Here is a 72,089-nt window from a genome sequence, read left to right as displayed (position 1 = left end):
TAATACCATTAAAATGAATGTGCTACCAAGATTTTTATATCTGTTCCAATGTTCACCGATCTTTTTGACAAAATCCTTCTTTCTTCTTATAGACAAATTGATATCCTCATTCATAGGGAATAAGAAAAATCGATGAATACGTAAGAACATTTTACAATGACACTGTGAACATGGAGGGTTACCCTTGCCCAACTTTCAATATTATTATTGGGCAGCCAATATACACGCCGTGTTATATTGGCTTAATCTATCACATGATCGTGACCCAAAATGGTTACAGTTAGAGAACTTGTCAAGACAAGATTGTTTGTATAGCGCTTTTAACAATAGACATTGCCTCAAAGCAGCTTTACAGAATCTGAATGACCCAAGACATGAGCCAATTTTATCCTAATCTATCCCCAATGATGAAGCCCGTGGCGACGGTGGCAAGGAAAAACTCCCTCAGACGCCATGAGGAAGAAACCTCGAGAGGAACCAGACCAAAAAGGGAACCAATCCTCACCTGGACAACAACAAACATGACTATAACATTAACAGTTTTAACATGAAGTCAGTTTTGTTGATGTTATAAACTCTTCATTGATAGAAACTTGAGTGCAAAACTGTTCATGACAACTGCAGTACCAAAGTTAGCAAGTCAACTGTAGTCCTCAGCCACAAAAGCATTAAGAGTCCAAAGCATCTTCCAAGTGTGACTTTCAACAGTCCACATGGGGCCGTCCTCCACAGGAGCGATGTGATGAGACTCCAACCAGACACAGGGCACCAGGATGGATCAGGAAGGTCCAAGGAGCAAAAGAGGTTCAGCACCTCGATCCCAGGATGGACATGCAACTCAGATGGACAGATGGGGGGGAGAGAGAGAGAGAGAGAGAGAGAGAAAACAGGTTGTTAGGTATGCCCAATGTCACCTGAATAACAGGTATAGTATACATTTTGCGCTGAGTACATATTGTCATGTAGACCTGCCTCTCTACATGCTTTACTGTGCTCCAAGCTCCCACCGCCTGAACCCACACTCAGGCAGGGGCGCAGATAGGATTTTTGAACTGGGGGGGACTGAGCTGTCAGCAAATGATTCCATTTTGTGTGTATATATATACACACACACACACACACTACCGTTCAAAAGTTTGGGGTCACTTTGAAATGTCCTTATTTTTGAAAGAAAAGCACTGTTCTTTTCAATGAAGATCACTTTAAACTAATCAGAAATACACTCTATACATTGCTAATGTGGTAAATGACTATTCTAGCTGCAAATGTCTGGTTTTTGGTGCAATATCTCCATAGGTGTATAGAGGCCCATTTCCAGCAACTCTCACTCCAGTGTTCTAATGGTACAATGTGTTTGCTCATTGCCTCAGAAGGCTAATGGATGATTAGAAAACCCTTGTACAATCATGTTAGCACAGCTGAAAACAGTTTAGCTCTTTAGAGAAGCTATAAAACTGACCTTCCTTTGAGCAGATTGAGTTTCTGGAGCATCACATTTGTGGGGTCGATTAAATGCTCAAAATGGCCAGAAAAAATGTCTTGACTATATTTTCTATTCATTTTACAACTTATGGTGGTAAATAAAAGTGTGACTTTTCATGGAAAACACAAAATTGTCTGGGTGACCCCAAACTTTTGAACAGTAGTGTGTATACATGTTATTTCACCTCCCTCACTGCCATCACCAGGAACTACCTGCAGGCCAGGACAATGATAACATTTTAACATAGCCTATGGAAATCCAAAGTTTACACATTATCATCACGCACAGAAATTGCAAAACTGCAAAACTAGTTTTAAAACCGCTAAATTCCAACTGTTAAACATAGCGAGAGGCTGGGCTACGTGTGTGTGTGTAAAGTGTAAACCAGTGCATCCTGACTTTCTAACTATGCCTGTGTGTTGCGTGAGCGGCAGTCAGTCAACAACTCTTCGCAAAGTTTCCTTATGAAACAATATGCTCGCTGAAATTATGGCAGGGAACGCCAGATTAAACATTAAAACTGCCTTCTGAGCACTGTATCTACATGCTACCACCGAAAGAAGGAGGCTACCAGAAAGGCATCTCTACTCCGTACGATTTTACTTTCACTACGACATTACTTTGAACAGACTATCAAAAAATTGCAAGGTGATATGATAAAGTAAGGCACAGTTTACTTACAGTCGTTGTTTTTTTTTTAAAAATGATGCAATCGTTTTCTGCCTTTTGGCACCCTTCATCATGCCGTGTTGGGGTCCTGAACTAGGAGGAGCTGTCCCCGATATGCCTGTCAAACTTGTTGTGGGTAACCATAGCAACCAAGCTCGAGCTCACAACCTGTGCAGTCTGCGCAGTTGCAACTACGTCTGTACTGCTGTGCACCTCAATAAACTGAATGGTAATTAGTCTTTTGATTTTTCCGTGAGGTTTGCGTTATGCAAAGAAAGACAGCATAGACGTTTTTTCCTCCCTATCAGTGGGGGGGACCGAACAAGGTGAATTTAAATCTGGGTGGGACGAATCCCCCCCGTCCCCCCCTCTATCTGCACCCGTGCTTCTGGGAGCACTGCATGCATGAGTGCTGTTTTCTGCTGAATCATGAGCACGGTACGAGCATGCTCCCATGAATCATTGCGCATAGAATCGAGTAGGCTATATTTTAGTCATTTTAGGTAGTTATACCCTACTACTGCGTTACATTATTTCCTGCCTAATATTTCTGATTATTATTTAATCCATTTTCATCAGTTCAATTGGGTGTAGTTTACTCATTTCTCACCATTAGAAGTTTATACTCTATATTAATAGGTAGCGCCTGTATGATCTACCCCTTGCAATCGATTACCTTTGCCTACCTATTTTTTTTGTGGAAAAAATAATCATTTTTTATCAGTAAAATATACAACCCCACAAAATAATTTTTTACAGTGTGAAGTGCTTCGAGAGACTAGTTCTTCAGCACATCAAAGACCACCTCCCCCCAGACTTTGACCCCTACCAGTTCACATATCGCACAAACAGATCCACAGAGGATGCCATCGCCGTAGCTCTCCACTCTGCGCTAAATCACCTGGAGCAGCACCAGAGCTACATACGCATACTCTTTGTGGATTACAGTTCAGCTTTTAATACAATAATCCCGGACATCTTTATTAGAAAACTGGACACTCTCGGCCTCCCCCCTCTCACATGTGCCTGGTTAAAGGACTTTCTTACTAACCGGCGACAAGGGTACGCGCCTTAGAGAGTTTGCACCGGGAGAGAAAGTACTCGTACTGTTGCCCACATCGAGCTCTAAATTAGTCGCCAAGTGGCAAGGGCCCTTTGAGGTCACACGGCGAGTCGGGGACGTCGCCTATGAGGTGAAGCGAATGGACAGGGGTGGGGTGCTACAGATTTACCACCTCAACCTACTCAAACTCTGGAACGAGGATGTCCCTGTGGCATTGGTGTCGGTGGTTCCGGAGAAGGCGGAGCTGGGGCCGGAGGTTCAAAAAGGAACATTAGCATCACGTCCCTCTCCGGTCCCCTGTGGAGACCACCTCTCCCCGACCCAACTCGCGGAGGTTGCCCAGTTGCAGACCGAGTTTTCGGATGTGTTCTCACCCCTATCCGGCCGCACTATCCTCATAGAGCACCATATTGAGACGCCCCCGGGGGTGGTAGTGCGTAGCCGCCCTTACAGATTACCCGAACACAAGAAAAAGGTGGTTCGGGAAGAACTCGAGGCCATGCTCGAAATGGGCATCGTCGAGGAGTCCCACAGTGACTGGAGCAGCCCGGTGGTCTTGGTACCCAAGGCTGACGGGTCGGTCCGGTTCTGTGTGGACTATCGAAAAGTAAACGCGGTGTCTAAATTTGATGTGTACCCAATGCCTCGTATTGATGAGTTGCTCGATCGGCTAGGCACGGCTCGTTTTTACTCGACACTGGATTTAACAAAGGGTTATTGGCAGATCCCCTTGACTCCATTATCTCGTGAAAAAACGGCCTTTTCCACACCGTTCGGCTTACACCAATTCGTCACACTTCCTTTTGGGCTGTTTGGGGCGCCTGCTACGTTTCAGCGGCTGATGGACAGGGTCCTCCGCCCCCACGCCACCTATGCGGCCGCGTACTTAGATGATATCATTATTTATAGTAATGACTGTCTGCGGCACCTACAACACCTGAGGGCCGTCCTTAGGTCGCTGAGGCGGGCGGGTCTCACGGCCAACCCGAAGAAGTGTGCGATTGGGCGGGTGGAAGTACGGTATCTGGGCTTCCACTTGGGCAACGGGCAGGTGCGTCCCCAAATTAACAAGACTGCAGCGATTGCGGCCTGCCCGAGGCCCAAGACCAAAAAGGGGGTGAGACAGTTCCTGGGGCTGGCTGGCTATTATCATAGGTTTATACCTAATTATTCGGACATCACCAGCCCGCTGACTGATCTGACTAAAAAGGGGGCACCAGATCCGGTCAAGTGGACGGAGAAATGCCAGCAGGCTTTTTCTAAGGTTAAGGCTGCACTGTGTGGGGGGCCACTTTTACACTCCCCTGACTTTTCTCTCCCCTTTATGTTGCAGACGGATGCGTCGGACAGAGGGCTGGGGGCCGTTTTGTCCTAGCAGGTGGAGGGGGAGGATCGGCCTGTCTTGTACATTAGCCGCAAGCTGTCGGTGCGTGAGGGGCGCTACAGTACCATCGAGAAGGAGTGCCGGGCGATTAAGTGGGCGGTCCTCGCCCTCCGGTACTACCTGCTGGGACGCCCTTTCACCCTCTGTTCGGACCATGCGCCCCTCCATTGGCTCCACCGCATGAAGGATGCCAATGCGCGGATCACCCGTTGGTATCTGGCACTCCAACCCTTTAACTTCAAGGTGATCCACAGGCCGGGGGCGCAGATGGTCGTGGCGGACTTCCTCTCCTGTCAAGGGGGGGGGGAGTCGGCTGCGGGCCGGACGGCTGCCCGGCCTGAGTCGGGCGGTGGGGGTATGTGGCAGCGGGGGCGTGGTCTAGCATCGGTCTGTGACAGGAGGACGGAGTCGGGGAAGTTAAGTGGCAGAATCACTACACCTGTTGTTAATTGATGTGTTTGTGTGTCTTCCCAGTGACCGCGCCCTTCTTAAGGAGAGAGAGTGAGAGCAGAGGGAGTCTCTCTCCACAACCAGACAGCTGATGTGTGTGCGTGTGTCTGAGTGTGTGTTTGCAGCTGAAAAGCTGAATAAAGAGAGTTTTTGTGAACTCAGTTCTGTCCTGCCGTCCTTCTGTGCTCCACCCATTTACACGAACTGCCACACGCACAAACAGATCCACAGAGGATGCCATCGCCGTAGCTCTCCACTCTGTGCTAAATCACCTGGAGCAGGACCAGAGCTACATACGCATACTCTTTGTGGATTACAGTTCAGCTTTTAATACAATAATCCCAGACATCCTTATTAGAAAACTGGACACTCTCGGCCTCCCCCCTCTCACATGTGCCTGGTTAAAGGACTTTCTTACTAACCGGCCCCAGACTGTGAGACTTGGCCCCCACTTCTCCTTCACCCGCACATTGAGCACCGGCTCTCCACAGGGCTGTGTGCTAAGCCCCCTCCTGTACTGCCTCTACACCCATGACTGTAGTTCGACCCACAACAACAACCTCATCGTCAAGTTTGCTGACGACACCACAGTGGTCAGACTCATCTCAAAGGGAGACGAGGCAGCCTACAGAGGGGAGGTCCAGAAGCTGGCAGCCTGGTGTTCAGAAAATAACCTCGCTCTGAACACCAAGAAAATCATAGAGCTCATTGTTGACTTCAGGAAGCACAGCACCGACCTAGGCCCCCTCTACATCAACAGCGTGTATGTGGAGAGGGTCCACACCTTCCGGTTTCTCGGCGTCCTCATCTCCACCAACATTTCCTGGTCAGTAAACATCACAGCAGTCATTAAGAAGGCTCAGCAGCGGCTACACTTCCTGAGAGTCCTCAGGAAGTACAACCTAAACTCCAACCTGCTGCTGACCTTCTACTGCTCATCCATCGAGAGCCTGCTGACGTACTGTATTACAGTATGGTACGGCAGCTGCACTACTGTAGACAGGGAGAGGCTCCAGAGGGTAGTTAAGGCAGCACAGAAGATCATTGGCTGCCCTCTCCCCTCTCTGATGGACATTTACACCTCCCGCTGCCTTAGCAGAGCTAAGAACATTATCAAAGACAGCTCCCACCCTGGCTTTGATCTGTTCGACCTGTTGCCCTCAGGGAGGCACTACAGGTGCATTAGGACAAAGACAAACCGATTCAAAAACAGCTTCTTTCCAAAAGCCATAACCTCCCTGAACTTGGATATGCTCTGACTTTATAGTCTATTTATTTTACTATGTGACTCTCTTCGTGCAATAATTTATAATGTACAGTACTTTATAAGGTGACTCTCTCTGTGCAATACTTTTATAATTTGCAATACCTCACTCCATAATGTGAAACGCAACACATTCACCTCAGGACTGTGCAACTTACATACAGCACATACACCTCAGGACTGTGCACCTTACACACAGCACATACACCTCAAGTCTGTGCACCTACCTTACCTTGCAATACTTCATAAATGTGTAATATTTTATTTTATAATGTGACTCTCTCGTGCAATAATTTATATGTGCAATGAGCAATACCTCACTCCATAATGTGTAACACAACACATACACCTCAGGACTGTACACTTTATCCCCCTTAAGGCCTCTGCATGCTCTTGCGACAAGGCTTTCGCAGACAGCTTTTCGCAGACAGTTGTAATTTATTGTTGAGCGGGGAGTTATAGGAGTGCGCGATGTTATTCACCGGCACAACGCAAGGGGGCGCGAAGTCACTAGGAGTAGTTGATGGGTGTGGTAAGTGGAGTGTTTATCCTCTGGTTACTTATAATGACTAGAACTTTTTTTTTATAATGACTAGAACTGGAGTCGTATAGATGTACGTACTTCCTCAATCAACCGCTCTTCGTGCTGCTCCATCTTCGCTCGTGTTTTTAAAAATGGCGGTCGTGAAAACAAACCAAACCGGGAAAGTAGGGAAGCAGAAGTGCATGTACAGCGGATGTAGAGTGGACCAATCAGAGCCCTCTTGTCTGCGACGCTGTCTGCAAGGCTTCTGCGGTGGTCACAATTTTTGGGAGGTGCGCGCAGAACATCTGCGAAGGTGGGGGGGCTACGCAGACACTGTCTGCGACACTATCTGCGAGGACTGGGTTGTCAGCATAAATTGGCCTTTACACACTCCTCCCCTTCCCCCCTCTCTCTCTCACTCTACACGCTGTTTGCACTGTTATTGGAGATGCTTTAATCTCATTGTACATGTGTATAGTGACAATAAAGGCATTCTATTCTATTCTATTTCAGAAGCTTTAAGTCTTGCAGCATCGTACCGATGGCTCCTGGGAAGCTTTGCCTTGGAAGGTGCTTTCCTAAAATGTAGTCTTATATTAACACAAACCAGATGGTGGTCGCTGCCCATATCAGCACCTCTCATAACAATAACATCCTGTTATGAGTGCCTCCAACATCCATTGACGGCGATATGATGAATTTGGTTTTTATCCCTTCCATTTGGTGACTCCCATGTTACCTTATGTATCCTATGGTGAGGGAAGATGTTTCCTCTATCATTAAATTGTTTAGACTGCAAAAATCAGCTAAGCGTTCTCCATTTTCATTCATCTCCCTGCTGCCATGTGTTCTTATAGTTTTTACCCTTCCTTCATTACTTTCTCCAACTTTAGCATTAAGATCACCTATGATAATAAGTATATCATGCAATGGGGTATGGTCAATTTCTTTTTGGAACTGTTGGTAAAAAATATCCTTTTCCTCATCCTCTGCTTCATTTGTTGGTGTGTAGCAGACTATCACTGTTATCTTAACGTAGTTTTGAATTAAATCTGGTGATAATGATTCTTTCCTTTATGGGCTTCCATTCCAGCATGCTCTTTTTTGCTGTCCCAATCAGCATTAGTGCCACTCCATCGCGGTGTATGTTATCCTCCCTTACTGAGGATAAGATGGTTGTACCCAGGGATATTGTTACTGTACCATTGCCTGTCCATCTGCATTCGCTGATTCCAAGAATGTCCATGTTCTATCTTGACATTTCTCTTTCCACCCGTGCAGCTTTTCCTGTTTTGTACATTGTTCATACGTTCCATGCTCCAATGTAGCAGGATAGTTTTAGACTCAGGAGTGATCCTGTCATGCTTTTAGCAGTCATATATCCAATACGATATTGGGGACCAGCTTCTTTATCTCAGTTGATATGGTTGGTTTTCTGTTAGTTTCCAGAGCAGTAATGTTCTGTGGTGGGGTCGCTCGCCACACAGACTCCATCTAAACATCCATGACAGTGTCATATTAACATCCTATTTACTGCTTTTATTTAACTACAATTACAAAGAAATAGTGTTCATGAAGGCAAAGCTTAGTCCAATACTCATATTATACAAAAACAATTATACTAAAATAGACATTACATATGGATTGAACACATTTAAATATATTCCAGTCCTCCAACAACAGATTTACAGATTTCATCAAAAGATGTTTATAGGAAATTGTGACTGAATATACAGGACAAGTACAGACTTAATGATTCATGTGGAAGATTAATAATTAGTGAACTTAACAAAACAGAAAATCCTTTCACGATGCTAATCTGTTAGCTGTTATGCTAACATTCCCTGAATTCTTAGCTTGTTAGCCATGAAAATTATCCACCCTGGAGATTTATAGGAAGAAAAAGCAACAACATTCACTGAGAAAAATATTTGAGGAAATGTTAATACTTTAATAATATTATACACTTGATGTATTGCTATAATTGAGACAGTCAGTAGACAGATAATATAATGAGATACAGACAGAAGAATAACACATTAATGCGATTCATTTTCATTTCCTCTGAGATTACAATATGATGAGTTTGTGGAAGTGATGTAATGATCATTATAGCAGTTATTTTCGATAAGGCAGATTTAAAAAAATATTGCTCTGATTTGTATTTTTATATAATAGTCACATTTATAATATTAAATCTCCAAAGGAAATGACCCATATTACATCTTTATTGGAATTAACTGAGATATATAAAAGTAAAGCTGTTCATTTTAATTTTAAAAACATCACATCATTAATATTTTATTTTGGATCGCATAATCTCACAACTGATCCATAAGAAAGCAGCCTGAACCCAGCATATAGAGGCTGAGTGAATGTGGTGTGGACTCTGTGGAGGAGCTTCATCGTGTCAGAGACGCTGTAGAAGGACAGAGTTCCTGCACTGTGATCCACATACACTCCTATTCTGGAGGGGGATGGAACTCTGAGATCAGTCTTAATGTTGTTGTGATGGAAAGAGAGAGAAGAAGAACAACACCGCAGACTCCAGGACTGATTGTTGCCTCCAAACCAACACTCATTACCCTGTCCTTTCCTTCCGATGTCTTTATATGAGACTGATATGTAAACACAATCTTTACTGCTCCACTCCACCTCCCAGTAACAGCGTCCACACACTCTCTCCTTACACAACACCTCACTGTAGTAGTCAAATCTCTCTGGATGATCAGAGTACGGCTGCTTTCTCTCACTGCGCGTCACCACTCTGTTCTTCTCAGACAGAATGAGGTAATAATTTACTGTGTTGGGATCCAGAGTCAGATCACAGAAATCTAAACACATGAGAAATGTGAACATGTTAGATATTAATCACAGCATAGATTTATGTGGAGAGTGAGACACTGTGTGTGTGTGTGTGTGTGTGTGTGTGTGTGTGTGTGTGTGTGTGTTTTACACGTACAGTGCAGAAAATCTTCTCTGCTCTTTGGTTCTGAGGGTAAAATCATCTGAACTGCTGCAGCTGTGGAGACACAGAAACACAATGGAGATGAAAAATCAGGTTCTGTAAAAGACGGAAACAGTTTAAAGTGATACAATTTGTGTCTGATGTTTAATCAGCGTTTTATTTTAGAAAACACATTCTCTAGGTGTGGGATTTAAATGTGATTTTTGAACGATGGAGAAATAAACTTTATGAGGAACTTTAGCAGGCAGCACGGTGGTGTAGTGGTTAGCACTGTTGCCTCACAGCAAGAAGCTCCTGGGTTCGAGCCCAGCGGCTGCCGAGGGCCTTTCTGTGTGGAGTTTGCATGTTCTCCCTGTGTTTGCATGGGTTTTCTCCGGGTGCTTCGGTTTCCCCCAAAGCCATGCACACTGAAAATAATGGCCTGTTAAATTAACACAAAAAAACTTGTACATTGGTTGCACTTATTAAAATATCCACTAAGACCAATTAAGTCATGTTCAGTCAAACAGAGCATGACTTAATTGGTCTTAGTGGATATGATTTTAATAAGTGCAACCGATGTACAAGATTTTTTTGTGTTAATTTAACAGGCCATTTTTTGTCAGTGCAGGTTAGGTTAATTGGTGGCTCACAATTGACCATAGATGTGAGTGTGAATGGTTGTTTGTCTCTGTGTCGGCCCTGCAATGACCTGGCGACTTGTCCAGGGTGTACCCCGCCTCTCACCCATAGTCAGCTGGGATAGGCTCCAGCTTGCCTGCGACCCTGTAGAACAGGATAAGCGGCAACAGATAATGGATGGAAGGAAGAACATGAGCACGAGCAGAGAGCTGCTTTGGTAACTAATGACTACAGAATAAATGTTATGACTGAATAAATGTTATTCATATGACTTATGAACTCTCTCTGTCTCAATCTCTCTCTCTCTCTCTCTCTCTCTCTTTGGAGGAATGTGTGAATGAATGTGTGTGTGTCCTCTATACTTTATTAATAGTACAATCACTGAAAACAAATCAGAAGCTTTGACACTATTAAGACCTGAATAAAAAGTGTAAGTGTATAAAATCATCTTTCCAGTAGAGAGCAGCAATAACAGGAAGTTCACGTCATCATCTGAAATCATTTCTGTGTGTTTTGGGGAAATTTGATGTCTCTCTTTACTGTGCTGCAGAGAAAGTAAGATTTCCCAGCAGGACGATTTCTCTCACCATGTTCAGGGATTTTGATGAATTCCTCCTGGCAGAATTCCTCGAGTCTCTTTTTCAGATCAGAGAGAGATTTCCTCACTCCATCAAATGAGAGATGTTGATTGACAGTGATGCTGGGTGAGTCCTCACGTCCAGAAGAGACACAGAGAGACTGGAAACTCTACAGAGAGAAAGAAAAAACATCATGGAGAAGGAGAAAGGTGGAGAAATATTCATGGGATTATACAGACAGGTGTGTGTGTGTGTGTGTGTGTGTGTGTGTGTGTGTGTGTTACCTGGAGGAAATGGATGTGATCGTGTGTGTGTGAAAGCTGCTCCAGCTCAGTGACTCTCCTCTGAAGATCAGCAATCTCCTGCTCCAGTTGCTCCAGGAGTCGTTCAGCTCGACTCAGTTCAGCCTTCTCCTGATCTCTGATCAGCTCCGTCACCTCCCAGCGCTTTTTCTCCATGGAGCTGATCAGCTCAGTAAAGATCCTCTCACTGTCCTCCACTGCTGTCTGTGCACTGAGCTGTTAGGACACACACACACACACACACACACACAAGATTTAAAGCTCCTCTATCATTCCCTCTCTTACTGGGACTGTAAATGACTCGTTGTCCATGTTGTGTGTGTTTCTAGGAGCAGCTCTGTCTCTGCTCACTGCTCACCTTTATAGTGTTCACAGCCTGTTTCAGCTCCTGCACCTTCTTCTGCTTCTCCTGGATTCTCTGCTGGGATTTCATCTGCTCCTCCTTTAACTCACTCTGTGAACATTTAGCTGTTTAGAGGTTTGTTATTTTTCCTCCACTTCCTCCTGCATCTGCTCCTTCTATATACATGAGCTCACACCCACACGGCTAATGTTGTTCTAATTGACAGAGGAGAGATCTGGCCCAGTTATGCTGGCGTAGAGCATCGATGGGATTTAAACTCATCATCTCCTGACTGGAAGGTGAATGTTTTTTGCTGCATTATTCAGGAGGTTTAACTCTTTACAAGTTTATCACATTTTACACAGCAGTGTCTCGAGCTGTTCTGTAAAGCGAGTGTGTACTGTGTGTGTGTTTAATAGTTGTGACTTGTGTGCACATGCTTAAGCTGTAAAAGTCTGTATGATGGTGCCACACCCAAGATTTGCCCTCTGAGCAACAATACATTTAACATTCTCTTAATGATGTTATATTCCACTTTAATGATCTTTGAGTACATTTACAAATCTTTCTGATGAACACACAAATGGAAAATTTTTCAACCACTGATTAATTTGTAACCAGGTTAAAAACAGCTGATTGTAGACACGAGTAAAATTAGGATTAATTGGTTCTAAAAATGTCTCTAAAACTTTCTCACCTGTTTTTCAGTCCTTTCCGCTACAGCCGCGACTGTGTCATGACCTCTGTGTTCATGCATCGTACACAGATAACAGATGAAGCTTTGGTCAGTACGACAGTAAATCTCCAGCAATTGATCATGCTCAGAGCAGATCATCTCTTGTAGATTTCCAGAAGCTTCGACTAACTTGTGCTTTTTCCAGGAAGGAACTTCATAATAAGGTTTCAGATGAGTTTCACAAAAGGAGGCCAGACACATCAGGCAGGACTTGACGGCTTTGTGTTTTCTCCCAGTGCAGAAATCACACTCCACATCTCCAGGTCCAGCGTAACAGTGAGCAGGAGAAGCAGCTTGGACTTCACTCTTCTTCTTCTTCAGTTTCTCCACCACTTCAGACAGCATGTTGTTTCTGCGTAGAACAGGCCTTGGAGTGAAAGTGTCTCTGCACTGAGGACAGCGATAAACTCCGCTCTTCTCATCCTGATCCCAGCAGTCATTAATACACACCTTACAGAAACTGTGACCACAGGGGATCGCCACTGGATCCTTCAGTAGATCCAGACAAACTGAACAGAGGAACTGGTCCTGATCTACTGAAATACTGGCTTCGGCCATTTTCCTGAACTCACACAATGAGAGAGAGAGAGAGAGAGAGAGAGAGAGAGACACTAGTTTCGTTTCCTCTGAAATGCAAAGTCATTTCCTTGTTTTGTGTGTGAGTGAGAGAGGGAGAGAGAGAGAGAGTGAGAGAGGAGGAGGAGCACAAAGACAGAGTTCATGAACATTCCTCTGTTAACCATTTCTTGAACACGTTTTTTTCTGAGGAAAAATAAAACCTCCAAACTGCACAAAATAACATTCTAAGTTGTGTATATATGTGTACACTTGTACACTACTCTGTGCAAAACTCATAAATATTTTCCAAGCCATCTATTAACAATCAAACTAAATGACCTGGATATAAAAGTACATCCTCAATTACATCCATTTTTTATTTGATCCATTTTCAAAAATTTACAATTGCAGCTTTTGTAATAAAGTACAAAAAGTAAATTCACAAAATGTGTTTAATGTGATGACAGCTCCAGCACTGTGAAGACGTCTCATACATGTACTAACCCATTTCCCGAAAAATTGGGATATTTTCCAAAATGCAATAAAAACAAAAATCTCTCATTTATTAATTTACATAAACCTTCACTTCACTGACAAATTCCAAAGTAAATATTTTTACTTACAAATAGTTTTACTGACAAACTTAATTATATTTTGTAACTATAAACAACGTTAGAATTTGATGGCTGAAACACACTCAATAAAAGTTGGGACAGAGGCATTATTACTGCTGTGTTACCTCACCTTTACTTTCAATGACACTTTTTAATCGTATGGGATCTGAGGACACTAATTGTTGCAATTTTGCAATTGGAATTATTGTCCATTCTTGCTTGATACAAGACTTCAACTGCCTAACAGTCCGTGGTCACTGTTGTCTGATTCTCCTCTTCATGATGCGCCATACATTCTCAATAGGAGTCAGATATGGACTGGCAGCAGGCCAGTTAAGCACACGCACGCTGTGTCGCCGAAGCCATGTTGTTGTAGCCAGGGCTTTGAACCTGTTCAAGGAATGAAAACGAAAACCGGGAACTTTTTCTATTTCACATGGAACAGAAACGAAACCAGAAACTTTATTTTTTATGTTCCGGAACAGAAACGCTTATTAAAAATAATGGTAACCGGTTAATACCGGTTTTTATTTCGTTCCTCAAAGTTTCCGTAGCCTACAAATAAAAAAGTCATTCTTCTCCTGCGCAAGTTTCTATGACCTGCTGGAGTTCACTTCCTGTGTGACGTTCGCTGACTGAATGGAGAGAGCGGGAGGGTGGACTACTATCACGTCTCCACATCTTAAATAAGAGGTAAATATTGCAGTCTATCGTTATTCAAAAACGTCAATTTCAAACACGATATCAATATATTTGTCCACGTTAATGAGAAGCTCGCAAACATTAAATGATGTTAATCTCTGTTAGCCTATCAATGCATAGGGCCTGACTAGCCTTTGGTAACACACTCAACAAATTATCTTTCATTTTTGGCACTTTTTCTGTTTGTGTAGATGGGAAGACATACTGAGAATCCAAATCGCCAACGTTTGAAATAATAATTGTTTTGAATTATTTCTTGTCTTATTTAATGAAGGTTGTAATAGAATTAGCCTACATTTGGCTTAAGCTGGATGAGACAGAGACATAATTTTATAGCCATTTGTTAAACAGCTGACAGGGAACGTAATTAACCGTTCTGGGAACGAAATTTTTTTGTTCTAACCGGTTCGGGAACGTCAATTTAATGGTGGAACCCAAAACCGGAAACGTTAAAATTCCGTTTCTGTTCGGAATGAACCAATAGGAAAAAAATTCTGATTCAAAGCCCTGGTTGTAGCCCATGCAGAATGAGGCCTGGCATATACTGTAAGCATGGACTTCCTGAGAAAAGACATCGCCTTGATGAACATGTGTCTCTAAAATCCCCGTATATGCCCCAATATATCAATGGTACCTTCACACACAAGCAACTAACCCATGCGGTGGGCACTGATGCCACCCCATACCATCACAGATGCTAGCTTTGCACCTTTCTCTGATAACAAACTGAATGGTCGTGTTCACCTTTGGCACTGAGAAGTTGACAGAAAACAAGCTGAAATGTGGACTTATCTTACCACAGGACATGTTTCTGCTGTCTTTCAGTCCATCTGATATGAGTTCAGGCCCAGAGACAATCAGCGGTGTTTCTGTATAGAATTGATGAATAGCTTCCTCCTTGAGTAATACAGCTTCAAGTTGCATTTCTGGATACAATGGCAGACTGTATTAAGTGATAATGGTTTTCCGAAGTGCTCCCAAACCCATGTGGCTATATTTGTCACATCAGCATGACGGTTTCTCAGGCAGTGCCACCTGAGGGCTCGAAGGTCACGCACATTCAACAGTGGTTTTCGACCTCGCCCTTTACACACTGAGATGTCTCTGAATTCCCTGAATCTTTTCACAATATTCTGCCCTGTAGCTTTTGAAAGACCAAAACTCGATCACTGTTAAATGGTCTTTTTGAAGTGACAAAAAATTCTCTCACAAATTTTGGCACAAATGAGTGAGCCACAACCAGTGTTTTAGTCGAGTCACTAAACCTCAAGTCCGAGTCCCATTTCGAGCCCCCAGTGTGCAAGTGTGAGTCAAGTCCAAGTCATGAAAGAAAATTTTGAGTTGAATCTGAGTTGAGTTCAAGAAAATGACACAGCTGTCACACACGAACACTCTCTAAAACATGCTAGCAGTGGGTTCTGTTCTGCTCGCAGTGGGATTTTCTAAGAACAAGACTCCAACCGCACCATTTGACGGTGGCTGTTGCTGTCTTTATGTGAAAGCGTCTCTGCTACTGTGTTGGACTAGCGTTACTGCTTGACTGCCCCATTTTTGTTAATAGGCTGCAGATAAAAAGCTTGTTCATCACTCAGCAAGCCCTGTAGGGTGACCAGATTTCCCTAGTCTGAAACCGGGACACTTTTGCGCACGACCATGCTCATGAACGCACACCTTTTTTTACGTAAATGTGACACTCAGAGAGGTGCGCTTATCATTTTGTTGAAGCTCACATTTATCAACATCTCACATGAAATAAAACAAACAGGCATTTTGTTATCTAGTAGCATAGTGGTATACAGATCAGTTAAATTATGGTCAGACAACAGATTTTGTAATGGCTGAGAATAGGCCAGGCTATGTCCATAGGCCAAATTTAAACTGATTTATTTCACCTGTTTGTGAGAACACCAAGAAGAACTCATATGCACATGTAGGCTATATCTCTAAAATTGTATGCACTATAGCATGAACTTAAAAAGTAGATATGTGACCTCAACATAGCCTGGGTCAGAATCAACCTTACTAACCATTCCCCACAACTGAATGAATAAAGCAAGATGTGTACAAAAGTGAACACTTTAATGGAAGGTGCAACAAGCTGTTCAACACAGCAATATGGCCAAACTGTCAGAATGGTATGTTAAACAGAAACAAAAATGAGAAGTGATTTGAGAATATATACCTACGGAAGCCGAGAGAGGCCCTTCATATAATCCTTTTTTTATTCACCTTGTTATCCTGAGATAACGACATAATTCAGGATCTCGAGAAAACAACACAACTAATTCGAGATCTCAAGAAACCAAAACAATTATTCCGTGATCTCGAGTAAACAGCTGAGAAATGGTTCATTCAGGTGTGCCAAGAGACTTGTGATATGCTGACTTTGGGGCTATTTCTCATTCTGTATAGACGCAACTTTGGTCATGAGAATGTCTGGAATAATCGATCACCTAATAAGGCAATATTTTGATCAGGGGTTGACACAGGGAGAGATTGCATTAAGTCTTTTAATAAGGGATCTCATCTCATCTCATTATCTCTAGCCGCTTTATCCTTCTACAGGGTCGCAGGCAAGCTGGAGCCTATCCCAGCTGACTACGGGCGAAAGGCGGGGTACACCCTGGACAAGTCGCCAGGTCATCACAGGGCTGACACATAGACACAGACAACCATTCACACTCACATTCACACCTACGGTCAATTTAGAGTCACCGGTTAACCTAACCTGCATGTCTTTGGACTGTGGGGGAAACCGGAGCACCCGGAGGAAACCCACACGGACACGGGGAGAACATGCAAACTCCACACAGAAAGGCCCTCGCCGGCCCCGGGGCTCGAACCCAGGACCTTCTTGCTGTGAGGCGACAGCGCTAACCACTACACCACCGTGCCGCCCGTTTTGTTTTCTCGAGATCTCGAATTAGTTGTGTTGTTTTCTCGAGATCCTGAATTAATTATGTCGTTATCTCGGGATAACAAGGTGAATAAAAAAAAAGATTATATGAAGGGCCTCTCGCGGCTTCCGTAAATATACACTCAAACAAAACAGCAATAAAGGAGGAGAGGGGCGACAGCCCGAGGAAAGCCCCCACAGGAGCGTACATCATTTGCAACATAGTCTACCCAACTCAGTACAAGAACAAAACACTTACAGTGTGTGCAGTCGGCTTCGTGCGCATTGTTCTGCACCTCTCGGAGGAAGGGGTAGGTGCCCTGTAAACCTTTGGAAAAGGTACATTTTCTTTTCGGCATAATTGCTGCGGCATTACTGCTGCTAGAAAAAGAACATTCACGCCAGTTAATGTTTATTTTATTGTTGCATGGCAACACGTTCTGTTGTCTGGAATAATGTGGCTAAATAAACACCCATGCCACAGGGCCAGGGGGCAGTAACCAGGAAAGTTTGCGATTCCTGTCAATTCATCAAAATAGTAAATGCAGACATTTCTCCGCTAATGATTCCCACGCTGCTCAGTCGCAAACGTCACGAGTGGCGAAAACCGGGACATATCCGTGTCCCGACAGACTTTTGTCAGGACTCGGGACACACAACCCCAAATCGGGACTGTCCCGGTAAAACCGGGACGCCTGGTCACCCTAAAGCCCTGCCAACTATCACCAGGGCAAACAACATGAGAGAGGGTTAGCACTAGATGGTTCATCTGTCAGCAAGCAAGCCCTGCTATCAACAGAGCAATGAACATAGCATGTCACTTCCTTCTCTGGGTGTGGTCTTGCAAAATGACGATTGAAGTTCGAGGTTGTCCCCGTCGTCTCCTTGATAGTTCTTCTACATATGGAACACAAAGCAGTGCATTTTTTCCCCACTGCACGAGAAGTCTATAAGCAAAGCTAACAATCCTAGGGGCGTTCTCTCCCGGCATTTGGGTGCCATTAATGTTAGTTTGTTCCTGAACATGACATATGAACAGGTGAATATGCATTCTCTTGCATGAAATCAGTATAAAAATTAATGTACATATAAATATCTTATGCGAAATTATTATGGAATGTTACAAAAAATAAAGAAAAATTCCGAGTCCTCGTCTCCAATTTATGAGTCCGAATGCAGTTAATGCACGAGACTGAATCCAATTCCGAGTCATCAGTGCTCAAGTCCACGTCAAGTCACGAGTCCTTACAATTAGGGCATGAGTCAGACTCGAGTACTACAAGCCTGGCCACAACTCACCTTTGCTTGTAAAGACTGAGCCTTTGGTGTTGCTCGTTTTATACCCAATCATGATAGCAGTTACCCTGCTTATTGTGGAATCTTCCAAAATGGTGTTATTTGAATATCCTATAAACTTTTCAGTCTTATTTTGCCTCTGTTCCAACTTTTTTTGAGTGCGTTACAGGTATCAAATTCTAACTTCGTTAAATTAAGCTTCACATGATTTAAACAAATCACAGACGTTTGTTTTTATTGTATTTTGGAAAATATGCTAACTCAGGGGTTTTCAAAGTGTGGGAGAGTCAGCCCCCCCTCAGAGAGCAAATAAACAACAGCGCCCCCCCCACAATTTTTGTTGTTGCTATACTTAATGTTCCATTCGTATTTAAAAAAAATGGTTGTTGTACACATTTTTATTTTTTTCTTTTACACATTTTAAAAATCTGTGCTTTTTAAAACATCTTGTTTTACACATTTTAAACATCTCATAGCATCGTTAGTGAGCACCTCTTGGCCGACAACACACTGTGGCAGTGGATCATCTTCAGATCCAGTCCATGAAAATCCAAACTTTAAATAATCGTGGTCATACTTCCTTCTTTTATCAGTCCCCCCGGGATTCCGCGGGCCTTTTTTGTGATTGTTGCGGGCTAAAATGTCTGATGTTGCGGGGTTTTTTTCCAAAAAATTGCGATGAAAGTTGCGGTGTTTTTTAGGTTTTTGTTGCCATTACATTGCGGGAGGAAGTGAAAGTTGCAAGAAATTGTTGCGATTTTCTCTTTTTGTGATTAAAATTGAGTGATTATGTTAAATATTAAGTTATTACTGAAAAACCATTGATTAAAAAAACAAAGACACTGAGAAATAAACAACTTTACCAATATAAAAGATTACCAGGACTACAAAAATGCAGAAAAATAGGCTTTACTTATCCAAATGCACCTGTTGGTTTAAAAGTTAAAGTGCATAGAACCTCACAGCACAACATGAAGTTACCTTAAAATATAATATAAATGCTCAGCTTTCATGCAAGAAAAAAAACTATTAATACTTAGCCTGGGCCCGCCCATCCTAAGCGTGACGCAAGATGAGGGCCTGTTGCGAGCTTAGTCTGGCCAAGCAAGCTATCTCCAGCTCTTCCAAGCTCCCGAAAAATCGGGAACCAATCAACTTTGAGCATCTCCAATGGCCCTGGGTAGAGGCGTGTTCAAGGCAGTGACGTAGTAGAACTGCGACCGGAAGCCATAGATTGTTTACAGAATCTATGCCGGAAGCGCTTCATTCACTAGAAACATTACGAACATGGAGCAAGTTCTCATTGAAAACGGAGCAAAGAGCAGCCCTGGAGGTATTTATTGAAAGGAAGGACGTTTTCGCCTTGCTCCCGACCGGCTTCGGTAAGAGTTTAATCTACCAGTTAGCCCCGTCGCGTCACATACGTCAGAGGAAAGAGTGATGTGATTGGTTTAAGCTTCATCACAGCCTTTTCTGGCTTCGACCAGTAGCAAACTGAGGCATTTCAGGGAGGCGGGTCAACCACGCGCTTTGGGAAACAGTTGGGCTTAATATCTTGGCCAGACCAATAGCTCGTAGAGCTTTGAAGTCGCGTTAGCCAGACTAATTAATACTAGTACTGTGTGCAGGCAGTCTCTCGTGAAGACTAAATTAAACAATAATTATAAGCTAATAAAATAAATGGCTCAGGCTTCATAGAAGAAAAAAAAACAATTTGAACAGAATCTCACAGTATGATGCTGAAGCTGCCTAAACAATGGAAAATAAAATACCATTTTGGCAAAAATGTTGGCATCCATTAATTTCTTGTATTAAGTAAAAAAATAATGTAAAGTGCACACAGTCCTTCACTGTAAACATATAAACATTGTCTCGCACATGCAGTGTTGCCAGATACTGCTGATGTTTTCCAGCCCAAAATATGTTCAAAACCCGCCAAAATGCACTTATAACCACCCAATCTGGCAACACTGCACACATGCTGCTTCTCTTGAACGGAAACACGGAAGTAAGGCGGAAGGTAGTTTGTTGACGTCACCTCAAGACGATGCCAACGATTGGTCAAATTTGCGGGAAAGTTGCGGTGATTGGATATAATTGCAGCCCCGCCCTGCATTCGCGGGGATTGGTTGAATTTGTGTTGAAGTTGCAAATCGCAACATCGCGAAATCCTGGAGGGTCTGTTTTTTTGCTTGGCCCAGACTCTGTCTCCTCACTCACTGTAGCTTTAGGTACTTAAAATCGATCCTCACGTTGCGCCCCCCCTGAAGAACTCTGGCGCCCCCCAGGGGAGGCGCGCCCCACACTTTGAAAAGCCCTGTGCCAACTCTTCTGGAAATGGGGTTCGTGCTGCGAACACGAGACGATACTGTACACTCCATCAAGTGTGTGTTTGGAGAGATTGCCTTCTTACTGTGAATCTCATCTGAACTCCCATTATCAGTCTCTGTTTCTGAGAATTGCAGATTGGCTTTCAAGGCTTTGGAACAGTCCAAGAGAAGATCTGTTTCATCTTCATCTGGTATAGGTGGACGGACACAGAGGTCAGCGCACTGTAAAGAGGAAAGAATGAAAAAGGTGACCCCTTAAAACCTTTCTTCTAAAAAAATACAATATAGGTATATTTCTAATCTAATTTCTGATATCTGAGTCAGAATTCACTGAAATGTTTCCAGGTGACTAACAGGTCAAAATGTTGCTGATAATAAAGAGTTGAATAAATGTTGACTCTCTCAGTGTAATGAACAGGTCAGAGCACAAGTGACGTTTAACTCTTCAGTTAATCTTGAACCATTTTGCTCAGAACACACACACAGCTGGGCTCAGACTGGAAGTGTTCAGTAAATCTCACTTTACTCCTTCACACACTCGAAACAATTATGGGATATTTTTCCAGCTCAGTTGCTGGGTTTCGCTTGTTGTATCAGGTGTTTGTCCAATGTGACTCAAACTGGGTTGATGATGGGAAAGTCAGCATGCTGGGTTGGATTGTGGAATTAAAAAGTAATAGCCATCATGATTTGTTTTCTGGAATTTTCCACAGTGTGTCAAGCAACCAGTAAATATCTGAAATGAAAGAAATCAGCTGTTTATATTGAACTCAATAATTTAATTGAACTATTTGAAATGATCTTTCTGGAGACATTATGCAGGCAAAACATTTTAATGCATAGTTTGGCTCGATAAGCCATTGTTAAGGTCTTTACACAGAAAGTGTGATTTCTCAGTACGATTTATTTCAAACGACGATCCCAGAAATGAACCCTTTCACATCAAAGGTGAACTTTCATGCATGAAAAAGCGAAATTTACTTTTTTTGAAACAGGTTCGATTTTTCTATGATTTCTGACGTTTGTTGCAAAGTCTCCCAAATAAAAACAACATATACAGAAACATATGTTGATGTTTCAATATTCTATTATGTGTGCAGTGTTTCGCTGGACAAACAAGGAGCGAGCTACAGCGCATACGTGTAGCCCAGGCTGTAAAGTGACACAATTTTGTTAAGACTATCCCCTTAAAACAATCCATTTTATTTGAAAAAAAAAACAATTCATTGAAAAAGTCTTTGAGCAGTCATTAAAATTCTAAAAGCAATTCATTTTATTTTGAAATAAATAGATGCTTTATAAATAATTCATTGAAATTGATTATATGCACTAAAAACTATTGAAAAGTGTTTAAAATGGAGAAAAGGAGAAATAGAGAGAAAAAAAAGAGTTGCTGCAGAGGGCTACGGATGATTTCTGTCGACCGGGCGAGGGTAATTGCTGGAATGCTCGTTCCTAAATTGATCACTTGGTGAGTGAAAGGGAAAAAAAACACTCTAACTTGTTTGGTTGATTGTAAAGCATCTGAAAGTTATGTTAATCGGCGCAGCAGCCATGAAAAAGGTGCTAATGGTGCTATAGCCGCCTGAGGCCAAGTTTACATTAGACCGTATCTGTCTCGTTTTCTTCACGGATGCACTGTCCGTTTACATTAAAACACCGGGAAACGGGAATCCGCCAGGGTCCACGTATTCAATCCAGATCGTGTCTGGTCCGGTGCTGTGTAAACATTGAGAATACACAGATACGCTGTGCTGAGCTCTAGCTGGCGTCGTCATTGGACAACGTCACTGTGACATCCACCTTCCTGATTCGCTGGCGTTGGTCATGTGACGCGACTGCTGAAAAACCGCGCGGACTTCCGCCTTGTATCACCTTTCATTAAAGAGTATAAAAGTATGAAAATACTGCAAATACTGATGCAAATACTGCCCATTGTGTAGTTATGATTGTCTTTAGGCTTGCCATCCTTCCACTTGCAAGTGGTAAGTGACGCGCATGCCCGATATGCACTGAGATCACACACACAGCGGCTCAGTCCCGAATCACTGCTCGTGCACTTCACTCGCGCGCTCTGTGAGCTGCGCAGGGCCGGAGTGCGCACCCTCCAGAGGGCACTCGCTGTTCAGGGCGGAGTGATTTGGAGCGCAGGATGCCTGCGGAGCCGAGCGTATCCGTGTATTGGCGTTGCTGTGTGCACGCGAATCGTGTATTGGCGTTGCTGTGTGCACGCTAATCGTTTTAAAAACGTTAATCTGATGATCCGCTGATACGGTCTAATGTAAACCCCATCTGAGACTGTGCTGTGATGCTAATGGGCCATTGACCTGAACTTAGCAGCTTAGCTTGTTGGTGTCACATCTAAATAACCATTTCAGTGTTGTTTATTGTTATTTACTAAGGAATATTTTTCTAAGCTGTTGTTCACTGCATATGTTGAAAAAATAAGATATTGGTGAGACTGCTTGATGAAAGTGTGTGGTTGTGGTACTGAAAGAGGTAAATATTTAGTGCAGTTTCTCATTGTTACCGGTGCAAGGAGAGACAATTAAGCACGTTAGGCCTTAATGCCTCTAACTACCATGGGGTTTCTGAATTTAATGCAGTTTTCTACCAAATTAAAGGGTACTATACAATATTTTTTTAATTTTGAAAAATATTTTCTTTGTTACTAATGTAACTAAAACTATTTCAGCTCTTGAAACAGTTATTAATGTAACTACAGTACTTGAATATAATTTTAAAAAAGCACTTTGAATGTATTTATAGTTTCGCAACTACAAATTAATACTTGAACTCTTGAACTAAAGACAGATTTGATTTTTGGTGTACAACTAAACCTTCTGAGAGCATGATTTCAACCGGTTAATGCAAATGAGTATTATTGATTGGTGATAATCAACATGCTATTTGGATCTGCTTTGACCTCTCTGTAGGTCAGGTTTTTCTCTGTGACTTCATTTGATGAGGTCCCAGCCACGGTCCACCGTCTATCGGGGAGTTTCCAGCTGGGTTCGTGTGAGGTTTCCAGAGATCCAGAGAGATTGTTTCTAGAGTCCATGATCCATAGATTCCCAGTGTGAGCTGGGTGGCGAGCCACATCGAAACCACCGATATTGAACTGAGAGTGTTGAAGGATTCCTTCATTCCCCCTTCCTCACGGACTGTGTGGTAGGACAGGATACACATACACTGATACACTTGACATGGATCTGAAGAAAAAGGGCCCCAACGCTAACTTTGGGACAGAGGGTTTCATTTTGCCGGCTTTATTATTTTAGTTGTTATTTTTCATTGAATGCCTTGCAACAAACTGTTGTATTTTTATTGTGTTATTGGTTATTAATAACAAGTGGCCACACACAAAAAACCCCTCAAACCACTGTTGCCTGTGTCTTTTGATTACTCAACAACAAAGGCTCTCACAAGCTCATTGTCTTCTATTACTGGTCCATCTATTAACATTTACTATTACTTACCTGTGCTCTGTTATTACATCATAACAAGGATTACATACGGCTTAACCAGATCTTGTGCTATAACGTATGCAGCTGGTAATCAAAGTGTTCTAGCAGACAGATGTTAGTTGCAAAGTCTCCCAAATAAAAAGGAATACACACTACCGTTCAAAAATTTGGGGTCACTTTGAAATGTCCTTATTTTTGAAAGAAAAGCACTGTTCTTTTCAATGAAGATCACTTTAAACTAATCAGAAATCCACTCTATACATTGCTAATGTGGTAAATGACTATTCTAGCTAAATTCTACTAAATGTCTGGTTTTTGGTGCAATGTCTCCATAGGTGTATAGAGGCCCATTTCCAGCAACTCTCACTCCAGTGTTCTAATGGTACAATGTGTTTGCTCATTGCCTCAGAAGGCTAATGGATGATTAGAAAACCCTTGTACAATCATGTTAGCACAGCTGAAAACAGTTGAGCTCTTTAGAGAAGCTATAAAACTGACCTTCCTTTGAGCAGATTGAGTTTCTGGAGCGTCACATTTGTGGGGTCGATTAAATGCTCAAAATGGCCAGAAAAATGTCTTGACTATATGTTCTATTCATTTTACAACTTATGGTGGTAAATAAGTGTGACTTTTCATGGAAAACTACACAAAATTGTCTGGGTGACCCCAAACTGTTGAACGGTAGTGTAAAGAAACATGTTAATGTTTCATGATGGGCTATTTAAAAATTACTTTGATCAGAATTCGTAAATCGAGTGGAAGTTGGGGCAAAGATTCTAGATTACTGTCTGGTTGGAGCGAGCAGAGTAACTAGGCTACCAATGCATGGCACGCGCACTGAGAACACACACGCACTTACTGTAGAATGCACGCACTTTCTCACACGTTCCGACACACCCGTGGGAAAATACAAAGAATCCAAAAAACACCAACAGAAAACCACAACGATATATTTGATAAGATAAGGAAGAGAGGACAACTTTTACCTAAAAACTTTCACTTTTCTGTTCTGTTACACTGTTCTGTGTCCAATGTCCAAAATGAAAAGTTAGTTTTCAACTGTTCAGCTAAAAAAAGTTATTAAAACGATTGTGTTGTTGAAATGATGTGTTTGCAATTTATTGATAATCAAAAACTGATACAGGTGGATGAAAGAGTGATAGTGTGATAAAGTACTATACGAGTACTACTGAGTGATAAGAAGTCCTAGTGAATGCTTGATAAGTAGACAATAATAAATAGGTGTATTTTTCGGCGCGTGCTGCGAGTGCGCACTATGACTCAAAATAATAGTACTGGCAAGAAATAAAAGTTCCTTTCACCCCTGCTAACGCTTGACACATTTTCTTCCAATCACGAACCTCGTTACACACGCATAATCTGAGTCAAGGTCAGTCCGTAAAACACGGAATGGGACACGGAATCGGATGCAAAACAGTAAATATTACGTTTTCACATTTACCGCAAGTCAACACCTCTCCCGATTTTTGAGTATTTTGGCATTTCACAAAATTTTCAAAATTTATTCAAATCCGCGAATTTTCACGGATCCGCGACCAAATAGCAGGCCTGTGTTACTGTACCACTGCCTGTCCATCTGCATTCGCTGATTCCAAGAATGTCCATGTTATATCTTGACATTTCTCTTTCCACCTGTGCAACTTTTCCTGTTTCATACATTGTTCGTACGTTCCATGCTCCAATGTAGCAGGATAGTTTTGGACTCAGGAGCGATCCTGTCATGTGTCATATTAACATCCTATGGAGCACTTGCATGTGACGTCAAAGCCGATCCAGATTGTGACAGACGCCATCTTGTCGGTCAAACGCCATATTCCGCCTTCTACTTCTACTTCTACTTCTGCTTTTACTTCTACCTTTTCTTCTGGAAAACCCTACTATATACAATTCTACTACAACGGCTGCGGCTACAAGCTCTCCCTACCTGTGCACGTTTTTTATGTTTTTTGTGTGTATTTTTGCGTGTTGTTCGTCTGTACCGGACTTCAATATCCACTACAACCGTATGGACTTACTGGACATTGGTTTCCAGCAGAAAATGATGGTTTGTAGCGATTTCCATCGCATGCACAACATTCCGGACGAGAAAAAAAAAAAAACATTCCGGATGAGATAGCGAGACCAGCGGGGTCTCCGTGGATTGTTATCGGAAGCAAAGCGAAGGAAGCGGTGCCGGGAGTGGAAGCAAAAGCGAGGCTGCAGAGCCGGCCTGTTGACTAAGCTCAGAAAACAGCCACTCAAACCTCCACTGCTAAGCCTCTACCTCTCCAACGCCAGATCCATGTAAACAAGATGGACGATTTGGAATGACCTTATTCTATTCTATAATCGGCTGGTCAGTGCTATACTCAATACTTAAGTGACTTACCCGTCCAATGAGGATTCTTGTTTACAAGATGCCACATCTGAGTCGCTGACAAATCCTGAATTTCTGTAAAGATAACTGTCCACAGATTTATAAGCACGCAGTGCTTCACCACTGAACAGCGAGGGAAAGTTAATGAGGTAATTATACACGTCCGGGTATTCCGCTGGCAGTTCAAAATCCGGTCGTGAAAACTCCGTCCGGTAAACCATAAGGGTCACAAATCTGTAGATCGTTTATTTTAGACATATATCTAGTTATCTGTTCATTAGAAAAATGAGCCGTGTAGTCCGTCGGTTGAAATTGATCCATTCTGTACACGAGTGCAGCAGTATTCAGCGGTGTTTTTGACCGACAAGATGGCGGTTGTGTACTTTCCGGTCACGTGACTGCAAGATCTCTATTTACTGCTTTTATTAGTAAACCATTTCTGGTTGAGAGTACGTCGTGCGCATTATGGCTACCTCAGTCCAGTAGATGGCGGTAATGCACTAAGCTTGCAAGCTGCCAATAAAAATCACAGAAGAAGAAGAGTGAAGCTGAAGTTGTTTTTTTATTCCTTCATTTTCTCATCTGGGCGGCACGGTGGTGTAGTGGTTAGCGCTGTCGCCTCACAGCAAGAAGGTCCTGGGTTCGAGCCCCGGGGCCGGCGAGGGCCTTTCTGTGTGGAGTTTGCATGTTCTCCCCATGTCCGCGTGGGTTTCCTCCGGGTGCTGCGGTTTCCCCCACAGTCCAAAGACATGCAGGTTAGGTTAACTGGTGACTCTAAATTGAGCGTAGGTGTGAGTGTGAATGGTTGTCTGTGTCTATGTGTCAGCCCTGTGATGACCTGGCGACTTGTCCAGGGTGTACCCCGCCTTTCGCCCGTAGTCAGCTGGGATAGGCTCCAGCTTGCCTGCGACCCTGTAGAAGGATAAAGCGGCTAGAGATAATGAGATGAGATGAGACAATCTCACAGTTGATCTCGAAGAAACCAGCCTGAACCCAGCGTGTAGAGGCTGAGTGAATGTGGCGTGGACTCTGTGGACAATTTTTTTCGAACAACTATCACATAAACGAACACGTTCACATCAAAGGTGAACTTTCGCGTGTGAAAAAGTGACTTCTATTTTTTTCGCAGCAGGTTCAAGTTTTCTATTATTTAATCAGCAAAAGGAGCGCATTCAGCCAATCAGGGTGCAGGTTGTGGAAACATCGTCACACTGCTACAGGCTTGGCGAAGTGTCTCATTCAGTTTGTGTCTCAAAACCCAGTGCTGTTTGACAAGGGCAACAAAAATGATGAAGAAAACGACTTTAAAGACAACATCTGGAAAAAAAAACAAAAAAACCCCCAAGATGAGCTCGGCAATGAAAACGGTGGGTGTTCAGTCCATGGTCCGTAGCGTACTTTGTGATGTGGTGAAGCTTGATATCAGTCTCAGGATCTCCTCAAACAAGCAGTCAGACGTTCTCATCTACATCTCAGGATACAATGTTCACCATTTTTTTCTTTTGTAAAAGAATGAGCACCAGCTCATGATCACTCAACGTCTCCATCGTCACATGATTGTTTTTGGGAAATGTTCACATAATTGCGTCACATTTAATGTCAATATTAATGTTGCGTTAAATTCAACAACAGTTTTGTCACACTTTTGTGTTGTTTATTCTTGTCGCGCTGGATGTGGAAAGACCTTTGGCCTTCTGACAATAAGTCTGCGAGTAAACATTATTTAAGGAGGAAATATATCTGAAGTTGGCTTTTTTTGTAAGAATATTTTAAAAATTAGATTTAATTCCTACACAATTCTATGTATAGCTAACATTAAGTTCTCTTAATTTTGGGCTGTGAAAATACAGAACTATCCCGTTAAACTATATAGCGAGTTAAAAATGACCTGGAGTTTCCTCTGTAATATTACTTTGGATAGAGTGGAGTTGGAGTCGAGTTCATTTTAATCCTGCATTTGATATTCATCACTCATGAATCCAATATTTACACAGATATTATACCGGCACTGATACTGAATTTACTCGAGTGATGATGCTTTCAGACGAGAAAAAGTCTGGTCACATGACACTCACACAGAAACCAGAATAAATAAGTTTTGTTGTTGTTGATGATTAAAGACAAATCAGTCCACACTATTAACTTCTATATTCATTCTTTACAGTTGAATAAAAGAGCAACGCAGTCAGTGTTAAAGCTCTGCAGAACCCGAGTGACCTTTAACCCTTTCATCTGCAGTTAATATTCACCCACTGAGCTCCTGATCTCATAAAGGCAGAAACAGTGACATGGATGTTATTTGTTCACACAGTGAGCTAAAGGAGGAGCTGAAACAGGCTGTGCACACTTTCTACATGGAAACATCAACCGGAGGAGGTGCAGTTCATTTCCCCTGAGTCACTTGTGCTGATATAATATTATTAATCAACATTATTTCTTCAGTCTCACATGTTTTTCACTCCTTCAGGTTATCGTGTGTTATTGTGACTCTCGTTGATTCTTTATACCCTGAACATACACTGCAGTTTTGTCCTGTTGTTGGTATTTGTTTCCTGCTTTAATACAAAACTCCAGAATTAATGGCACCCTTCATGAACAGAATAATGCATGCCGATAAGAGATATTCATTTTTGTGGTGTAAAAAGTGACTTCCTTGTGTACTTCAGAATATTCAGATGCGTACTTCCCCATCAGCCTCTCTGATTTCAGACTCCCTTTCTTTTCTTTCAGTCGTCTTCTTTTGGCAATCAAATTCCACATGTCTCTGTTGATATCCAGGTCTTTTCTTTTCTTCTTTGATGAGGGATGATGTTCTCACATGCATCCTGGCAACTTTCTTTTCCAGCTTCCCAGATGGTCTCTACATCCATTTCCTTTCCATTACCGATGTCACTGAGAACCTGTTCCTTTGAGTTATGCCAAATCTCTTAGCTATTTCAGAAGTTTTAAGTCTTGCAGCATCGTACCGATGCCTCCTGGGAAGCTTTGCCTTGGATGGTGCTTTCCTAAAATGTAGTCTTATATTAACACAAACCAGATGGTGGTCGCTGCCCACATCAGCACCTCTCCTAACAATAACATCCTGTAATGAGTGCCTCCAACATCCATTGACGGCGATATGATGAATTTGGTTTTTATCCCTTCCATTTGGTGACTCCCATGTTACCTTATGTATCCTATGGTGAGGGAAGATGGTTCCTCTATCATTAAATTGTTTAGACTGCAAAAATCAGCTAAGCGTTCTCCATTTTCATTCATCTCCCTGCTGCCATGTGTTCCTATAGTTTTTACCCTTCCTTCATTAGTTTCTCCAACTTTAGCATTAAGATGACCTATGATAATAAGTATATCATGCAATGGGGTACGGTCAATTTCTTTTTGGAACTGTTGGTAAAAAAATATCCTTTTCCTCATCCTCTGCTTCATTTGTTGGTGTGTAGCAGACTATCACTGTTATCTTAACGTAGTTTTGAATTAAATCTGGCAATAATGATTCTTTCATTTACGGGCTTCCATTCCAGCATGCTCTTTTTTGCTGTCCCAATCAGCATTAGTGCCACTCCATCGTGGTGTACGTTATCCTCCCTTAATGAGGATAAGATGGTTGTACCCAGGGATATTGTTACTGTACCACTGCCTGTCCATCTGCATTCGCTGATTCCAAGAATGTCCATGTTATATCTTGACATCTCTCTTTCCACCAGTGCAGCTTTTCCTGTTTCGTACATTGTTCGTATGTTCCATGCTCCAATGCAGCAGGATAGTTTTGGACTCAGGAGCGATCCTGTCATGCTTTTAGCAGTCATATATCCAATACGATATTGGGGACCAGCTTCTTTATCTCGGTTGATATGGTTGTGTTTTCTGTTAGTTTCCAGAGCAGTAATGTTCTGCGGTGGGGTCGCTCGCCACACAGACTTCATCTAAACATCCATGACAGTGTCATATTAGCATCCTATTTACTGCTTTTATTTAACTACAAGTACAAGGAAATAGTGTTCATGAAGGCAAAGTTTAGTCCAATAGTCATACAAAAACAAACAATTACACTAAAATAGACATTACATATGGATTTAACACATTTAAATATATTCCAGTCCTCCAACAACAGATTTACAGATTTCATCAAAAGATGTTTACAGGAAATTGTGACTGAATATACAGGACAAGGACAGACTTAATGATTCATGTGAAAGATTAATAATTAGTGAACTTAACAAAACAGAAAATCCTTTCACGATGCTAATCTGTTAGCTGTTACGCTAACTTTCCCTGAATTCTTAGCTTGTTAGCTACGTACATTATCAACCCTGGTGATTTATCTCATCTCATCTCATTATCTCTAGCCGCTTTATCCTCTTCTACAGGGTCGCAGGCAAGCTGGAGCCTATCCCAGCTGACTACGGGCGAAAAGCGGGGTACACCCTGGACAAGTCGGCAGGTCATCACAGGGCTGACACATAGACACAGACAACCATTCACACTCACATTCACACCTACGGTCAATTTAGAGTCACCTGGTGATTTATAGGAAGAAAAAAAACAACATTCACTGAGAAAAATATTTGAGGAAATGTTAATAATTTAATAATATTATACACTTGATGTATTGCTATAATTGAGACAGTCAGTAGACAGATAATATAATGCAAGGGCGTAACCATGGTATAAATATTGGGGGGGTCCAAATTTGAGCCCTTCCCAAAATATTTTTAAGTGCATTTCGCGCAATTTTCATATGGGCCTATTGATAAAGATGTGCTTATCTAGAACTTTGTTTTCATGAATACAATTACCAATGAACATGTTAACATTTATATCTTGTTTTTTTTATTGTGTATCAGGCAAAACACAAAACAACAGAATGTGCAACTGCAAAACATGTAACGCAATACAACATACAAAAAACATGTAAAACATTGCATGAAAATCTGTCACACCAGAGCTAGTCACACACACACACACACACACACACACACACACACACACACACACACACACACACACACACACACACACACACACACACATTTCAAACAAATGCAGAAATGCCAAATTGCTACAAAAAAAAAGGCTACCAAAGCAATAGAAAGGAGCATTACCCTGGTTAATAGGTCAAAACAACATAGAACTTTGGAGAAAATATATTGACTTTATCTAAATAAATGGCCCAAAAATATGGAGGCGTTCAAGAATAGAGGGCTACCGTGTGATGTCACCGTACCGCGAGATTTTGTTAGGGCGCCATATTGGAAGACCTCAAGTACATACATACATACTCACAATATCAAACAAAGTACGAGCGAGAGTGAAGTGACACGATGGATGATAATTCTGGTTATGTGAGTACATTACCAGCTGCAGAAAGGGCACGGTATGTGGAGAAACTGGCTGTGATTGATGGGTTTGACCCATATGATAAGACTCGGGGCAATGGAGAATGGAAACATAAGGAGGACCGGACACCAATTCTGCCATCTGTTTGCTACCCAGACATTGTAAACTATTTGTTGTTTACACCCAGTGCCTACACTGCTGATGACTTGAAAGCCTACAAAGGGCTACAGGCTTACAATTATGTTGTTAGTGGCTTGGTTCGTGATATTACAGCTGTTGTTAAGAATAACCTACACATAGTTATGGCCAAGGTAATCTTGTTGATATTTATCTTTTAATAATATATCTTTTCAGTTGAAAAATTAATACTTTTTGTTCCTATTAAGGTATCCATAATTTAGGTTAATTTATCCAAATTATACATATGTATTTATGATATATGCCTACACAACAACTATGCTTTATTTATATAATAGGAGGGAGAGCAAGCCCCAAACCATCCTAAATTATTATTATTATTATTATTATTATTATTATTATTATTATTATTATTAAATTGTAGAAGTCTGGGAGGCTTGCTCCTCATACAGATCAACTTGGGGCCAATTTAGCATGTTTTAAATCTGAATTTCTTGCGTTTGCTTACCTCAAAGTGTCCGCAGATCATGCACAGACTTATCCATTATATCCACAGTTTTTTTCAAGTCTACTGTTGGGCCAATAAATCATAAATAAAACAGCTCAGATTTGTTTGTTTAAGTCGTTTGCCACTCCACTTTATTCTTGTGGGTTCACATACCGCTGCCGTTATCACGAGTTTGTTGGTCTTCCAAAATGGCGCAGGGTCTGTTTACTTCCGGTTTCGGGTGACGTCAGTGAAATCCCTCTAATAGAGGGACTGACCAAAATGATAATTATGACTGACCAAAATGATAATTATGACTGACCAAAATGATCATTTTATTTAATTTATTTACATTTAATTAAAGGATAGTATGCTCTTATTACTAGCCTACTGATGACATGCAGCCTATGATGAGGTTAAAAATAAAGTTGTTTTAAGGACTCGTAATACAATGCTCTTTACCAGTTCATCTTCAGAGCAGGTCTCTGTCTGTTCCCTTCCTCCATCATGCCTGTGACTCTCTGTGACAGACTCATCATGTCTGTGACTCGTCTGGAAAAAAAGGCGAATGTCAGCCCGTTGGTCCTTCCTTTTCTTTGCGGCTACCGCCATTTGAATGTGTTCACCAGCAGCCTACCTGACAGTCCGACTGAGTGGATTTTCAAACCAACTAAGCCGCACTACGGCGTCATGGGCTGACCCAAGTGCACAATCATAGGGGGCACTGGCGTAACGCAAGTACTTGGGGCCCCCCTGCAGCTACTAAAAGTGTGCCCCCCCCCAAGGCCACCCTGCCACGGCCTCCTCTCTCTCTCCCTCTCTCTCTGTATATCTCTCTTTTGATTGCTGAAAAGTGTGAAAAAAGTGCCAGGGCTCAGCCCCTGACAGCCCAGGCCCATTTAAACACGTATAGGACTGCCTAACCCATAGGCCTAGATGTTTTGTTAATTCATTCATATTCAGTACACCAGCAGAGTAGGCTATCCATTTATTACAAATAAATCCAACAATAAAAATGGTGTATGACGTGACAAAGCTCACAGTTCATACAGCTCAGTAAGCAGTAACGATAACAGTAACATTAATAATGATAATTACATGAGGTTCAATAAGGTTTAGGAAAATAAAAATGAAACTGTTTTAAAAGCCAGAGTATGGTTAAATAAAATACATCATAAGTTTAAGTAAAAGTTTGCATAAAGAATAAATCTGTCAAACACAGGGGTGCAAGCAACTAACATTTACTCACGTTACTGTTATGAGAAGTTTTATGAGTAATATAAAAATGAGTAATTTTAATTTTACTCAAGTAAATTTTGAACTAGGTATCTTATTCAATTACAATGGAACCAGGCCTGAAAAGGCCTACTGAGTAAAAATGAAATGCAGCACAATAATAAAACAATCTGGCGGAAATTAAAGAAAGTTACGCTACCTTGTGTGCAGTTTTTTTTAAAAAACTATTTTACATAACCAACCTATCTTGGATCAATGTGTTGGATGATGGCTGGTGGTCATGGAGAACAATATTCAAGAAAAAGAAACATTGAATTATTGAGAAGAAAGATAATAAAAAGTAACTTTTATTCAAATCCCATTTTAAATCAGGTACTTTTTCACTCATTAGCCTCGTTTTAACTGCACTAGTGTCCCCCCCCATGGCCCTACCTGTTAGCGCATCATGAACTGGAGGATAAGGCCTAACTCTCCCAAAAACGGATGAAATTTTGGGCAGTGTGGATGTAAATTCTTCTTTTTTCTTTTTGATTTGCCGCTTTTGAGCACCACTTTTTTCTCTGGTACGCTTCATTGTTGTGTTTATTATTTTCATGTTTCATCAGACTTTTTCGTGCATTGAATCACATCGGGCGACGGGCCCCCCCGCCTGGCGGGGGCTGCGGGGGTATACTTTACGCCAGTGATAGGGGGTGGTCACAAAGTTTTTTTGTTTGTTTGTTTGTTTCTCTGTGCTTCCTAAATTGAAAGTAAATCGGACATAACAAGTGAAGGATTCATTATATAGCCATGGTTCAGGATGGCATATTATTTGTCTCATATTGATTTAATACGCCAAATATTGGGGGGGACAGATTGGTACTTTCCCAATATTGGGGGGGGACATGTCCCCCCCAGTGCCTATGGTGGTTACGCCCATGATATAATGAGATACAGACAGAAGAACAACACATTACTGCGATTCATTTTAATTTCCTCTGAGATTACAATATGATAAGTTTGTCGAAGTGATACAATGATCATTAATCTAATATTAATAAAACTGGAAAGCTGGAAAATTTCATTTGAATATTTAAAAAATAACGTGCCAGCAATTATAGCAGTTATGATAATGCAGATTTTTTTTTTTTAAAGTTCTGATAATTATTTTTATATAATGGTCACAATTATAATATTAAAACTCCTAAAAGACAGAGAAATGAAGATCTCATATTATAAATAAATATTAGAAAATCTAAAAGCAGTCCCTCAGGATTCCGCGGGCCTTTTTTGTGATTGTTGCGGGCTAAAATGTCTGATGTTGCGGGGGGTTTTCCAAAAAATTGCGATGAAAGTTGCGGTGTTTTTTAGGTTTTTGTTGCGATTACATTGCGGGAGGAAGTGAAAGTTGCGAGAAATTGTTGCGATTTTCTCTTTTTGTGATTAAAATTGAGTGATATGTTAAATATTAAAGTTATTGCTGAAAAACTATTGATTAAAAAAATAAAGACACTGAGAAATGGCCTATAAACAACTTTACCAATATAAAAGATTACCAGGACTACCAAAATGCAGAAAAATAGGCTTTACTTATCCAAATGCTCCTGTTGGTTCAAAAGTTAAAGTGTATAGAACCTCACAGCACAACATGAAGTTACCTTATAATATAATATAAATGCCTCAGCTTTCATGTAAGAAAAAAAAAAACTATTAATACTAGTACTGTGTGCATGGGCGCCGCCGGGGGGGAAGGTTAGAACAATTCTAGGGGCCCAGCACTGCCATGGGGCCCTTTTAGGGGCTGATAATATGCTTTTAATGATTTTAGTAAGACTTTTGAAATAACAACAATGCAATATTCCATCTGGTAAAATGAGCTAATTGAACAAGGTTGTCTATTTCTTGAGTTCTTCAACATATTGTCATTTAACCCTCCCCCTTTTGCGAAATGGTACGGTCCAGTTCTGGTAGAAGCGCGATGCGTTAAATCTGTGTGCTGATCAGTGCAACGCTACTTGCTGCTGTGTCGCGGTGCAGCAGCCAGCCAGCCAGCAGTGGAGTGCGTACAGTCTATGATCGCTAAATATGAAGAGTGGCTGTCAAAAACGTAAAGAAAGGCAGCTGAAAGCTGAGAGGGACCGGAGAGGCAGGCAACTGGTCACCCAGTTTTTCCCAAAGAAAGGTAGCTAATCGCTCACATGTGTGTTCAAAATATTAGCAAATGGTAAATGAACAGTATGAACGTGGTTGGATTAGCCTATCAAGAGAACACTTTTACAGTTTGTACAGTGACATTTTTTCCATTTTAATAACTGAACTGACTTGTGTGATAAACAAGATGAAATATTACGTTATGCTGGTGCTAATAACTAGTGCTAATAACCAGTTTCATAACTAATGGGGTGCCCTAAATATGCACAGATTCAGCCTCAGGGGGACCTCCGCCCTACCAAACCACTGAACCCCCCTTTGGAGAAAGAGGTAAGCAGCAATACAACCCATAAATGCTTTAGGATTGAAGTTTTTAATGAGCGAGCGCCATATACAGTTTGCTAGATTAAAGTGTTGCTAATAACGGACACCAGTCAAGTGTTTGACACTGGGTAGAAAACTTTTTCTATGATTTATTAGCAGCCACATCACACATTTCACTACCAATTGTCCTAGCACAAGAAGGCATGGGGCAAAATCTTGAATTTTCATTTGTGATTGTAAATGCACCAGAATTAGTCACTGACCAGTTTTCATCTAGTCCCTGGTAGGTTAATACATAAAATGTAATAACAAAGTCACAAACTCAAGGTCCATGGGCTATCAAAAGTCAAATAATGACAATAGTGCAATTGTGACGAGGGTGGGCAAAGTTGGGGGGCCCAAAATTCTAATCTTTCATGGGGCCCAAAATTTCTGGCGGCGCCCCTGACTGTGTGCAGGCAGTCTCTCCTGAAGACTAAATTAAACAATGATTATAAACTAATAAAATAAATGGCTCAGGCTTCATAGAAGAAAGAAACAATTTGAACAGAATCTCACAGTATGATGCTGAAGCTGCCTAAACAATGGAAAATAAAATACCATTTAGGCAAAAATGTTGGCATCCATTAATTTCTTGTATTAAGTAAAAAAAAATCATGTAAAGTGCACACAGTCCTTCACTGTAAACATAACACTTTCAGCGTTGCTGACGTTTTCCAGCCCAAAATATGTTCAAAACCCGCCAAAATGCACTTAAAACCGCCCAATCTGGCAACACTGCGCACATGCTGCTTCTCTTGAACGGAAACACAGAAGTAAGGCGGAAGGTAGTTTGTCGACGTCACCTCAACACAACGCCAACGATTGGTCAAATTTGTGGGAAAGTTGCGGTGATTGGATATAATTGCAGCCCCGCCCTTAATTCGCGGGGATTGGTTGAATTTGCGTTGAAGTTGCAAATCGCAACATCGTGAAATCCTGGAGGGTCTGTAAAAGACTTTCCTCATGTTCCATCTTTATTGGACTTAAACTCTCTCTATAAAAGTAAAGCTGTTCATCTTAATTTTAAAAACGTCAAATCATTTAATATTTTATTTTGGAGCACACAATCTCACAGCTGATCCAGAATAAGGTAAATCGAACCCAGCGTATAGAGGCTGAGTGAATGTGGTGTGGACTCTGTGGAGGAGCTTCATCGTGTCAGAGACGCTGTAGAAGGACAGAGTTCCTGCACTGTGATCCACATACACTCCTATTCTGGAGGGGGATGGAACTCTGAGAGCAGTCTGAATGCTGTTGTGCCAGAAAGAGAGAGAAGAAGAAGAAGAACACCGCAGACTCCAGGACTGACTGTTGCGTCCAAACCCACACTCATTACCCCATCCTTTCCTTCTGATGTCTTTATATGAGACTGATATGAACACATATCCCTCACTGCTCCACTCCACCTCCCAGTAACAGCGTCCACACACTCTCTCCTTACACAACACCTGCCAGTAGGAGTCAAATCTCTCTGGTTGATCAGAGTACGGCTGCTTTCTCTTACTGGATGTCACCACTCTGTTCTTCTCAGACAGAATGAGGTGATAATTTACTGTGTTGGGATCCAGAGTCAGATCACAGAAATCTAAAATGTGAACATGTTAGATATTAATCACAGCATAGATTTATGTGGACAGTGAGACACTGTGTGTGTGTGTGTGTGTGTGTGTGTTTTACACGTACAGTGCAGAAAATCTTCTCTGCTCTTTGGTTCTGAGGGTAAAATCATCTGAACTGCTGCAGCTGTGGAGACACAGAAACACAATGGAGATGAAAAATCAGGTTCTGTAAAAGACGGAAACAGTTTAAAGTGATACAATTTGTGTCTGATGTTTAATCAGCGTTTTATTTTAGAAAACACATTCTCTAGGTGTGGGATTTAAATGTGATTTTTGAACGATGGAGAAATAAACTTTATTAATAACATGAGCACGAGCAGAGAGCTGCTTTGGAACTAATGACTACAGAATAAATGTTATTCATATGACTTATGAACTCTCTCTCTCTCTCTCTCTCTCTTTGGAGGAATGTGTGAATAAATGTGTGTGTGTCCTCTATACTTTATTAATAGTACAATCACCGAAAACAAAACAGAAGCTTTGACACTATTAAGACCTGAATAAAAAGTGTAAGTGTATAAAATCATCTTTCCAGTCGAGAGCAGCAATAACAGGAAGTTCACGTCATCATCTGAAATCATTTCTGTGTGTTTTGGGGAAATCTGATGTCTCTCTTTACTGTGCTGCAGAGAAAGTAAAGATTTCCCAGCAGGACGATTTCTCTCACCATGTTCAGGGATTTTGATGAATTCCTCCTGGCAGAATTCCTCGAGTCTCTTTTTCAGATCAGAGAGAGATTTCCTCACTCCATCAAATGAGAGATGTTGATTGACAGTGATGCTGGGTGAGTCCTCACGTCCAGAAGAGACACAGACAGACTGGAAACTCTACAGAGAGAAAGAAAAAACATCATGGAGAAGGAGAAAGGTGGAGAAATATTTATGGGATTATACAGACAGGTGTGTGTGTGTGTGTGTGTGTGTGTGTTACCTGGAGGAAATGGATGTGATCGTGTGTGTGTGAAAGCTGCTCCAGCTCAGTGACTCTCCTCTGAAGATCAGCAATCTCCTGCTCCAGTTGCTCCAGGAGTCGTTCAGCTCGACTCAGTTCAGCCTTCTCCTGATCTCTGATCAGCTCCGTCACCTCCCAGCGCTTTTTCTCCATGGAGCTGATCAGCTCAGTAAAGATCCTCTCACTGTCCTCCACTGCTGTCTGTGCACTGAGCTGTTAGGACACACACACACACACACACACACACACACAAGATTTAAAGCTCATCTATCATTCCCTCTCTTACTGGGACTGTAAATGACTCGTTGTCCATGTTGTGTGTGTTTCTAGGAGCAGCTCTGTCTCTGCTCACTGCTCACCTTTATAGTGTTCACAGCCTGTTTCAGCTCCTGCACCTTCTTCTGCTTCTCCTGGATTCTCTGCTGGGATTTCATCTGCTCCTCCTTTAACTCACTCTGTGAACATTTAGCTGTTTAGAGGTTTGTTATTTTTCCTCCACTTCCTCCTGCATCTGCTCCTTCTATATACATGAGCTCACACCCACACGGCTAATGTTGTTCTAATTGACAGAGGAGAGATCTGGCCCAGTTATGCTGGCGTAGAGCATCGATGGGATTTAAACTCATCATCTCCTGACTGGAAGGTGAATGTTTTTTGCTGCATCATTCAGGAGGTTTAACTGTTAATGAGTTTATCACATTTTACACAGCAGTGTCTCGAGCTGTTCTGTAAAGCGAGTGTGTACTGTGTGTGTGTTTAATAGTTGTGACTTGTGTGCACATGCTTAAGCTGTAAAAGTCTGGATGATGGTGCCACACCCAAGATTTGCCCTCTGAGCAACAATACATTAAACATTCTCTTAAAGCAAGACAGACTTTTGATTTCATAAAATCAGTGAAATTTAGTTCCCTCTGAAATTTGGTCATTGTGATTCATGTTTATTTCTGTAATATTTCAAAACAATACCAGGCCATTCTGTGGCTGGGAAGTTATTTAATTTGAGGGGATTAAAGCAAATAATGTGCATGAAAGCACGCGCTTTGCGCAGTCAAGCAGATAGAAGTTGTCCGCTGTGCCTATGCGCAGGTTTTCATTGACCGGGCACTGACCCAGTTACGTCATTTTCCTGTGAGACGAGGAGCTAATCATAACATTCACGTTGCAAGTTCAGTGCTCAAGTTGTGACAGAAAATATGACGGAGCCAATGGATCCTACACATCAAATGCTGGTTCATCTGTTTCTCCCTGTCGTAAATATTATAATTAGTGAATAACGGGCTGCAATTAGCCCAAATATGTATCTTTTTGAGGTGAACTTGAGCCTGGTCACTCATCTTGTTGAAGCTCGTTTTTCATTGAGCGTATTCTAGCCAATATTCGTTAGACATAACGAAAATTATGTATTGATTTCACAATGTAAATATTATTCCTGTGCATTCGATAGTTTTCGTAGAAGGTCCTTTTTTTATCATTGCGATGGTGAAGTTCGCTGAGTGAAAATGTGTGTAATTAGACGATACACCTATATTGCACAACTTCTGGAGAACAACCTCTCGATTCACTATCATACTGTGCACTGTATTTCACTGAGCAAGACTGTATACGGTTGTTTTTCACTGTGGCAGTGGGGGCGTGGTCAAGCACTGGTTTGTGCATGGAGAGTGAGGCCTGTGCTGTGTGTGTGTGTGTGTGTGTGTGCAGTGAGGATCTCTTCCCCTGGCTGAAATCACATCGGTACTGTGGCACACAATTTATTTTGAAACTGCTGAAAAGCGTGTTTTGTGTTAAGAGACAGTTTAAAAAATAAAAATGAACATAACATTGATCCCGCCTGCCTGTTTCAGTGTCCACTATATCATGAAACCATTATGTTCATCTTTTTGATTTTTGTGTTTGCTAATGTTTTTGCCAAACATAGTGATCAGAAGTAATAGTTTCGGGAATACGAACCCTCCACTATCTTTGTAATGCCACTAATAGACTTTCCTAAACTCGACTTTAGTATAACCTCGTGAATTTCCTGTATAAGCCACCCGTTTCAGACATGGTCCCGAGGAGAGAAAAAAAATCCCTAAAGTTTGATTGAAGGAGTGATAGGATAGAGATATAAAAAGTCCACACATCCTGTTAAAATGATAGGTTTTTCTGATCTAAAAAAAATGAGACCACGATAAATCATTTCAAAACTTTTCCCCCCTTTAATGTGACCTATAACCTGGACAATTCAATAGAAAAACAAAAATCTGTTTGGGGGGAAAAAACATAAAATAAATCACATACAATAAGTTGGTTGCATAAGTGTGCACACCCTTAAACTAATACTTTCTTGAAGCACCTTTTGATTTAATTACAGCATTTAGCCTTTTTGGGTCGGAGTCTATCAGCCTGCCACATCTAGACTTGGCAATATTTGTCCACTCTTCCTTGCAAAAGCGCTCCAAATCTGGCAGATTGCGAGGGCGTCTCTTGGGCACAGCCCTCTTCAGGTCACCCCACAGATTTTCAATTGGATTTAGGTCTGGGCTCTGGCCGTTCCAAAACTTTTTTGGGGTCATTGCCATGCTGAAAGATGAAATTCATCTTCAGCTTTTTAGCAGACACCTGAAGGTTTTGGGCCAAAATTGACTGATATTTTGAACTGTTCATAATTCCCTCCACCTTGACTAAAGCCCCTGTTCCAGCTGAAGAAAAACAACCCCAAAACATGATGCTGCCACCACCATGCTTCACCGTGGGTATGGTGTTCTTTTGGTGATGCGCAGTGTTGTTTTTGCGCCAAACATACCTTTTGGAATTGTGGCCAAAAAGTTCAACCTTGGTTTCATCAAACCATAACACATTTTCCCACATGCTTTTGAGAGAGTTGATGTATATTTTTTTGCAAAATTTAGCCGGGCCTGGATGTTATTCTTTGACCCTACCTCACAGTCCAGACATATGGAGAATACAGGAGATTGTTGTGGCGGCACGGTGGTGTAGTGGTTAGCGCTGTCGCCTCACAGCAAGAAGGTCCGGGTTCGAGCCCCGTGGCCGGCGAGGGCCTTTCTGTGCGGAGTTTGCATGTTCTCCCCGTGTCCGCGTGGGTTTCCTCCGGGTGCTCCGGTTTCCCCCACAGTCCAAAGACATGCAGGTTAGGTTAACTGGTGACTCTAAATTGAGCGTAGGTGTGAATGTGAGTGTGAATGGTTGTCTGTGTCTATGTGTCAGCCCTGTGATGACCTGGCGACTTGTCCAGGGTGTACCCCGCCTTTCGCCCGTAGTCAGCTGGGATAGGCTCCAGCTTGCCTGCGACCCTGTAGAACAGGATAAAGCGGCTAGAGATAATGAGATGAGATGAGGAGATTGTTGTCACATGTAGTACACAGCCAGTACTTGCCAGAAATTCCTGCAGCTCCTTCAGTGTTGCTGTAGGCCTCTTGGCAGCCTCCCTGACCAGTTTTCATCTTGTCTTTTCATCAATTTTGGAGGGACGTCCAGCTCTCGGTATTGTCACTCAGTGCGTTTACATGCACATAGAGAAAATCGAATTTCTGCCGTAGCTCGACTGAAATCGAAGTTCTAAATGCCATGGAAACACCTTAGCTCGGCTGAAATCGAACCGAACTGGATTTTTCATAATCGAGCTACGCGACCTAGATTATGCGATTGTAGCCGAGCTACTTAGTGCATGTAAACCCTGTCGAGCTACTTACTTCAGCACTGCCCCTTCCGGAAGTGACGAGTGACGAGACCACAAGCGGGAAACACAACAGCCTCGGTCGGCATGACACTTCACCTTAGCCGCCACTTTATTAGGAACACTTGTGTCTGGGCATGTACGCACCCATTTCCAATTAGTTGGTAAGTTATTAGCATGTTAGCAGGCTAACAGTTAATATGTTCACCATTACAGATCAACTTCAACTTAGTGGCCATTTTATTAGGAACACTTCTGTTCGTACATACAAACACTCTTCTTGTGAAAATGGAACTGATAACTTTGTTTATACTCTTGAATAGCTCTTCTTCATGATGACAACCGGAAGTGTACCAACACGATGGGGCGTGTAGCGCCACCTGTGGCTCGGGTGCACAATGTACCTCACACAATAGCTCGATTTCCTTGTGTGCATGTAGGATTGGATTTCTCTGGCACCCCTGCTGGGACCCTTAGCTCGATTACCGACAGCAGCTCGATTTGGATGTGCATGTAAACGCACTGACTGTTGTCCCATATTTTCTCCACTTCTTGATGACTGTCTTCACTGTGCTCCATGGTATATCTAATGGTGTGGAAATGTTTTTGTCCCCTTCTCCTGACTGATACCTTTCAACAATGAGATCCCTTTGATGCTTTGTAAGCTGTCTGTGAATCCTGGCTTTTACTGCAGGATGCAACTGAGTAAATGTCTGAACTTTATTTGGGGTTAATCAGAGTCCTTTTAATTGATGGCAGGTGTGAACCCCAAAAAGACTGAATGCTGTAATGAAATCAAAAGGTGTTAAACGCAATTAGTTTGGTCCGGCGTTTCCTTTCCTTCCAAATACAGAGTCTTTTCTTCTCACTTCCTGTTACTGTAGTCGGTCTTCCATGTTTCAAGCGCGCAGTCACATGTTCTATTGTTATCTCAGGTTGCAAATTTGTATCCCACAATGTGTTGCGAACGGCGAAACCCCACCACGTCATGCGTGACGTAGTATCTTGGTTTAGCTCACGGTGAGGCAAGAAAAAAATGGCAGAGAATTTAGGGCCACAGGGCTCTAAATTCATGAATTGTTCTTTTAGGGAAAAAGTAATAAAATTTGAAGTCTGTGATTCGAGTTCAGTAGCTTTTTGTCCACTAAAAAAACATAATTGGGTGTCAGGGAAAATTCTATTTATGGCCTAAATTCGAAAAATCTGAAAGTCAGTCTACCTTTAATGGTGTTATATTTATTTTTGTAATTATATATTTATATAGATATTCATGAAGTGTATATATGGTATATATTTTTATAGGTGTATTAATGTAGTTTGGATTTCGGGGTAGTTAAAAAGGGGTGGGAAATTAAAAAAAGTATTGTACTTCTTCCCACTCCTTTTTCGAACAATGTGCGGTGTATTGTAATGTATTAGCTCTTTATATTATTTTATTTATTCTTTTTTTGTCACTTTTTTCATTTTCTTTCTTTTGTATGTACAAATAGTTACATACATTTTTATACATGTTCGAAATAAATAAATTCATTCATTCATTCATTCATTCATTCATTCATATTACACTTTAAAAATCTTTTAGTTCATTGACAAATCTTTCTGATGAACAAACAATCGTAACATTTTTAAACCTTCGATTAATTTGTAACCAGATTAAAACATCTGATTGTAGACACGAGTAAAATTAGGATGAATTCGTTCTGAAAGTGTTTCTAAAACATTCTCACCTGTTTTTCAGTTCTTTCTGCTACAGCTGCGACTGTGTCATGACCTCTGTGTTCATGCATCGTACAGAGATAACAGATGAAGCTTTGGTCAGTATGACAGTAGATCTCCAGCACTTTATCATGCTGAGAGCAGATCATCTCTTGTAGATTTCCAGAAGCTTCGACTAACTTGTGCTTTTTCAAAGCTGGAACTTCATAGTGAGGTTTCAGATGAGTTTCACAAAAGGCGGCCAGACACATCAGACAGGACTTGACGGCTTTGTGTTTTCTCCCGGTGCAGAAATCACACTCCACATCTCCAGGTCCAGCGTAACAGTGAGCAGGAGAAGCAGCTTGGACTTCAGTCTTCTTCAGTTTCTCCACCACTTCAGCCAGCATGTTGTTTCTGCGTAGAACAGGCCTTAGAGTGAAAGTGTCTCTGCACTGAGGACAGCAATAAACTCCGCTCTTCTCATCCTGATCCCAGCAGTCATTAATGCACACCTTACAGAAACTGTGACCACAGGGGATCGTCACTGGATCCTTCAGTAGATCCAGACAAACTGAACAGAGGAACTGGTCCTGATCTACTGAAATACTGGCCTCGGCCATTTTCCTGAAATCACGCACTGCGAGACAAAGAGAGAGAGAGTCTCTAAGTTTCTTTTCCTCTGAAATGCGAAATCATTTCCTGGTTGTGTGTGTATGAGAGAGAGAGAGGGGAGGAGGAGCGCAAAGACAGAGTTCATGAACGTCCCTCTGTTAACCATTTCTTGGACACAGTTTTTTCTGAGGCAAAATATAAACCTCCAAACTGCACAATATAACATTCTGTACAGCCATTTTAAAAAAAATAAGTACATCCCATGGAAATTGTGAAATTGTTGACTTTTCTCAACACATTAAACAAGCAAATATTTCACCCTCTTTGATACAATGCTTGTAGATAAACATGATATACTCCAATAAACAACACATAAAATCGACATTTTATCCGCATTTTCATAATTTAAATAAAAAATATATAAATAAAAAAATTAGGACACCCTAGAAAAAAGTATGTACACCCTTAGATTTATCATACTTTCAAGTCCATAAAATTAGAACCAGGTGTTCCAGATTAAGTGCCGTTGATTAGAACCTCCTGCAGCTGGACGTGCAGGTGGAACCTGTCTTATTTAAACCTGCCATCTAGGGTCTGGTATTCTCTTTATTTTTGAAGTGTGTGGTTTCATCATGCCAAAATCTAAAAAGTTCCCGAAGGACCTCAGAAAAGTGTTGCGGGTACCAATGAATCTGGCAAGGGATTGAAAAATATCTCGATGAGAAATTAATAATTCCACTGTAAGGAAAATCATCTACAAGTGGTGTCAATTTCAATCAACTGCCAATTTGTCCAGGACTAGCTGCCTCAGCAAATTCAGCCCAAGAGCAGACCATTTGATGCTCAACAAAGTCTCGAGGAATCCCAAAATTTAAAAACTGGATCTCAAGGTAACTCTTACACCTGTTGGTGTGAAAGTGCACACATCTACAATCAGAAAGAGATTGGACAAATTTGACCTGCATGGGAGGCATGCCAGGAAAAAGCCTTTGCTGTCCAAAAGGAACATTAAAAGAAGACTACAGTTTGCCAACGAACATCAAGGAAAAGACAAGGCCTTTTGCTCTCACATGCTCTGGACAGACGAATCAATAGTAGAGATGTTTGGCCATAGTAAGAGTGCACATGTGACACAGACCAAAGAGCTTTTCAGCAGCAAACCTCATACCATTGTGAAGCATCATGGCATGGTTTGGTGTTTCTTCACTGCCTCAGGGACTGGGAAGTGTGCATTAATGGATTTAACTATAAATTCTGAATCCCATCAAAAAGTGCTTGAAGATAATGTGAGGCCATCTGTCCAAAAGTTGAAGTTGAACCAGAGGTAGACCTTTCAACAAGGTAAGGATCCTAAGCACACGAGCAAATCAACCAAGGAACTGCTGAAAAAGAAAAAATGGAGGGTTATGGAATGGCCGAGCCAAAGCCCAGATTTGCACCCCATTGAAATCTTGTGGGGAGATTTGAAAAGGGCAGAACATGCAAGAAAACCCTGAAATGTCTTGCAACTGAAGGAATTTTGCATGGAACAGAGGTCAAACATTTCAGCAATCTGATATCAGAGACTGTTGGATGATTTGGCGAAACACCTTCAAAAAGTTATTTCTGTTAAAGGGGGCACTACTAGATTTTGAAGTAAAGGGTGTACTTACTTTCTCCACAGAAGAATATTACATCTATTTATATGTTATTGAATAAATCTATCGATAATTCTATTCAATAAATGATTGAAAGAGCTTACTTTTCCTGCTGTTTTGTTCAAGTACATCACCTTTATCTGGAGGCACTGTATCAAAAGAGTGAAATGTTTGCTTGTTTAAATATGTTGAGAAAAGTTTCCAATTTCCATTTGATGGACTTATTTTTTTCACGACTGTATGTGTAAGCTTGTACACTGGTCTGTGCAAAACTTGCATACATTTTCCAAGGAATCTATTAATAATCTAAGGACCTCCATACTAAAAGTAAATCCGTCGGTACATCCATTTAACAATTGTTCTGTTTTCATAAATTTATGACTCATTAAGACTAATAAATAAAATAAATCACAAATATTGTGATGTGGATGCTTTCACATTAAGTAAAATGAAAATAGTATACATACCTTAAAAGAGGAGAGGGGAGAAAGATCCGAGAGGGGAGAGAATGCATTTAAGATCCTGCACTGAGCTGTTTGTGTGTACCTGTGTGTCTGTGTGTGTCTCAGAGTGAGACTGGGAAGCGATAAAATAGCTGACAAGCGAACGCTGATAGTGAAGTGAATAAAGCAGTAAAAGTACGTAGGCAACTTGGCTCCATCACGTTAGTCTCTCAACCCCCTGATGTGTCACACTGGTGCCAAAACCTGGGACTGATGCTGACAGTGGCGTAGCCAGGATTTTTTACATGGGGTGGCCAAAGGGGGGCCAAGGATATCCAGGGGGAGGCCATGCTGTGACTAAATAAAAGGGGGGGGGTCCAGGGGTCCTCCCCTGGGAAATTTTGAATTACCGTAATTCCTCAAATAGTAGCCGGGGCTACTATTAACAAAAAATTAGTTTGGACCAGGCTATTAATAGGGGCAGGCTACTATTTGAAGGAGGCTTCTAATTTTCTTTTTAAAATCCCAGCGATACTGTCATTTGAAAAAAAAAAAAACGAAACTCAGTTTTTATACATTTATTAATTCATACTTATTCAATTCATACAATTTCATTTGTTTTTAATTCATACATGTCTTTAAAGTGTTCATTTTTTGTGGTTTACAACAGAATCCACCAGTATTCGCCCATTTTACATTCAATAGTTATTGCATTACAACAGAACACATTGCAATATAATTAATATAAAAAAAAAAACGTATTTGCTAAACATTGACAAGAGAAACCAACTCAATCCCATCCTCTGAACACGAAGATTCAAAGACAAAGAAGAAAATACCATGAGAGACAGACAGGCCACACACACACACAGAGACAATGCCTGTATCAATGCCTTAATGAACCAGCAAACGAACTCTTCACAAAAATCAGGCCTCAATGTGATGCTACTCTTCAACGTTTTCATTTCTCTCCACCTCATCATCACTCCCATCCTCCTCTATCAAGTTTTCATTCTCAAAAGTCTCTCCCTCATCTTCCTCCTCCTCCATAGCCACCACTGCCTCAGTCACTCTGGCCTGCTGTAGCACGTCTTTCCCAGCTGCACACGATTGCCCTGCCTTCAAACAGTGGACCATATCATCCTCAGTCCCATCTGCAGCCACAGTGATGCCACACACCTTATAAGAGAACACAAGAAACACGTTTTTAAACTAGGTTGCATTCATAATTAACGGTATGCTTCCGCAGATGATTATCAATGAAGGGCACACACTGCACACACACTACACTCACCTTGAACGACCGCTTGATGAGGTCTGCATCCAGCGACGCCCACGCTGCTCGGACCCAGCTCACGATGGTCCGTTTGTCTGCTGCCCTCATATTCCCTCCCTTGGTAAAAGTTTTATTTCCCTCCTCTGCCAACCATGCGTCATACGACTGCTTCAGATGAGCTTTAAAACCCGTCTTCGTTCGTGTACCCAGCACCTCAGAGTAGCCTCCATCTCCTCACTGACAGGTCGCCTCCCCCCGCCTTGTAGTCTGGCTCTCTTCGGAGAAATTAGTCTCACTGCATTGGTGAGTGCTTCCTTCTGCTTTTTCCATGCCCTCACCTGCCTGGCATCGATGTTAAAATGCCTAGCTGTCTGTTCTCCTGAATTTTCTTCAGCATATTTCAGTACTTCCAGTTTAAATGCCACAGTGAACTTGCGTTTCGGCGCCATGTTTGCAGTTCTGTGTTTGCCGTACGCCCGTTCACGTCTGTCGTAAAACGCACCGGCTACTAAAAGGGGCCGGCTACTAAACGGGGCCAGTGTCTATATTTGTTATTTTTCATAAGACCCGGTTACAAAACGAGGCCGGCTGCTATTAGGGGCCCGGCTATAAATTGAGGAATTACGGTAGCTAGATTTGATTTCCTGTATTCTGATGTATCTGGTGGCATATCTGGTGCCTAACTCATGAACAAAACCCATGTGAGCCAAGAGGTCAGAAATTAATGTATTAATTTATTCATGGAACATAAAGCATCTGCAAAACAAAGAAACCATCCAACTTGTTTACTCTAGTTAAGCATCAGGATTTTAACGATCACTACTAAAATGCAGAAGTAAAAACTAAAAGATCACCTGTCCCAGGCACCTGGGAAGTAGGAAGGATATTAGTCAGGCTTGAATAAAGAGTGCTTTGCTCAGGAAAAGGAAAATTCTTGTATACTTAACTCATACATACAACATATGTAAACACTTACAACATGTTGTGATATTGTCCATTATAAGTACTGTACAAACTAAATGTGTTGAGTTACAAAATGTGTGCGTGTGTGTGTGTGTGTGTGCGTGTGTGTGTGTGAAGATATGTTACATGTAAATACAGAAATGAAGTGCATAAGTTGTGTGTGTGAGAGGGAGAATATATGTTCAGAGTGCATGAGTGTTGTGTGTGTTAAATGTGAATATAGAAATGTAGTGCATGGGTGGTGTGTGGGTGAGTGTGTGTTCAGAGTGCATGAGTGGTGTGTGTGTGTGTAAGAGAGGGTGTGTGTTGGGAGTGCATGAGTTGTATCTTATAGTGAGTATGAGAAAGACATAGTGTGTGTTAAGCACGGGCGCAGATAGAGGGGGGGACGGGGGGGATTCGTCCCACCCAGATTTAAATTCACCTTGTTCGGTCCCCCCCACTTATAGGGAGGAAAAAACTTCTATGCTGTCTTTCTTTGCATAAGGCAAACCTCACGGAAAAATCAAAAGACTAATTACCATTTGGTTTATTGAGGTGCACAGCAGTACAGACGTAATTGCAACTGCGCAGACTGCACAGGTTGCGAGCTTGAGCTTGGTTGCTATGGTTACCCACAACAAGTTTGACAGGCATATCGGGGACAGCTCCTCCTAGTTCAGGACCCCAACACGGCATGATGAAGGGTGCCAAAAGGCAGAAAACGATTGCATCGTTTTTTCAAAAAAAAAAAAAAACGGCTGTAAGTAAACTGTGCCTTACTTTATCATATCACCTTGCAATTTTTTGATAGTCTGTTCAAAGTAATGTCGTCGTGAAAGTAAAATCGTACGGAGTAGAGAAGCCTTTCTGGTAGCCTCCTTCTTTCGGTGGTAGCCTGTAGATACAGTGCTCAGAAGGCAGTTTTAATGTTTAATCTGGCGTTCCCTGCCATAATTTCAGCGAGCATATTGTTTCATAAGGAAACTTTGCGAAGAGTTGTTGACTGACTGCCGCTCACGCAACACACAGGCATAGTTAGAAAGTCAGGATGCACTGGTTTACACTTTACACACACACACGTAGCCCAGCCTCTCGCTATGTTTAACAGTTGGAACTTAGCGGTTTTAAAACTAGTTTTGCAGTTTTGCAATTTCTGTGCGTGATGATAATGTGTAAACTTTGGATTTCCATAGGCTATGTTAAAATGTTATCATTGTCCTGGCCTGCAGGTAGTTCCTGGTGATGGCAGTGAGGGAGGTGAAATAACATGTATACACACTACCGTTCAAAAGTTTGGGGTCACCCAGACAATTTTGTGTTTTCCATGAAAAGTCACACTTTTATTTACCACCATAAGTTGTAAAATGAATAGAAAATATAGTCGAGACATTTTTCTGGCCATTTTGAGCATCTAATCGACCCCACAAATGTGATGCTCCAGAAACTCAATCTGCTCAAAGGAAGGTCAGTTTTATAGCTTCTCTAAAGAGCTCAACTGTTTTCAGCTGTGCTAACATGATTGTACAAGGGTTTTCTAATCATCCATTAGCCTTCTGAGGCAATGAGCAAACACATTGTACCATTAGAACACTGGAGTGAGAGTTGCTGGAAATGGGCCTCTATACACCTATGGAGATATTGCACCAAAAACCAGACATTTGCAGCTAGAATAGTCATTTACCACATTAGCAATGTATAGAGTGGATTTCTGATTAGTTTAAAGTGATCTTCATTGAAAAGAACAGTGCTTTTCTTTCAAAAATAAGGAAATTTCAAAGTGACCCCAAACTTTTGAACGGTTTTATATATATATATATATATATATATATATATATATATATATATATATATATATATATATATATATATATACATGCATACACAAAATGGAATCATTTGCTGACAGCTCAGTCCCCCCCAGTTCAAAAATCCTATCTGTGCCCCTGGTGTTAAGAGAGTGAAGTACGTGTTCATATATGAGTGAGAGAGAGAGAGAGAGAGAGAGAGAGAGAGTGTTAAGACAGTGCATGAGTGTTACATTTAAATATAAAAATTTAGTGCATGAGTTGTGTGTCTGTGTTGAGAGTGTATGAATGTTACATGTAAATATAGAAATGTAGTGCACAAATTATGTGTGTGAGTGTGTGAGAGTGAGATAGACAGTGTGTTAAGAGCGTGCATAAGTGTTGTGTATGAGTGAGTGTGTTGCATGTAAATATAGAAATGTGGTGCATGAGAGGGGTAGGGGGAGAGTGTGTGTGTGTGTGTTGAGAGAATGCATGAGTGTTGTGTATGTATGAGTGTGACAATTATTAATCAATGTGTACTCCCACCAGCATGGGCGCCACCAGGGGGGGAAGGTTAGAACAATTCTAGGGGCCCAGCACTGCCATGGGGCCCTTTAAGGGGCTGATAATATGCTTTTAATGATTTTAATAAGACTTTTGAAATAACAATAATGCAATATTCCATCTGGTAAAATGAGCTAATTGAACAAGGTTGTCTATTTCTTGAGTTCTTCAACATATTGTCATTTAACCCTCCCCCTTTTGCGACATGGTACGGTCCAGTTCTGGTAGAAGCGCGATGCGTTAAATCTGTGTGCTGATCAGTGCAACGCTACTTGCTGCTGTGTCGCGGTGCAGCAGCCAGCCAGCCAGCAGTGGAGTGCGTACAGTCTATGATCGCTAAATATGAAGAGCGGCTGTCAAAACGTAAAGAAAGGCAGCTGAAAGCTGAGAGGGACCGGAGAGGCAGGCAACTGGTCACCCAGTTTTTCCCAAAGAAAGGTAGCTAATCGCTCACATGTGTGTTCAAAATATTAGCGAATGGTAAATGAACAGTATGAACGTGGTTGGATTAGCCTATCAAGAGAACACTTTTACAGTTTGTACAGTGACATTTTTTCCATTTTAATAACTGAACTGACTTGTGTGATAAACAAGATGAAATATTACGTTATGCTGGTGCTAATAACTAGTGCTAATAACCAGTTTCATAACTAATGGGGTGCCCTAAAAATGCACAGATTCAGCCTCAGGGGGACCTCCGCCCTACCAAACCACTGAACCCCCCTTTGGAGAAGGAGGTAAGCAGCAATACAACCCATAAATGCTTTAGGATTGAAGCTTTTAATGAGCGAGCGCCATATACAGTTTGCTAGATTAAAGTGTTGCTAATAACGGACACCAGTCAAGTGTTTGACATGGTTACGTGTGTGGAATGTTCACACGTTCTCAACAATTGGTTTCAAATTGAGGAGCTGGAGAAAGCGCAGCACACATAAAAGAGGGATAGAGGTTACAACATATGAAGAAATACGTACGTAATTGATCAACAGGGGCGGTCCGACCAGGTAGCCGCCCGGGGCGGCATCGCAGGGGGGGCGGCGGCACGAGCGCGGGTGCGATAAAAAAAAAAAAAACGGTCCCCCCCCCAAAAAAAGGTCCCCCCCCAAAAAAAACCCGAAAAAAAAAACAAGACGGGCGGGGGGGTGAACATTTTGGATGGGGAAGCCCAATACCAAAGTTGCGCAGGTGACGTCATCAGTGTGTGTGTGTGTGTGTGTGTGCCTAACTTGTCGTAGCCCCATAATATGTACAATCCCGCCAGCGGAATGTTGTACTAGTCATCAAAAAGACTTTACTACCATAGTACTACACTACTATGACATTACACAGAGTCTTAAGTAATACATTACGACTTGATCATTGCCATTCTGGTAACAGCAAATTTATAACAGGCCGCGTCCGCGATGTACAACACACGATGAGAAATGTTTAAACGACCATGTAAAGCTGTTAACATCCTGTTGGCTAATACAGAGCCCAACGCGGGGGGGGCACGAGGACGGGCGCGAAAAAAAAAGGTCCCCCCCAAAAAAACCCCCGAAAAAAAAAGACGGGGGGGGGGGGGGGGGGGGGGCAGGGGGTTTCGCCCGGGGAGTAAATCACTCTAGGATCGCCACTGTTGATCAAACATATTCCCTTTTTGCAGAACAGTACACACAGCTTTCTACCTAACACATAACAATCCATGGGATTTCCATAGGTATTTTGATGCTGGGTAGAAAACTTTTTCTATGATTTATTAGCAGTCACATCACACATTTCACTACCAATTGTCCTAGCACAAGAAGGCATGTGGCAAAATGTTGAATTTTCATTTGTGATTGTAAATGCACCAGAATTAGTCACTGACCAGTTTTCATCTAGTCCCTAGTAGGTTAATACATAAAATGTAATAACAAAGTCACAAACTCAAGGTCCATGGGCTATCAAAAGTCAAATAATGACAATAGTGCAATTGTGACGAGGGTGTGCAAAGTTGGGGGGCCCAAAATTCTAATCTTTCATGGGGCCCAAAATTTCTAGCGGCGCCCCTGCCCACCAGTAACACACAACATCTCTATATTTTCATGTAACAGACAAACATTAACTTTAAAAGTTGGATTCTGCGGTTAGAGTGAGCAAAGTGATTCACAGACAGCTAACTTGCCGACGTAATTTTCTCTTTTGAGTCGTACAATTGAAAACCACCGACGTTTTGCTTTCTGTCTATCTAGTATCTATCTATGTGTGCACACAGCACAAATCCCACTGGAGCCGGATATCTATAAAGACGCATATTTATCTATACGGTTGCATTTACATGTACTGTAAACGAAGGTTTCAGTCATTGAAAACGGATACTTTCGAAAACCCTGGACAAAGTGGAGATTTCTGGAAACTCGGGAGATTTCTGGAAACTCTGAATTGTCTGAGGACAGAATTGTAACTGTATGTCTACAAAGTGAGAACTTGAAGAGAGTATAAGAGATGAATAACTTACATCCCAAATTAATCGCACGTTCACGTAGGTCGTAGGTTGTTGTGTTGTCGGACTAGAGCATGACTATCTGATACCACCTGCTGCTTGAACGCGCAAAATGTTATGTGCTACGGTAATATGCATCCCCGCAGAAACCAAATAGGCGGAACAAAAATCCAGCGGGCGGAACTAACGTTTCGTGGGACATATCGTTTTTTATAAATTTTATTGTCCGGCCCTGGGGTGGCCAGGGCGGGGCCAAGGCGTCCCCAGGGGAGGCCACGCCCCCCGGCCACCCCTTAGCTCTGCCCCTGGATGCTGAAGCACCATCCTGGAGTCCTTCCGTTTGCAGACCTCATCCATGCTCTCACCACTGCTCACCAAATCCAACACCATTGCTTATCACCATGCACATGGAGCAGGAGCCATGGTTCCAGGTGCTTTTTCATGTCCAGCATGAGGATTGGCAGGTGCTCCGGAGACTGAATGCATCAACAACTACTCCAGCAGCCAGTTCCATAGCAGCTGCAGGCTTTCCCCACATCACGCTCACCAAGATGGGGCCTCAGGATGATCTGAGGGCCTTCTTGGAGTGGTCTGAATGAGCTCCTGAAGCTTGGGGTAGCTGGAGGAGCAGCGAGCAGCTCAGCTGCTGCTGCTCTTGTGTGGGAAAGCCCAGTTCGCGGCACAGCAGTTGCCCACCACCAACATGCTGGAGTACCCCGACCTGAAACAAGCCATTATGCATCGGGTTGGCCACACCCCAGAGTAGCACCATCAGTGGTTCTGCACATTCACTGTGGGGGGGATGAACCAGCCATTCGCATGTGCCCAGCAGCTCTGCGATGGCTGCCATTGGTGGTTGAGGACAGAAGAGTGTGATGCTGATGACATCATTGATTTCTATCATTGAGGAAATGCTGAAAGAGACACAGTATGAATTGCTTCACAACATGTGTGATTGTGTATGTGGTCTATTTGAAGTCTCTGTGGTGGTTGTGGTAATGGGACACTGGTGTGAACAATCAGAAGCACCGGGAAGCTGAGTGTGTAAGAGCTTGGGAATTCGATTCCGTGTCGGCCATGTTTGGATGCGAAGTGTGCTCATGGCAAGGCAAGTTTATTTATATAGCGCATTTCATACACAGTGGCAGTTCAATGTGCTTTAGTAAAGGCAAAACAGTAAACAATAGAAAATAAAATTACATAAAATAAAGGGGGAAGAAGAGAGAAAAAAATAAGAATTAAACAATAGTAGAAATAAAATAATAAAATGAAGTAAAAGTTCAGTAAAAAACATTCCAACTCATGGGAGTTGGAATCTCCAGCTGACTCCGGTGCGAATGTGACCGAGCCCCTGGAACCCAATGCAGAGGATAATTGTAATAATGTTGAGATAATGTTGAGAGATTATCACTCCATTACAGTTCAGCGATCAAAACTAAAATACAAGAAGCAGTGAATCAGAAAAGCTTTGCACTAAGCTCGGCATATTTATCAGGGCAGACTACAAGGGTCTGAGGCTGTTGGCTTGGAACAGGATGTCGGTGATGTGCACTTTGAACAATGAGAATCTGTTTTGCTAACTTTCCGTTGCTTGTTAGCTCCATTATCAAACCTGGTGACTTACAGTAAAAACAACTGTCGAACTTTGCGCAGGTGGGTGGAGCACAGAAGCACGGCAGGCCAGAACTGAGTTTCCAAAAACTCTTTATTACAACACTTTTCAGCATTTTACTCTTCCAGACACTCAGACACACGCACACACTCATCAACCGTCTGGTTGGGGAGAGAGCTCACTTCCTCTGCTCTCTCTCTCCTTATATAGGGCGTGGTCGCTGGGAAGACACACAAACACAGGTTAATTGACATCAGGTGTAGTGATTCTGCCACTTACCTTCCCTGACTCCGCCCTCCGGTCACAGACCGACACTTGACCACGCCCCCACTGCCACAACAACATTCACAGAGAAAAATATTTGAGGAAATGTTAATAATTTAATAATATTATACACTTGATGTATTGCTATAAGTGAGACAGTCAGTAGACAGATAATATAATGAGATACAGACAGAAGAACAACACATTACTGCGATTCATTTTCATTTCCTCTGAGATTACATTATGATAAGTTTGTGGAAGTGATACAATGATCATCAATCTAAAATTAATAAAACTGTAAAGCTGTAAAATTATCTGTGAAAATCAAAAAATGAGAACAATTATAGCAGTTGTTTACGATAATGCAGATGTTTTTTTTTCAAAATAATGTTCTGTTCTATATTTTTATATAATAGTCACATTTATAATATTAAATCTCCGACATAAATGACTCATATTACATCTTTATTGGACTTAATCTAGATATATAAAAGTAAACCTGTTCATTATAATTTTAAAAACATCACATCATTTATATTTTATTTTGGATCACACAATCTCACAGTTGATCTCGAAGAAACCAGCCTGAACCCAGCGTGTAGAGGCTGAGTGAATGTGGCGTGGACTCTGTGGACACTTTTTTTCGAAGAACTATCACGTAAACGAACACGTTCACATCAAAGGTGAACTTTCGCGTGTGAAAAAGTGACTTCTATTTTTTTCGCAGCAGGTTCAAGTTTTCTATTATTTAATCAGCAAAAGGAGTGCATTCAGCCAATCAGGGCGCAGGTTGTGGAAACATCGTCACACTGCTACAGGCTTGGCGAAGTGTCTCATTCAGTTTGTGTCTCAAAACCCAGTGCTGTTTGACAAGGGCAACAAAAATGATGAAGAAAACGACTTTAAAGAAAACATCTGGAAAAAAACCCAAAAAAACCCCAAGATGAGTTCGGCAATGAAAACGGTGGGTGTTCAGTCCATGGTCCGTAGCGTACTTTGTGATGTGGTGAAGCTTGATATCAGTCTCAGGATCTCCTCAAACAAGCAGTCAGACGTTCTCATCTACATCTCAGGATACAATGTTCACCATTTTTTTCTTTTGTAAAAGAATAAGCACCAGCTCATCATTACTCAACATCTCCATCGTCACATGATTGTTTTTGGGAAATGTTCACATAATTGCGTCACATTTAATGTCAATATTAATGTTGCGTTAAATTCAACAACAGTTTTGTCACACTTTTGTGTTGTTTATTCTTGTCGCGCTGGATGTGGAAAGACCTTTGGCCTTCTGACAATAAGTCTGCGAGTAAACATTATTTAAGGAGGAAATATATCTGAAGTTGGCTTTTTTTGTAAGAATAAAAAGATTTTTAAAAATTAGATTTAATTCCTACACAATTCTATGTATAGCTAACATTAAGTTCCCTTAATTTGGAGCCGTGAAAATACAGAACTATCCCGTTAAACTATATAGCGAGTTAAAAATGACTTGGCGTTTCCTCTGTAATATTACTTTGGATAGAGTGGAGTTGGAGTCGAGTTCATTTTAATCCTGCGTTTGATATTCATCAATCATGACTCCAATATTTACACAGATATTATACCGGCACTGATACTGAATTTATTCGAGTGATGATGCTTTCAGGCGAGAAAAAGTCTGGTCACATGACACTCACACAGAAACCAGAATAAATAAGTTTTGTTGTTGTTGATGATTAAAGACAAATCAGTCCACACTATTAACTTCTATATTCATTCTTTACAGTTGAATAAAAGAGCAACGCAGTCAGTGTTAAAGCTCTGCAGAACCCGAGTGACCTTTAACCCTTTCATCTGCAGTTAATATTCACCCACTGAGCTCCTGATCTCATAAAGGCAGAAACAGTGACATGGATGTTATTTGTTCACACAGTGAGCTAAAGGAGGAGCTGAAACAGGCTGTGAACACTTTCTACATGGAAACATCAACCGGAGGAGGTGCAGTTCATTTCCCCTGAGTCACTTGTGCTGATATAATATTATTAATCAACGTTATTTCTTCAGTCTCACATGTTTTTCACTCCTTCAGGTTATCGTGTGTTATTGTGACTCTCGTTGATTCTTTATACCCTGAACACACACCGCAGTTTTGTCCTGCTGTTCATATTTGTTTCCTGCTTTAATACAAAACTCCAGAATTAATGGCACCCTTCATGAACAGAATAATGCATGCCGATAAGAGATATTCATTTTTGTGGCGTAAAAAGTGACTTCCTTGTGTACTTCAGAATATTCAGATGCATACTTCCCCATCAGCCTCTCTGATTTCAGACTCCTTTTCCTTTCTTTCAGTCGTCTTCTTTTGGCAATCAAATTCCACATGTCTCTGTTGATATCCAGGTCTTTTCTTTTCTTCTTTGATGAGGGATGATGTTCTCACATGCATCCTGGCAACTTTCTTTTCCAGCTTCCCAGATGGTCTCTACATCCATTTCCTTTCTATTACCGATGTCACTAAGAACCTGAAATCTGTTCCTTCGAGTTACGCCAAATCTCTGATTAAGTGTTCTACTAGAGGGGAGAACACTCTGGATCATGTTTACTACAACATGAAGCATGCATACAGAGCCATACCCCTCCCCCACCTCGGCCAGTCAGACCATCTTTCCCTCCTGCTCTCCCCAGCCTACACCCCCCTCAGACGCAGAGCCAGGCCCACCACAAGGACTATCACAACCTGGCCTGACAATGCACTCTCCAAACTACAATAGCTAATAGCTGCTTTTCGAGAGCTTGGAAAACATTTTAGTGTCAATTTCGACAGCAAAAAGATCAGAGTGAGGCCTCTTGGGGCTGAGCCGCTCATATCTTAAAGCCTCGGCACATTGTGTGATGTGGTTATGAACATAAACACAGTACGGTTACATACAGTTACTGTCAAACATTGACTGTCAAAAGGGTTTTCTGTTTGCCATTTAATATGGCAAGATTATACAGATTTGATTAGGGTCCAACTCAAACTCAAACAATTGAAATACAAACTTCAAAAAATAACTGTAAAAAGGGGCGGAGCTATGATGAAGTTTTTCATGGTGGACAATTTAAACAAAAACAGAATCGAATTCAAATTCAAACTTCAAAGATCGGAATCCTGAAACAATACATATAAATGACACACCCACTCCATTCCACACTCCACATTTCACACTTCACGTCTCTCACTCGACGCTTCACATCTCTCTCTGCCTTCAAACTTCACTTTTCACGCGTGACACCATCCTCTATCGAAAATGGTAAGTTGGAACCAGATCCCCTTCTGAAGATGCTGATGCTGATGAGTAAATTTGATGGTCAGGGTTCATATGACAGAACCACCGGGATTTTGTCGCTGTAATATTCAGTAAGACAGTATGGACCTGTTCATTTCTTTTTGGACTTTGTTGTTGAAGAAATAATTTGTTTCTCTAAAATCCAACTCTGTTTCTTTCTTCAGTTCCAGTCTCAGGCTGCTCACTTCGACCCCCTGTTCTACCCCATCCTACCACCACAGTTCTTCCCCCCGGCCTACTTCATCATGCCGGACCGGTTCTACCCCCCGTCCCACCCCGTTCTGAGATCCGCCTCCTACTACCCTCCACCCGCAACGATGGGGAAGAACGAACACCACGTCCCATCCGTCCAGGAGGAGATTCTGGGAGGAAACGCCACGTCTCCTGTGACACCACCTGAAGGTGGACGTGTAGACGATGGCTGTGTGATCACTGCTCAGGCTCATGCCACTGACGTGCTCACACTCGGTAAACCAGATTAAAATATATCTCAGTTTTCCGCTGTTGATTCTTTTGCGCATTCTTTAATGTTGTAATGTTTTCTCTGTCTTAACGTTCCATTTTATCTCCTTCTTGTCCTTGATTTTGTCCAGATCTACATGCGGCACCAGAAACACCAGCACCAGCTGAGTCAGAGCCCGAACCTCAACCCGCTTCCAGTCTGCCACCTGAAACTGTGGGCGTCGAGGAGCCTTTGTCCTCCAGACCCGCGAGTCCAAAGGCACTGATGTGGGGCGAGATAATGGACAGCGTCGACCCAATCCCATCCAGACCCTCAACTCCCACATTTCTCCCTTGGGGAGAACTAATGGAGGAAATGGGGCGCCAAAAGGATGGAGGGGCAGGTGGACGACATCCTGGAGGTAAAGGAGAAGGTTGAGGAGGAGAAGAAGGGTGCAGTGGTCAGGGAGCTCAGAATGAGTCACAGTCATATTTGTAATGTCTTACAGAATGGGTCTTGTTCATTACCTCAGGAGCTCGCTACTAAACAAAGCACATGTGGAGCGAATACTTTTGAATGCAGTAATATGATCTAGAATAGTGCAATGGGAATATTATATACCAGGATAAAAGGTTTGATGATTATTGTTCTAAAGAAATCTCTCCTCTGCTTTTCTCTTTCAGGTCGTCCCTCAGTAACATCGACACGCCCTGACTGGAAATGAGAAACTTTTCAAAAATAAACTCCTCAGTTGAAAAATGCTGCACAAATGGTGTGTGTCTCTCTCATAGTGAATAAATGTTGGTGTAAACGACTCACACAGAAACAGCAGTAAAGGTGCTGCGCTGTAAATCCGCTCAAATAATCAGCTCCAAAATTCCCCCTCAATCAAATGGAATTTTAATTTGACATTAAACACTGAACACCATCAAAAGCTCAATGATTAACATGGATTAGTGATGAGTGAGTGATGTTTATAGAAATACAGGTGATGTTTGTGACAGTAAACTGCTCAGAGAACACAGCAGACTCAGGGGGAAGAACACACGGGAGATTTTAAAGCGTCTGTGCGCTGCATCAACTGTCTCGCCCCTGACCCGTAAATCCGCCACGTCACAACTTGAATGAATGAATTTATTTTTATTTTGAACATGTATAAAAAATGTATGTAACTATTTGTACATACAAAAGAAAGAAAACGAGAAATTAACAAAAAATAAATAAAATAACATAAAGAGCTAAGACATTACAAAACACCGCACATTGTTCGAAAAAGGAGTGGGAAGAAGTACAATACTTTTTTAATTTCCCACCCCTTTTTAACTACCCCGAAATCCAAACTACATTAATACACCTATAAAAATATATACCATATATACACTTCATGAATATCTATATAAATATATAATTACAAAAATAAATATATACTACATATCATATACACACACACTTCATAAATATCTATATAAATATATAATTACAAAAATAAATATCTACTACATACCTATCCCTGTAAACAGGGCCGGCTCTAGGTCTTTGGCTGCCCTAGGCGAGATTGAGTTTTGCCCCCCCAAGAAAAAAAAAACTCTAATAACATCTAAATAACACTTTAATCTAATCACTCTATTCTATTACTATTAAACAATGTACAGTGCATGGACAATAAACAAGAAGTCATTTTTATATTGTTATTATTGTTATCATTATTAACATAAAGTGTCACAAAGTAAAATGACCACACAAATCCAATACATATCTCCATATAATGGGCAAAAACTCTTTCGCACCCTGTTCAAAGTGTAGTGCATGGACAATAAACAAGAAATTATTTTTAGTTTCTTTTTTGCTATTAAAAGTTAAGTCATCTCTGAAGAATTAACAAATTAAATGAATAAAAAATTCTACAATTCTAAATTGTGCAAACTTAAGCACCCTGTTAGGACATCAATGGGCTGTATTTTCAAACAAAAGTGCTATTATGGGTACTTTGTTATTGAAGTTTATTGCTGTTTGCATCTAGTTAGCTAGGCAGACATTGATTCAGGCATCTAAAATATTAATTTGCCACTATAATGGTTGATCTGAGAGATTAGATCAGACTTAGCTCTATACTTGGCTCTATTTGTTTCTTCCTGTAGCCGAGAGTTTGGATTTCTTCATTTAAGCACTTGTAGTCTGGGCTACTTTTTGCAGTGGATAGCCATTCTCATTCCCCGATGAACACCGCTCCCCCCGCCACCCTTATAACCTATCATTGTGCATTTTTAGTAGGCATAAGGAAATCACCGACCACTACTGCGTAGGCTACACTTGTTTTTCAACCTTTTTGAGCCAGGGCGCACTTTTTTCAATGAAAAAATCTCAAGGCACATCACCAATAGAAAATGTTGACTGAAACTAAAACGCTGTTGCCAATATTTACAATATACAGTCATTCTATAATTTTCCACGGTACACTTGGTGATCTCTCACGGCACACTAGTGTTCCGCGGTACTAGAGTTCGGCAGCACAGTGGTTGAAAACACTGTACACCACTGATGCACTTGGTAACATCTCCATTCAATAACTCCATCCCTCCTTTTTGGTGGGGTTTTGGTCGCCCTTGGCGCCCCTGGGCACACTTTGCGCTCTATGGCCAAAACAGAGAATAGCCGCGGATGCGCACTTGCACTGTTGAGCGCTAATTGTTTCATGATTAACAACCACCACCACACCACACCCCACCCCGCTTTTTTTGACAAATCGCACCCTGCTTTGCTGTACAATTAAATTAGGCTAAGACATTATAATGCTGACTCGTTTTCAGAATAGTGGAAGTCATCATTTTTCTCCCCCGTTTCTGCGCCCCTGGATGGACGCAGCGCCCTTAGCATTTGCCTATATTGCCTATACGCACGGGCCGGCTCTGCCTGTAAATATGAATATATAAACTATCCCCATAAATAAATATATACCATATACTAAGTTAGTTCTTATATAACAATCAACCCTATTCTATTTATCCCTCATCATCCTCCGTTAACATACTTCCTCTTCTATATACTTGTTTAAAAATATTTTTGTACCTTTTTTAAACAGATTTATATTTGCACTTTGTTTTATTTCTGTCTCCAGTCTGTTCCATAAAGTCACCCCACAGCTCAATACGCACATGCTTTTCATATTTGTTCGAACCTTTGTTTTTTTAAAATTTAGGTCCCCCCTTAGATTATATCCCCCCTCTCTCTCACTAAACAGTCCTTGTATATTTTTTGGCAATAGATTATTTCTCACTTTGTACATTATTTGTGCTGTTCTGAATTTGACCAGATCCATAAATTTCAGCATGTGTGATTTTATGAATAGTGGGTTTGTGTGATCTCTGTATCCCGTTTTGTTTATTGTCCTTATTGCTCTTTTCTGTATTGTACATATCGGCTGCAGGGTGGTTTTGTAGGTGTTTCCCCAGACTTCGATACAGTAAGTCAGATATGGCAAAAATAACGAGTAATATAGAGTACGCAAAGATTTGCAATCAAGAATATGTTTTGCTTTCCAGAGAATTGCCGAGCACTTTGCCAGTTTTGCTCGTATGTATCCTACATGAGGTTTCCAGCAGACTTTAGGATCCAAAATCACACCAAGAAATTTAATTTCCTGTACCATTTCTATCTTAGTATTTTCTATTATCAATTCTACATTACAATCTATTTTATGTCTCCCAAACAACATGATCTTTGTTTTGCTTAGATTTAATTATAATTTATTTTTGTCAAACCATAGTTTTAGTTTATTTATTTCAGTTGTGATTGTCTCGAAAGTCTGCTGCAAATTCTCACCGGAACAAAAAATATTGGTGTCATCTGCAAACAAAACACATTTCAGTACTCGCGAAATTCTACATATGTCATTGATATATAATATGAATAATTTCGGACCTAATATTGACCCCTGTGGTACCCCGCATGTAATGTTCATGAAATCAGATTTATGGTCACCTATCTGCACAAACTGTTGCCTGTTTCTTAGATAGCTCGACAGCCAGCTCCACCCAACTCCCCTAACACCACACTTTTCTAGTTTACTTAATAATATACTATGATCAATGGTATCGAATGCTTTTTTTAGGTCCACAAATACTCCAATTGCTATTTTTTTATTGTCTATACATTTTGTGATTTCCTCTATTAGTTCCATTAGTGCCATCGATGTTGATCTGTCCGTTCTGAATCCATATTGACTGTCTGTAAGGAGGTTGTGTTTTTCAATGAATTTGTCCAGTCTATCTGAAAAAAGTTTTTCGAGTATTTTGGAGAATTGGGGGAGTAAAGAAACAGGCCTGTAGTTTGTGAAATGGTGTCTATCTCCGGTTTTAAACAATGGTATCACTTTTGCAATTTTCATTTTGTCTGGAAATGTACCTGATTGGAAAGATAATTTGGAGATGTGGGTGAGTGGTTTCACAATTCCCTCAATAACTGTCTTTACTGTTAACATGTCTATATCATTCCAGTCTGCAGAGGTTTTGTTTTTACATTTTCTTACAACTTGCATAATTTCTTCCTCATCAGTTGCAGTTAGAAAAATTGTACTTGGATTTCTGTCCCCCATATCTTCTATGTCCCCACATTGTGTTGTCTCGGGTTCCTTTATTTTTGCTGCTAAATCTGGTCCCACATTTACAAAGAATTGGTTAAAACCATTCACCACATCCTCCATATTATTTATGGTCTTATCATTTTCAGTGTAATACTCCGGGTAATTTGCAGTTTTGGATCCATTTCGCACAATACCATTTAGTACAGTCCATATACCTTTAATATTGTTTTTATTTTTCTCCACTAATTTATTATAATAGTATTTCTTACATATCCTTATAAAATTAGTTAATTTATTTTTATATTTTTTATATTTTTCCTCTGCCTCTATAGTTCGATGCTTTAAGAATTGTCTGTATAATATATTTTTCTTTTTGCAGGCATTTTGTAGCCCCTTGGTGACCCACGGACTATTTGCATATTTATGTATATTACTGTATTTCTTTATTGGACAATTTTTATTATATAGTTCATTGAATATTATTAAAAATTCCTCATATGCTTTATCAACATCTTTTTCTTTATAAACTACATTTCAGTCCTGTATCATTAAGTCATTTTTTAGTGCAATCATGGTTTCTTCAGTTTTCACTCTTATATATTTATAATTTTAGCATCCTTTTTCTTGCTATAATTACAGTAATATACATTGAAAATAGGTAGGTGGTCACTGATGTCTGTTAATAGTAGTCCACTCTCTATATTATTTTCCATGATATTAATAAATATATTATCTATAAAAGTGGTGCTATGAGAAGTGATCCTGCTTGGTCTGGTAATAGTTGGATACAGTCCCATACTGAACATTGAGTTAATGAACTCTTCTGTCATTTTATGTTTTTTATTATTTAAGAGGTCGATGTTAAAATCACCACAGATGTACATGACCTTCTGTGTTGATTTTATAAACATACTTTCCATCCAATCTATAAAAACTTCTATGCTTGATCCAGGAGATCTGTATATACAGCTCACCGTTATATTTTTCATTTTTTCACAACATATTTCTACTGTAATACACTCCATCCAATCATCAACAGCTGCCGTCATTTTATTATTAATTTTATATTCCAAACTATTATCAACATATATTGCCACTCCCCCTCCTCTTTTGTTCTTTCTGTTGATATAATTAAGTTCATACCTGTTTAGCTCAAAATCTACTCCCATCTCATCATTGATCCAAGTTTCTGATATGGCTATTATATTGAATGGAGTATTGAACTGACTGAGATATTCCTTCATTTTATGGCAATTGGCATATAGACTTCTGGTATTGAAATGAATAATTGATATCTTATTTCCTTCTCTGATTGTTGCATTGTATTGATTTTCAGTGTAATACCGGCAGCTGATATTGATGTTGCTGAAAAGATTATTTTCCGGATCAATATTATTTTCCATATCTTGTGTTTTATGCTCAGTATAAAGGAAAGTGTCCAGTTCTTGTGTCCAGTGTCCAATCCTTGTGTCATGATTGTAAGTTGCTTTGATTGGCTCCCTCAGAGTTTATCCAGTTCCCCAACATCTCGGATGACCAGGATCTTGGCCTCTTCTGGAGATCCCTTCAGCTTTATGAATATTTTGCAGTTTTGTGTCCAAGTGTTTTGGATTTTCCCCTGTTTCCTCAGGAGTCTCACCTTTCTTGCAATGTCTGCATTTTTTTTGGTTAAATGCTCATTTAGAAAAATGTCTGAGCCTTTCAGTTTCCTCCCTTGCTTTAACAGTTGCATTTTATGCTTTCTGTTGGCAAATCTTATTATTGAAGCCGGTTTGTCTGTGTTGCTTCTCCGTGGGAGAGGGTGACATGCTTCGATGTTTGAGCTTTTTACCTCTATCCCTTTGGAGTGCAGGAATGCTATCACCTGTTGCTCCACAGAGTTAGCATCCTCCTCGTTCTACTCCTCTCCGTCTCCTCTCGCCACTGCTGGTTTTCATCTAGTTCATATTGTAATGTGTAATGTGTAAACAGTTGTGTTACATATAATGTGTAAACAGGATCACTTGCTCTTGCTGATAACTGCAGTTTAGAATCTAATTTGCTGTATTAGTCGTTTACACATTTGGTCATCTCCAAAGAAAGCCACCTTGACACCTTTTGATCATTCTAGACTAAGAGCAGGATGGGTGGCTCGATCTTATCATTCCAATTTCCACTCAAAATCCAGGGGAGCTGTAATTCTTACTTATAAAAATGCTCCATTCATCATGTCAGGAGTTGAGGCGGATCCCGCTGGTCACTACATAATAGTTGTGGGTAGATTAAATAACACCCCAGTCATCCTGGCAAATGTGCATGCACCAAATTGGGACAAGAGTACATTTTTTACTAGGTTTTTCCCACGTCTACCCAATATGGACACACATCGCCTCATACTAGGGGGAGATATGAACTGTGTACTGTCGCCTTAACCAGATCGGAGCTCACCCAAAACCACGGCCCCATCTAAAGCAGCACTGGCAATTCAACTGTTTCTTAATACATATGGGATGGCTGATACTTGGCGCTTCCGGAACCCCAAAAGTAAAAGTTTTTCTTTCTACTCATCAGTCCATAAAAACCATATTTGCGCATGGATTATTTTTTTCTAAACAGTCAATTACTTCAATTAATGAGAGAATGTGAATATCAGGCAATAGTAAAATCAGATCGTGCTCCATTACTGATGACTTTATGCATACCAACTACACACACTAGCGACCATCCATGGCGTTTCAATACGTTACTATTCTCTGATAGTGGATTTGTCAAATTCATCTCAACTGAAATAACTGAGTATCTAGCACGTAATCAAACTCCAGGGATGTCCTCTTCAGTAATCTGGGAATCAATGAAAGCATATCTTAGGGGACAAATTATATCATATAGTGCCCAAATAAAAACAAACAAAATGAACGCCTTAAAAAATTAACCAGAGACATACTACAACTTGATGTAACCTTAGCCCATTCCCCATCAGCTGACCTATTCAAGCAACGACTAATTCTTCAAACTGAATTCAACCTTTTATCCACAAAACATGCTGAAAATCTTGTAAACAAATCAAGACATAAGACATGCAAATATGGTGAAAAGGCCGGGAAGATTTTGGCCCACCAGTTATGTCAAAGGAATCCATAGCTGCAATAAACAATGAGACGGGTATTAAACTTACAGACCCGTTAGAGATCAATCAGTGCTTCCATACGTATTATTCAAAGCTCTATGGCTCAGAATCCACTAATGATGAATCTTTATTTAATTCTTTTTTTAGCTCCTTTAACATCCCTATAATCAGTGAAGAAACCACTGCAGAATTAGGTATCCGAGTGAATTCTTTAAAAAATTTGCTACTGAACTTGCTCCCATATTGCTTTCAGTCTATGAAGACTCGCTTATCTCCGGCTTGCTACCTGAAACAATGAGACAAGCAGTCATCTCATTAATCCCTAAAAAAGATAAAAACCCGTTAGAATGCAGCTCATTTCATTACTGAATGTTGAAAGTAAACTACTTGTGAAAATGTTAGCCCACCGTTTAGAAACTGCTTTACCCTCCATCATTGCTGACGATCAAACGGGATTTATTAAAAATTCTCATTCCTTTTCTAATATACGCAGACTAATGAATATCCTTTACAATCCCACGCCACCCGATATACCTGAATTACTTTTATCACTCGATGCTGAGAAAACATTTGATTGGGTGCAGTGGGATTATCTCTTCTATACTCTAAAAAGATTTGGACTTGGTGCAAAGTTCACCTCATGGATTTGCGTTCCCTTTAGCAACAATCCGTACAAATAACAATCTGTCCGCCTTTTTCTCATGAGGTTGCAGTACCAGACAAGGCTGCCTTTTATCGGCATTTTTATTTGCCTTGGCGATCGAACCACTAGCGATTGCACTACATGGCGACATTGCAGTCAATTGCCTCTCACTTATAGAGTCTCTGAAACAAGACTTTGAACGTTGGAACTTATCACTATCATTAGGAGGTAGAATTAATACCATTAAAATGAATGTGCTACCAAGATTTTTATATCTGTTCCAATGTTCACCGATCTTTTTGACAAAATCCTTCTTTCTTCTTATAGACAAATTGATATCCTCATTCATAGGGAATAAGAAAAATCCACGAATATGTAAGAACATTTTACAATGACACTGTGAACATGGAGGGTTACCCTTGCCCAACTTTCAATATGATTATTGGGCAGCCAATATACACGCCGTGTTATATTGGCTTAATCTATCACATGATCGTGACCCAAAATGGTTACAGTTAGAGAACTTGTCAAGACAAGATTGTTTGTATAGCACTTTTAACAATAGACATTGCCTCAAAGCAGCTTTACAGAATCTGAATGACCCAAGACATGAGCCAATTTTATCCTAATCTATCCCCAATGATGAAACCCGTGGCGACGGTGGCAAGGAAAAACTCCCTCAGACGCCATGAGGAAGAAACCTCGAGAGGAACCAGACCCAAAAGGGAACCAATCCTCACCTGGACAACAACAAACATGACTATAACATTAACAGTTTTAACATGAAGTCAGTTTTGTTGATGTTATAAACTCTTCATTGATAGAAACTCGAGTGCAAAACTGTTCATGACAACTGCAGTCCCAAAGTTAGCAAGTCAACTGTAGTCCTCAGCCACAAAAGCATTAAGAGTCCAAAGCGTCTTCCAAGTGTGACTTTCAACAGTCCACATGGGGCCGTCCTCCACAGGAGTGATGTGATGAGACTCCAACCAGACACAGGGCACCAGGATGGATCAGGCAGGTCCAAGGAGCAAAAGAGGTTCAGCACCTCGATCCCAGGATTGACATGTAACTCAGATGGACAGATGGGGGGGAGAGAGAGAGAGAGAAAACAGGTTGTTAGGTATGCCCAATGTCACCTGAATAACAGGTATAGTATACATTTTGCGCTGAGTACATATTGTCATGTAGACCTGCCACTCTACATGCTTTACTGTGCTCCAAGCTCCCACCGCCTGAACCCACACTCAGGCAGGGGCGCAGATAGGATTTTTGAACTGGGGGGGACTGAGCTGTCAGCAAATGATTCCATTTTGTGTGTGTATATATATATATATATGTGTGTGTGTGTATATATATATATATATATATATATATATATATATATATATATATATATATATATATATATATATACACACACTACCGTTCAAAAGTTTGGGGTCACTTTGAAATGTCCTTATTTTTGAAAGAAAAGCACTGTTCTTTTCAATGAAGATCACTTTAAACTAATCAGAAATCCACTCTATACATTGCTAATGTGGTAAATGACTATTCTAGCTGCAAATGTCTGGTTTTTGGTGCAATATCTACATAGGTGTATAGAGGCCCATTTCCAGCAACTCTCACTCCAGTGTTCTAATGGTACAATGTGTTTGCTCATTGCCTCAGAAGGCTAATGGATGATTAGAAAACCCTTGTGCAATCATGTTAGCACAGCTGAAAACAGTTTAGCTCTTTAGAGAAGCTATAAAACTGACCTTCCTTTGAGCAGATTGAGTTTCTGGAGCATCACATTTGTGGGGTCGATTAAATGCTCAAAATGGCCAGAAAAATGTCTTGACTATATTTTCTATTCATTTTACAACTTATGGTGGTAAATAAAAGTGTGACTTTTCATGGAAAACACAAAATTGTCTGGGTGACCCCAAACTTTTGAACGGTCGTGTAAAGAAACATGTTAATGTTTCATGATGGGCTATTTAAAAATTACTTTGATCAGAATTCGTAAATCGAGTGGAAGTTGGGGCAAAGATTCTAGATTACTGTCTGGTTGGAGCGAGCAGAATAGGCTACCAATGCATGGCACGTGCACTGAGAACACACGCACTTACTGTAGAACGCACGCACTTTCTCAAACGTTCCGACACACCTGTGGGAAAATAAAAAGAATCCAAAAAACACCAACCAGGGATGAGAATGAAAAATATTTAAAAAGTCTGAAAAAACCAGGGCGGGGGGCGGGGCCCATGGCCCAGGGGGGCAGGGCCCATGGGTTCCAGGGGCTAATGATTTTTGGCTATTTTATTTATTTATTTATTTTCTTTATTATTAGACAGGGAGATTATTATTAGACAGGGAGATTATTATTAGGCCAAAAAAAAAAAAAAGTGTGTGTTTCCGGTTACCCGACCGACCCTAATCCGTACCGCCCGACCCTAAACTTTTTTTTCGTTTTTTTCCCAGTCGCGACTTTTACATATAACCCAACCGCGTGAACCGGAAGTTTTTGTCACTCACTGGGAAAATCAGGGCTTTCCACAAGCGCCGGCTGCTGGCCATACAGTGGTGCTTGAAAGTTTGTGAACCCTTTTGAATTTTCTATATTTCTGCATAAATATGACCTACAACATCATCAGATTTTCACACAAGTCCTAAAAGTAGATAAAGAGAACCCAGTTAAACAAATGAGACAAAAATATTATACTTAGTCATTTATTTATTGTGGAAAATGATCCAATATTACATATCTGTGAGTGGCAAAAGTATGTGAACCTTTGCTTTCAGTATCTGGTGTGACCCCCTTGTGCAGCAATAACTGCAACTAAACGTTTGCGGTAACTGTTGATCAGTCCTGCACACCGGCTTGGAGGAATTTTAGCCCGTTCCTCCGTACAGAACAGCTTCAACTCTGGGATGTTGGTGGGTTTCCTCACATGAACTCGCTTCAGGTCCTTCCACAACATTTCCATTGGATTAAGGTCAGGACTTTGACTTGGCCATTCCAAAACATTAACTTTATTCTTCTTTAACCGTTCTTTGGTAGAACGAGTTGTGTGCTTAGGGTCGTTGTCTTGCTGCATGACCCACCTTCTCTTGAGATTCAGTTCATGGACAGATGTCCTGACATTTTCCTTTAGAATTCACTGGTATAATTCAGAATTCATTGTTCCATCAATGATGGCAAGCCGTCCTGGCCCAGATGCAGCAAAACAGGCCCAAACCATGATACTACCACCACAATGTTTCACAGATGGGATAAGGTTCTTATGCTGGAATGCAGTGTTTTCCTTTCTCCAAACATAACGCTTCTCATTTAAACCAAAAATTCTATTTTAGTCTCATCCATCCACAAAACATTTTTCCAATAGCCTTCTGGCTTGTCCACGTGATCTTTAGCAAACTGCAGATGAGCAGCAATGTTCTTTTTGGACAGCAGTGGCTTTCTCCTCACAACCCTGCCATGCACACCATTGTTGTTCAGTGTTCTCTTGATGGTAGGCTCATGAACAGTTACATTAGCCAATGTGAGAGAGGCCTTCAGTTGCTTAGAAATTACCCTGGGGTCCTTTGTGACCTCGCCGACTATTACACGCCTTGCTCTTGGAGTGATCTTTGTTGGTGGACCACTCCTGGGGAGGGTAACAATGGTCTTGAATTTCCTCCATTTGTACACAATCTGTCTGACTGTGGATTGGTGGAGTCCAAACTCTTTAGAGATGGTTTTGTAACCTTTTCCAGCCTGATGAGCATCAACAACGCTTTTTCTGAGGTCCTCAGAAATCTCCTTTGTTCGTGCCATGATACACTTCCACAAACATGTGTTGTGAAGATCAGACTTTGATAGATCCCTGTTCTTTAAATAAAACAGGGTGCCCACTCACACCTGATTGTCATCCCATTGATTGAAAACACCTGACTCTAATTTCACCTTCAAATTAACTGCTAATCCTAGAGGTTCACATACTTTTGCCACTCACAGATATGTAATATTGGATCATTTTCCTCCATACATAAATAACCAAGTATAATATTTTGTCTCATTTGTTTAACTGGGTTCTCTTGATCTACTTTTAGGACTTGTGTGAAAATCTGATGATGTTTTAGGTCATATTTATGCAGAAATATAGAAAATTCTA

At 41.1% G+C, this 72,089-nt stretch overlaps 3 protein-coding genes across 3 annotated transcripts; 1 reads left to right on the top strand and 2 right to left on the bottom strand.

Annotated features, from left to right (window-relative positions):
- Positions 1–9,002: 9,002 nt before the first annotated feature.
- LOC132881431 (tripartite motif-containing protein 16-like) lies at positions 9,003–13,012 on the bottom strand. Its single transcript, XM_060913886.1, has 6 exons — positions 12,349–13,012; positions 11,667–11,762; positions 11,291–11,524; positions 11,016–11,175; positions 9,802–9,861; positions 9,003–9,673 (listed from the first exon to the last, which is right to left on the bottom strand). The coding sequence occupies exons 1-6, from the start codon at positions 12,943–12,945 to the stop codon at positions 9,141–9,143; spliced, it is 1,680 nt and encodes a 559-aa protein (XP_060769869.1). The 5' UTR covers positions 12,946–13,012; the 3' UTR covers positions 9,003–9,140.
- A 23,384-nt stretch (positions 13,013–36,396) lies between these two features.
- On the bottom strand, positions 36,397–44,937 carry LOC132881432 (tripartite motif-containing protein 16-like). Its single transcript, XM_060913887.1, has 6 exons — positions 44,295–44,937; positions 39,251–39,346; positions 38,871–39,104; positions 38,608–38,767; positions 38,005–38,064; positions 36,397–37,906 (listed from the first exon to the last, which is right to left on the bottom strand). The coding sequence occupies exons 1-6, from the start codon at positions 44,883–44,885 to the stop codon at positions 37,371–37,373; spliced, it is 1,677 nt and encodes a 558-aa protein (XP_060769870.1). The 5' UTR covers positions 44,886–44,937; the 3' UTR covers positions 36,397–37,370.
- Positions 44,938–58,988: 14,051 nt separating this feature from the next.
- Positions 58,989–60,346, top strand: LOC132868905 (ras-associated and pleckstrin homology domains-containing protein 1-like). Its single transcript, XM_060902190.1, has 4 exons — positions 58,989–59,144; positions 59,345–59,648; positions 59,774–60,043; positions 60,306–60,346. The coding sequence occupies exons 1-4, from the start codon at positions 59,142–59,144 to the stop codon at positions 60,344–60,346; spliced, it is 618 nt and encodes a 205-aa protein (XP_060758173.1). The 5' UTR covers positions 58,989–59,141.
- The last annotated feature ends 11,743 nt before the right edge of the window (positions 60,347–72,089 follow it).

This window comes from Neoarius graeffei, chromosome 2 (genome assembly GCF_027579695.1).
Source record: "Neoarius graeffei isolate fNeoGra1 chromosome 2, fNeoGra1.pri, whole genome shotgun sequence".
Classification (NCBI taxonomy): Eukaryota; Metazoa; Chordata; class Actinopteri; order Siluriformes; family Ariidae; genus Neoarius; species Neoarius graeffei.
This window is presented reverse-complemented; position numbering and strand designations above follow the sequence as displayed.

Excerpts from the sequence above, each read along its gene's own strand:
- LOC132881431 (XM_060913886.1), bottom strand. The coding sequence starts at position 12,945 with ATGGCCGAAGCCAGTATTTCAGTAGATCAGGACCAGTTCCTCTGTTCA. Across the intron at positions 11,176-11,290 it reads ATCACATCCATTTCCTCCAG|AGTTTCCAGTCTCTCTGTGT; the intron begins GTAACACACACA and ends TTCTCTCTGTAG. Across the intron at positions 9,862-11,015 it reads CATCAAAATCCCTGAACATG|CTGCAGCAGTTCAGATGATT; the intron begins GTGAGAGAAATC and ends GTGTCTCCACAG.
- LOC132881432 (XM_060913887.1), bottom strand. The coding sequence starts at position 44,885 with ATGGCCGAGGCCAGTATTTCAGTAGATCAGGACCAGTTCCTCTGTTCA. Across the intron at positions 38,065-38,607 it reads CATCAAAATCCCTGAACATG|CTGCAGCAGTTCAGATGATT; the intron begins GTGAGAGAAATC and ends GTGTCTCCACAG. Across the intron at positions 37,907-38,004 it reads CAGAGAAGATTTTCTGCACT|ATTTCTGTGATCTGACTCTG; the intron begins GTACGTGTAAAA and ends TTCACATTTTAG.
- LOC132868905 (XM_060902190.1), top strand. Across the intron at positions 59,649-59,773 it reads CACTGACGTGCTCACACTCG|ATCTACATGCGGCACCAGAA; the intron begins GTAAACCAGATT and ends GATTTTGTCCAG. Across the intron at positions 60,044-60,305 it reads AGGTGGACGACATCCTGGAG|GTCGTCCCTCAGTAACATCG; the intron begins GTAAAGGAGAAG and ends TTTCTCTTTCAG.